Source organism: Ailuropoda melanoleuca, chromosome 10 (genome assembly GCF_002007445.2).
Source record: "Ailuropoda melanoleuca isolate Jingjing chromosome 10, ASM200744v2, whole genome shotgun sequence".
In the NCBI taxonomy this organism is placed as follows: domain Eukaryota; kingdom Metazoa; phylum Chordata; class Mammalia; order Carnivora; family Ursidae; genus Ailuropoda; species Ailuropoda melanoleuca.
Window position 1 is genome coordinate 22,053,457 of NC_048227.1, and position 72,089 is coordinate 22,125,545.

The 72,089-nt window shown below is 41.3% G+C and overlaps 3 protein-coding genes across 3 annotated transcripts in view; 1 reads left to right on the forward strand and 2 right to left on the reverse strand.

The window, feature by feature from the left end:
- The first annotated feature begins 14,511 nt into the window (after positions 1 to 14,511).
- On the forward strand, positions 14,512 to 27,677 carry PDZD9 (PDZ domain containing 9). The gene is made up of 4 exons (XM_034670273.1): positions 14,512 to 14,757; positions 16,692 to 16,871; positions 21,998 to 22,187; positions 27,094 to 27,677. Exons 1-4 carry the CDS (start codon positions 14,727 to 14,729, stop codon positions 27,485 to 27,487), a joined length of 795 nt encoding a protein of 264 aa, XP_034526164.1. The 5' UTR covers positions 14,512 to 14,726; the 3' UTR covers positions 27,488 to 27,677.
- Positions 27,678 to 28,344: 667 nt separating this feature from the next.
- On the reverse strand, positions 28,345 to 52,255 carry LOC100483213 (cytochrome b-c1 complex subunit 2, mitochondrial). The gene is made up of 14 exons (XM_002926052.4): positions 52,105 to 52,255; positions 49,214 to 49,297; positions 48,966 to 49,115; positions 48,657 to 48,721; positions 46,458 to 46,514; positions 46,089 to 46,213; positions 43,695 to 43,792; positions 41,167 to 41,224; positions 38,574 to 38,669; positions 38,055 to 38,254; positions 35,373 to 35,453; positions 33,118 to 33,194; positions 29,926 to 30,079; positions 28,345 to 28,620 (listed from the first exon to the last, which is right to left on the reverse strand). Exons 1-14 carry the CDS (start codon positions 52,135 to 52,137, stop codon positions 28,537 to 28,539), a joined length of 1,362 nt encoding a protein of 453 aa, XP_002926098.1. The 5' UTR covers positions 52,138 to 52,255; the 3' UTR covers positions 28,345 to 28,536.
- A 9,601-nt stretch (positions 52,256 to 61,856) lies between these two features.
- Positions 61,857 to 72,089, reverse strand: part of LOC105242040 (ATP-binding cassette sub-family A member 3) — a 151,642-nt gene continuing 141,409 nt past the window's right edge. The window contains exons 28-29 of the mRNA XM_034669564.1: positions 62,357 to 62,430; positions 61,857 to 62,010 (exon numbers count right to left, since the gene is read on the reverse strand). Of these exons, the coding sequence (XP_034525455.1) occupies positions 61,870 to 62,010; positions 62,357 to 62,430 (215 nt within the window). The 3' untranslated portion in view covers positions 61,857 to 61,869. The remainder of the gene's footprint in view (positions 62,011 to 62,356; positions 62,431 to 72,089) is intronic.

Here is a 72,089-nt window from a genome sequence, read left to right on the forward strand (position 1 = left end):
CTGCAGTTCTTACTCTTTAACCTATAGGAGAACAGAAAATTGGGAGTCTGAACCCGCATAACAATTAGAAGGGCTGAAAAAAGTATCAATTGAGTCTGAATGATAAAATTTTTATTAATAAAAATACTCAACTACAACATGTCTCAAATTAATTACACGACTAGTAAATAGCAGGACTGGCATCTGACTGCATGTTGGTTTTGGTTTGATTCCAAAACCCGTGTGCCCTTTCTATGACACTAGGCTGCCTTTCATTGAGAAAGCCTCTTCAATCTGTTCCAGAGACACAGAAACCCAAGGCAGGCCTTGGTTTTGGCACTTGTACGTGTCCCACTAGGTTGATACTACCACTACGATGGACTTCAGTCTTTCTTCCTGGACTGGACTCGGCTGGGCTTCAGTTATATTCAAATACATGAACAGCATGTTGCCTTAAGTCTCCTTCTAGAACAAGGCAAGCTGTAAGCAAGCAAGACAGGTAATAAAAAGGGAAATATTAAAAAATTAAAACATTTTGACTTTTTGTATGATAATTATAACTAACACTGGAGCATTTTGCTATGTACTAGACCATGTGCTAATTCCTTATAAGCCAGGTTATTTACTCACAACCATCCGTTGAAATAAATACACTGTCCCCATTTTATAGCTAAGAAATCAAATTACATGCCCCAAATCATAAAACTTATAAAAAGGGAATCATATCTAGATATGGCTGACTCTAAATCCCATGGGACCATTTTAATTTTACTCTGTTCCAACTCCAGTACAAACCTAGTATTTATCAGAAAGGGGGTTAAACAATAACACTGCTGTAGGTAATACCCTGCTGAACAGCAAAGGGCTGATGTACATGACTACATTATGCCAGCTTTGAAAGCTTTGGCCCCAACAGCCAAGTGACAGAATCTAAGAAGTTTGGTCAGTCTAATAAATGCAACAGCATCATCACTCTGTCATTTCTTTTTTGGAATTTCCTGCCTTTTAGTGATTTCCATTTACTCATGGCTCCTGTCCATGTGCTTGGTCCCAAATTCCCCAAAACTTTTAGGTCTACTAGCTTATATCTCTCATCCTGAAGTGCCTACATCCCTGTTGGTAATGGTAAAAAGAGGATTTCTGGAACCAAGGTTGTAAAGGAAATAAATGCTTTGTTCAGGAAATCTAAACTCATATTGGAAAATCTGGCCTACACTGTGAAATTTACAGCATCATAAATGATTTCAAGCTTCAAGTATGTCCTGTGAACACTATAAAAAAGACTGGTCTTTGAATTTTACTCAAAGTTCTTATTATTTGCCAAGCATTATTTATATTGATAATGCCACTTTTTAAAAAACCAAGTTAAAAAAAGTACCATTTGCCCATTTTAAAGAAGTATTATTCTCTGAAGTAAAAGAAAGGTGATGAATGGATAAGTAATGGATAAATTAATCTGGCAATAAAAAGAAATTAAGTACTAATATTTACTGTAACATGCATGAGCCTTGAAAACATTATGCTAAGCGGAAGAAGCCAATCACAAAAGACCACATATTGTATGATTCCATTTATATAAAATGTCCAGAATAGTCAATCCTTAGAGACAGAAAGTAAACTGGTGGTTGCCTAAGAACAGAAAGTTGAGGGGTGATGGCTAAGGGATAGGGGTTTCTTTCTGGGGTACTGAAAATGTTCTAAAATTGACTGTAGTGATGGTAGCACAACTTTATGAATATACTAAAAGCCACTGAATGCACACTTTAAATGGGTGAATTTTATGGTTATGGGAATTGTATTTCAATAAAGCTGCTTTTTAAAAAGCAATTTACTGGAAAAAGACTCAAAAGATCATTGAAGAAATTTTGTTAATGCTTCTTAAATTAAAGGAGAATACAACTGCAAGATTTTTGCCCTCTTAGGTAGAACCAAATTCTGTCCTTTACTGTAAGTAACGTCGAAAGTGATTAACAAAATGAAGTTCTGGATAGACTGATTTGTTTATTTATTTATTTTATTTTTATTTATTTATTTTTTAAAGATTTTATTTATTTATTCGACAGAGATAGAGACAGCCAGCGAGAGAGGGAACACAAGCAGGGGGAGTGGGAGAGGAAGAAGCAGGCTCATATCAGAGGAGCCTGATGTGGGGCTCGATCCCACAACACCGGGATCACGCCCTGAGCCAAAGGCAGACGCTTAACCGCTATGCCACCCAGGCGCCCCTGATTTGTTTATTTAAACTGATGTTACAGAGCTCCTTCATGGTAAAGCACCTACCTTTGTGAACACTGAAGTTGTTACCATTCAGGGGAAAGCACTATTTAATAATTTTCTTGTATTTAATAAACAGGTCTGCTTGGATGGCTTGTAATTTTAATGTTTTAAACCAAGGACCCCAATTTGTAGGCCAGGATCTACTTGGAGAGCCTACATGACAGATGTCAAGCACCACAGTCCCCTATCTGAGGTTTACCAGGATTTCCTGCGGAGAGGGTAGCGGGCAGCAGAATAGAAAATGACAACCTCTTCAAGTCTTTCACTTCCCCAAGCACCTGCCAGTTTTTATACTTGAGCAGAAAGAAATCTCTTCCCCACAAAAGGTCAGCCATCTCCTAGGTTTCAAATGGCCTTCTCCCCCATGGGGGATAGGCGAGGGGAGCGGGCTGTAGCATAATGTTCTTTGCTTACCTGTGTCTCCTCACTTAAACCTTCCCAGGTCAGAGGAATGACTTCAATCGACTAGCTGTTTAGGAGAAAAAATTGGGCATACGTGGTCCAACTTTTTGCCCTTGGGAGCAATTTGCCCATAGGCAGCACTCATTTCCTCTGTTCTTTCATGCTGGAAGCCTTAAAGGGCAGGTGCCTCAGTCCTGCCTGGGAACGGATGGTTAAGTCTGTTCAATTTTGAAGTCCAGTAAGAGGAAAATGCTTGTCCACAGATAACAGCCACATTCTCCAATACCCTCTTTATCAGTAATAAAACAATATTTTGGATCCTATGCTTTTTCCCCCTCAGTTCAGAATATAAGCAGGAAAGAGTGTGTTCATTATCATAACTCCTTAAACACTCTAACATCCAATCTAAACAATTTAAAAAAGAACAAGAATGAAAATACTTTCAGGAATAAATACACTACCACAGACTACAAACTGAATGTGATAACCAACTGTATAGAGGGAAATTTGATTAGACACAAAAGAGGAGTTCTTTAATGTACTGGAAGAGACTTTCGGAAAATATTTGGAAATCTTTGTTAAGAACACTAAACTATCTAAGATGATTTAGGATGGCATAACACTAAATGGTCACTAAAATCCTTGCTGTAAAGGGATGATGATTCAATAAAGGGATCTCTAGATCATTTTGATTTCTAAGAAGCAGCATTGCTGAATTTTTGACTTTCTTAGAATTAACTCAATAAAACTAAAAAAACTTTTTCCCCCTACAAAATTGGTCTCTTTAGGGATGAAAAAACAGTGACAGGTTAAGTGACTTGTACAAAGTAAAGGACATCACTTTGAGACTACAACCCAAATCTCCTTCTTTCCCTCTTCTGAAATCTGGGAAGAACTTCAGCCACATAAGAATTTTAACCTCCACTAAGTAAATAAAAGGTGTGCATAAATAAGATATCAGTAAAACTTCAATGAAGAGTTTTCCTGACGGGAGTCTGCAACACTGAATCTCAAATCTCATGTGCAAAGCACTGACATGGGAAATGACTATTCTACATTGGCTAAATATAAAAAGCCTAAGAAATCAAATCAAGTCATGGATGTTAGGTTGCTTAAAAAATTGTAATGCACTATATGAAATGAAAGATATTGCTACTGACATTGAATTCCAGTAACCAGAAGAAATTTGACCCAACACAGAAGAACTATGCAATTTTGCCCTTATATTCACCTGCCATTCAATATTTTTTATTAATAGGAACCACTAAGGGTCCTTCCCATGTACTTTCCTTAAACATACAATATCTACTTCTGTTTCATTATATCTTCAAAAGTTTGTGCATAACCTACAAGCTATCAGAGCAAGCTCAGGAAATGTTACCACATACAGATGAAAATAAAATGAATGTACTTTCTCTGTATTTGCACCAATACAATAAAATCTAACTAAAAATTCTGCCGGTATGAAGCATGGTCCACAACCTCATGATAATACAGTTTATTAGCCAGGATTTTAGGAAGGTATCCTATTAAGGTTTTTGTTTTTGGACATTTCATCTCCTTCTGTAGTACTTCAAGTAGAAACTGAAGAGTAGAGAGGCTAGAATATGGTGATAAAAGACTAAATGAGGAAGAACAGTATAGAAGTGATGCAGAAAGTCCAATGCCAAGAGGGAAGACGAATTTGACTTGTGCTAAGCCTGGCCATATTATTCTTGATATTTCCTTATTGCCAAGCACATCTACTAAAGAAAATGTGTCCATTCTCATAGTAAAAAGTTCCGAGCTTCAATTTCAAAACTGGGATTCTGACATGTTATCATAAACTAGAACAGCAATACAACAATAAATCTAACCTTTAATGAGCACTTACTATGTGTCAGGTACTGTTTTAACATGGACGAACTCAATCATTCTAACAATCCAATGAGGTGGGTACTATTAATATCCCTATTTTAGAGAGGAAGAACTGTATAGACAGAGACTAAGTAACTTGCTCCAAATCAAAAACCCAATAAGTGATGAAGTTTGGATTTGAATCCTGAAACTTTCCGTACTAGTTCACTGCAATGGTTTTCAAATTATATCTGCAGAGCCTTTCAGCTCTAGGATTCAACTTTCAAAATATATTTTGCCCTTTTAGAAAACTGCAGTAAAAACATCACCATCAAAATATGTTTTTTTTAATTCTTTTTTTTTTTTTAAAGATTTTATTTATTTATTCGACAGAGATAGAGACAGTCAGCGAGAGAGGGAACACAAGCAGGGGGAGTGGGAGAGGAAGAAGCAGGCTCATAGCGGAGGAGCCTGATGTGGGGCTCGATCCCACAACACCAGGATCACGCCCTGAGCCGAAGGCAGACGCCCAACCGCTGTGCCACCCAGGCGCCCCAAAATATGCTTTTTTTAATGCATTGAAGGGAACCAACACATTGACTTTTTGCAGCGAGGCTGTGACTTCTGTGCAGATCTTAGAATAAAGCTAGTCCTGTCACCTCTGCCATCTTATTTGAACTTCCTGTAAAAGCTTCATTGATTTGGAAGGTGTAATTCTGTCCATATATTTTTTTTTTTAATCTCAAGACTAGATCTGTCTGCTCAGATAAACGTGTACATTGAGCATACAAATGCTGTACCAGGCAAAGTTCAGGTGCATCTTATCACAGCACAAGTCAACAAAGGAACATCCCATTTAAGTTTCGGGGGCTTACTGTCTGACATAGTTAAGGTAAGAAATAGAGGTTAGATATGATTTTGAAAAATTTCCTACTATTTCCTATTATTCCTCTTCCAAGTTACAGAATATTTAATTGAAGGGTTTCCTGAGATGGCAAAAGAAACTGTTAAGAAAAAAAACCCACCCATTTTAGCCACACATCCCCACTGTCACTTTGGGCCTTATGTTCATAATCCCCTGTCCTTACACTTTGATGTATCAATCAATCCCAGTCAGGTCTTCAATTCTATTGGGTCCACTATTCCATTGACCATATACCAACTGCTATTCATTGACCAATACATCAGCTCTTTCCTTTTTTCACTTTTACTTTTTATCCAGCTGAGAATCCATGAGCCATCATTACAACATTTTGACCAATACGTTAAACATCTTTGCTCCTCTGTCATTTTGTTGCATTTGGTTGGCAAACCCCAAACATGAATGAAACCTTCTACTGGCTTTCACCACGCACTGGTATCATCAAAGCAGTTGAGCACTACTAGAGAAGACCAATAAGGCAGGTGGCTTATCACACTTTATGTTATTGACCACTGACTTCAATGAGGCTTCCATGCTGCTAGACAATCCTCCTATATCACTGGTTGGCATGGCCTCCTCTCCAACTATTTACTTATTTCAAACATGTTCTACTTCTTTTAAGCCTTGAACTTCTGTCCCTTCCATCTCTGCTGCAACTCATAGCTGAAGACTTTGTCTATTGATATGAAGGAGTTATTCCTGTCCTGCACAGTTGAAAATCCATGCATAATTTTTGACTTCCCCAAAACTTAACTACTAATAGCCTGTTGACTGGAAGCCTTGCCAATAACATAAATAGCTGATTAACACATGTTTTGTAGGTTATATGCATTATACATTATATTCTAAGAATAAAGCAAGCTAGGGAATAGAAAATGTAAAGATAATTATAAGAAAATAGATTTACAGTACTGTATTTCTTATCAAAGAAGATTTGATTTCTTCTTACAGTACTGTAAGATTTCTTATCAAAGAAAATCCATGTATAAGTGGACTTATGCAGTTCAAACCCATGTTCAAGGATCAAAGGTGTATCTTTCTCATGGACATTTACATTGGGATTCACCTAAAAGCACTTAGCATCTTCTCTGTTAGAACAGTGAAACCTCTTCACCCCTAAGTATATAAGATCCCAAAGAAAGTCTCATGAAAGAAGTCACTGCACATGTAATTAAGATAAAAACAACAGACCATAAAGTGGATGTCACACATATAACTGTACAAACTAGTAGTAACATTGACTTTGTCAACATTTTCAAAAACAGCCCATAGTTTCATCAAATTCCAAACCATTCTAAACATTTTCTTATTCACCTTACAATTTTTAAAAAATGAGCTATAACTGACATATAACATTGTGTACATTAGGGGTACAATGTGTTGACTTGATACATTTATGTATTGTAAATTTACCACAGTAGCATTAGCAGCTCCATCACATCAAAATAATCATATATGTTTTACAATTAAGAGCTCTGCTAAAACTTGTAAAGGCAAAAAAAGAGAATTTTTAGTGTGTTATTTTAATAACCCGTAAATCTGACAGCATGATTTTGTGTTACTAGATCTAGATGGAGGAGAGAAGGGAGGGAGGAGGGAGCAACAAATGTCCCAGCAACTGCTTTTTTTAAGAGCTAAATATACTGCAGGATAAATACAGAACCATAAGTAATACTTAAGAAGCAACTTTGACAGCACAGTGATACATTTTTATAACAAATTATTCATGGAGGGAGTCTGACATTCCCAACCCCCAATATTCCCTTCACCTGCACTGAACAAGCAGTTAGAAAACAAGCTCATTCCTTCATTCCGATCAGCTCTCCTGACAGCTGTGACATTAATTAGAGGTTTGGTCTCACAGGTCTGAGCGAGTGAGAGAGAGAGAGAGAGAGAGAGAGAGAGAGAGAGAGAGAGAGAGAGAGAGAGTGTGTGTGTGTGTGTGTGTGTGTGTGTGTGTGTGTAAGAGAGAGAGAGAGAGAGTGCGTGTGCGTGTGTGGTGGCCCAAGATGAGAAAAATCCTGCAAGGGCATTCACCTGGGATACCCTTCAGAAGGATGCCTACTTCTCTCCTGAGGGCACCACCTCGTCTCTGCTGCCTACAGCTCCATGGTATTACAACAGACACTGCTACTGCTGCTGGGCTCCCTGCAACTCTAATGTGTTATTTAATTTTGTAACTACTATTAAGATCTCTAAAGCGTTTTGTGATGCGCTGGAATGAAAGATGCTCCATAAAACGAAGTTTATTATTAGTATTATTATAGCTCCCGGGCCTAAAATAAAGCAAAATTATAACTATACATACTTCAAAGGAAAAATCGGAAGCCACATGCGTCTTAAACACTGCCAAGCGGGCAGGGGACAGGCGAGGGCGCAGGGAGGGAGACCCCCGCCCCCACCCAGCACACCAGCTCCCCCAGCACCATTAACCCTGTCTGGTCGGGCCACCTGGAACCCGGCCGCAGCTCCTTCCCTCGCGGGGCCCGGACCTGACTCCTCACGCAGCTCTCTGGGGGTTCTCGCTCTGCCCCACAGGCTGCCTCCCTCCGGGCCCGGCTCCCCGCCTAGTTTCTAATTCCTTCACAGGCGCCTCAGTTTTCTCCAAATCGGCTTCTCTCGTCTCCCACCTGGACTTTCTCACCCTCCCCCCCAATCCAGGACGAAGCTCGTTCCTCCGCGGTCCCTCAAGTCCGGCGGCTGTCTCCCCACCACCCTCCCTTCCCCGTCCGGTACCCGCCAGCCCATCCCAGGTCTCGTCGCCCCTCGGCCACTTTTCGCTCAGCCCGGGGCGCCTCTCCCCTCAGCCTGAGGGTCCCGCTCGCGACCGCGCGTCCTCTTCTCCATCGGCTCCCCCCTCTCTGCCCCCCGGGCTCCCGACGCCGCAGCCCCTGACGCCTCTCGCCCCCTCCCTCCTCAGGTCAGCCCCCGCCTCGCACCCTCCAGCCCCGTTTTCCCCTCAGCAGGGTCTCCCCTCTCCGCCCTCANGGCCCGCACAGCCGGAACCGCCGCCCGCCCCGGAACTGCTCGGCTTGCCCGCCCCTCACCCGGAAGCGAAGCCGCGGCACTGGCGAGGCCGGGCCCGCTCCCGGGCGGCGGCGACCTCGCGCGGTTCTCCCGGCTCTGCCGCCTGCCTCGCAGCCCCGGGCCACAGCTCCGATCCTCCCGACCGCCCCGGGCCCCGCTGCGTTCCGCCGGCCTCTCCTCGGCCGCCCGCCTCCCTGCCCTGGAGCCGGACCGGCACCCGGCCCAGGCCCCTGCTCCGCGCCCGGGTCTCTTCCGGCAGGCCACGCCGCCTTTTGGCTTTCTTGCCAATAATAATAATATTGTTATCGTTGTCAATGACTCTTCCGTGACAAAATGCCCCTCAGTCTTTAGCCTTGCAAAAGGGAGACTGGATTGGTAGGTGGGGAACTCTGCCAAGTGACTCGGGGCCGCAAACAGTCCTTGTCACCTTGTGTTAGCATTCCCCTCTCCTCGTTGGTCAACTCCAGGACTTCCCCATTTAGGAAATAATTGTCGACACCTAGTGGGGGTACTGGACTGGACATGCGAGACAAGGTTTCCACTCTCCGGAAGCTTACGTCCTGGTGGGGAAGACACAAACACGTTAAAATTTTGTCTTTAAAATAAAGATCATTTCAGGTGCTGCTTTGCGAATTATATGTGGGAGTCGGTCTGATGGCGGGAGAGAAGGAGGCCTGCGGTGATACTTAGGGTGGTCAGGGAAGGTTCACTGTGATCGCCAGGATCATTAAGACCTAACCTGTGAAGATTTGGGCAAGGCTACTCCAGACCGAGGGAAAAGCAAGTGCAAAGAGTAAGAGGTTGGCTTCTTCATGGAACTGTGGAATAGCCTGTGTGGCTGGAGGGTAGTATGAAAAGACAGAAAGGTAGGCGGAGGCCAGAGGTGGGGCTTTGGGAGCCGTGGTAAAAGGTCTGGATTTTGTTCTAAATGGAAGGGAAAGGCAGGAGGTTTTCAGCAGAAGACTGACAAGGTCTTATTTAATCTACAAAGATAGTGTAGTTAGTAGAGGGGAGGGGCAAGATTAGAAGCAGGGATACCAGTTAATGGGCAAAGTACTCTAAGAGAGAGAAATGTAGCTTTGGCTAGGATGAGAAGAGTGAAAATGGAGAAAGATGTACAGCTTTGGCTATTTTGTAGGCGAGGAAAATGACTAACTGACAATGGGGTAGGGGTTGAAATATAGAGAAGCCTCAGGAATGACTTCTAAGGTTTTGGCCTGAGTAACCAGGTGTTGGGTGGTAGTATTTACTGAGTTGAGGCCTGAGAAGAAGCTTAGTTTGGGTGGATAAACAAAAAAAAATAACACCTTGGCATAATTTGTTATGATCAAATACAGATGATCTATCCATCTACAATTTTGCTGTCTAGTGGACGTTTCTTTTTCTTTCATGACTCATGGACCAAATCACCATTAACCCTAACTTTGGATCCAGCTTTTTCTTTCCTGGTAGTCCCCCATGCAGCAAACAGGAGATGGGACACTCATTTTCTCCTTAAATGTCACATAGGTCATCTCTAGAAAGACCTGGAAGAGTGACATCTGTCTCTATTTTTGGAATGCCTACATGTTCACAAAACTCAGCAAGTTTCAAATTCCACTAAATCCAACAGCCTTGCAGAAACTCACAGAGTAATCAGTGTCACCACATAGACTGGGTAAGGAGGGATTTGATTGCTAGTCTATAGACTTTCCTGTCCAAACATTGGTCTCCAGGGGGGAAGGATTTTTAAAAAAAACATTATACCTTTCGTTGTCCTCTGCCACAGAAATTGGCAGAAGCTGATTGATATATTCCAGGGATTCAGATATGCATATCACATTAGTATAGGAGGGCTTTACTTTTTTTTTTTTTTTAACTATTGGAGAAGTTTGATGGAATCATATTCTTGGCTTCTCGTCCAGAGTTTTTGTTGCCCAGTAATAGAAGAAACTCCAACTACATAGTTCTGAATTCTCAAACACTGTCCACTGATATTGACTACTAGGCAGTTGAGAATCCTGAGATGAAATGTTGGAACAGTTTGCTTATTCTGACTCCAAATGAGTGGAATGATGATCATGTGATTATTGTTTTTAAAAAAATAAGTATATGGGGTGCCTGGGTGGCTCAGTCGGTTAAAAGTCTGACCCTTGATTTTGGCTCAGATCATGAACTCAGCATCGTGAGATCGAGCCCCGCATGGGGTCTGCAGTGGGCGTGGAGCCTGCTTAAGATTTCTCTGTCTCCTTCTCCCTCTGCCTCTCCAAACCCTCTAAAATAAAATAAATCAATCAAGTATAAATTTTCCTTCTACTTAGGCAGCACTTCCCAGTCCCTCCTATGTCTGCTCCTCCACAAAAGTTTCTGAATCTAAGATTAAAGGATAAAAACAAGCAGTACGATGGAAACTAGACTTCTTACGGTGATCACTTCATCATGTATATGAATGTTGAATCCCTGTGCTGTACACCTGAAACTAATATATGTCAACTATACTTAAATTTATAGAAAAAAAAATAGTGCAAAGTTTAAAAAAATTTGAGAATTTTTTTTTTTTACCAGATTAATGGCCACACATCACTTTAGACAATAGTCACCTATCCCATTCCTCTTACCAACCAGGATGGGGGTGGGAGGGGTGGACAGGGACCAAATATTCTGTTTACAGATTTTCTGTTAATCCTGTTTTTAACCCCACATCTCATTCTTGACTTCCAACATATCTGGTGTTTCAAAGTCCCAAGCCTCTCTGAGATCTAGGGGACAGATCAGTTCCTCTCTCCTCCATATCCCAGTATAGATTTTAGTAGACACAAACCCTGGGGGTTAGGAGAGGTGGTGTAATGAAACAGAAAGGATACAGAACTGTATTCCAGTCCCACCCCTTCTACTGCCTTGAGCTTGGGAAAGTCCTGTCACCTCCCTGGGCCTCTTTCCCTCCTCTTATTTAGACTCCCAGTCATGCACTCTGCTTCAGTGACAGAACCTCCCCATCCCCTCACTTACCCCCAAGTAAAGGAGCTGGGAAATTTCTATTCGGAGAGAGCCACAAGGATCCTTGAGGCAGAAAATCCTTGGGGACCCTGAAGTCCCCCAGGAGGGATCTACGGTGGCAGGCTGGAGTCATAAATAGGCATTCTGTGGCTGTTAAGGGGCTGTGAACATGGTGTGCTTAATTGTGATGGATGATAGGCCTTGGCCCAGCAGAGACTGAATCCAGATGGGAACTTGGTGAAATCTGTGGAGGTGATTGTGTAATCACTCTTCTTTTTAAGGAGCATCTTCAGCCTGACAGGATAAAGAACACACTGCTTCCCCCCCCCCCGGGGTGGGTGAGGGAGGTCAAGTTCACCACACAGGCCAGGATTGCGTGGATGCACCATAGGTATGCACCATAGGTGTGCACATGGGGTTTCTGGGGTTAGATAAGACAAAAGAGCTAAATCCAGAGTTTAACACTTTGTGCCTTGGGCTCAAATCTCCTTTCCTCTCACGGATTGGGTTCCATTGGAGCTGACTCAGAGACAAGAGATTATCAATTAGCTTGCGGGGAGTTTATTAGGGAGTGCACTCAGGAGCAGGGGAGGGTGGGGAGGCAGCAGGGAAGGCGGAGAGGGAGCAGTTTGGGGGTGGTGCAGTCACAAGAGGCTTTGGCAGACCCTATGGGGAACTCTGAAGCTGGGATGGCTGTTTGGAGTTGGGGAAAAGGGACCAAGCCTTTGTATGGCTGCATGGACTAGTCCTCAGATGCTAGCTACCCCGGGAATGGGGCATGACCTTGGGTGCAACTGCTCTTCAGCCAAGGACAATTCCTTGAGAGCACTGACAGCTGAGCTCTGTCAACCTCCCACCTTCCCGGTAGCTGGGGACTGGGTCCTTGAGTCTTCAGGGGACCAGGTAGCACAGGGCAACATTTGCCACAGTGCACCCACTGTGCTAGGCGGATCCACGTGCTTCTTTTCAGTTCTGAGAGCAGGACCCTGGTGGGGATCTTTTCCTGTGGGAATCTTATAAGAGGAAGGTTAGCGGGACAAACTACAGCTCCCCCTCTTGCTGCAGCTCATCTGGAGGCATAAGGGACACACTCATCACTTCCCTTCTCTCCTGCCCATCCCAGATTCCTCTCACCTCCTGCTAGCACCTCTGGTGGTCTAGGTGGCTTGTATGGTGAGGTGGTTCAGATCTCCATCCCTAAGGAGTCTGAGCCACTGGTTGCCATGTATTTCCCAAGCGGTGGCTACTTTGTCCATTTACTGTCAAAATAGGGCAAAGGAGTACTAAGAGATACTCGGGCAGATCATGAGGGTGCCAAACCATTCCATTTTACTATGGTGAAAAATTGAACAGTCTTAGTGTTTCCCTGTGCCTCAGGCTATGTACACTCTCCTCTACTGGGGATGGAACCCTTGTTATTACCTGGACAGCAGGGTCATCAGCTCCAAAATCCCATCTGAGCATCTACTCTTTCCCTGGCACTAGCTGCTGCAGGTGGGGTGCGTTCTCTAGGAAACACTCTTGAATTGCAGGGAGTTTACTGGGGAGTGCTCTTGGGACCCACACCTGTGGGGGGAGGAAAGGGAAGCAGCACCTGACAAAGGGAGAACTCAGGTGGCAGCACAGCCACAGAAGGACCTCAGTGGACTGTACAGGAGCTCTGGAGCTGGGACTGCCCTCCAGAGTTGCTTGAGTTGTACTGAGGGAGCCAGGTTTTTACCCGATGGTGACCAGTCACTGGATGCTAGCTGCCCTGGGAAGGTGTGATCTTGGGCAAGGAGCTCAGCTAGAAGAAAGCATGGGGTGGAGGGGCAGGAATAAATCCTTCAGTCCTGAAGGGGGATCTGGGCAGCACAGGACAGCAGCCATGACCATTTGTATCCTGCAATTCCACCCTTCAGCGTAATCTTGACATCTGCTCTAAAGACAGTTTTTAGCCTGGGATGGAGGAAGGCAGTTAGACCTCCTGTGGGCCAGGTGCTGATATGCTCCCCTCACCAAACCTCCAATGCTGACGTGCTTGAGTCCCACAAACTCTCACCATTCCCTCTACTCATAGGAACATGGAAGAAAAGGATGCATTTTATGAAGGAATTAATTTGGTGTCAGGACAGACGCCTTGCCAGACGGTTTGGATGGGGAAACTGGTGATTGATCACAAGAAGCCACCTGCTGGAGACTCCTTGAAGTTGAGAATATAAAAAATGGACAGTTCTATTCATTTCCCTTTGTCTCAGCTTCTGCAACACAGGATTTATCCAACAAAAATCTGCCCTGATTTATTGTCTGGGTAGAGCCACAGAAAAGGCCAACTAAACTAGAACCTGCCCAGGTCGACCATGGAAATCTCTGCACAATTGCCTGATACCCAATAAGTGCTTGGTAACTATTTGTTGAAAGCGTGAATGCAAGGTGCTTACCCTCTCAGTGTCATTAGAGTGGGGATGACAACAGGCCCTACCTCATCACATTGTTTTCTATTTCTTCTAGAATATATTTTTGATAATTTATAGTTTCCTAAAATTGTCCACTTCATCTGCTTTTTATATCCGAGTTCCAAAAGTATAAGACCCTTGTTTGTCTTGCCTACTGTTGTGTCCCCAGCATCAGTACAAACCACAGAACCGGCTTCCAGTAAATATTTGTCCTATGACTGAATGTGTGTGGGGGAGGAAAGATTATTTTGGAGAAAAGAAGGAAGAATTAATTCCTCTCCTAATGGTGACTCATTTTTTTTCGAGCCACCCTTGGCTTTTCCTCATTCAAAACATCCATGAAAACAGTGCAGTTCCAAAACAGTTGGGGCTGTTGATGCAACAATATTTAAAAATACCATTACTGGGAGAGCAGCAAGGGGCTTCTGCGCTCTTCTTCCGTCTTCTAGTTAGGATCTGCCTCTGCAGACCTTTTCCCGTCTTTGCCACACCCTCCCCTGTTCTTCCTCCATCCTCCCCACTTAAGTTGTTTTCCAAGAATGGATGATGAACCCACTGGGAGCCAGGCACTGTGTTAACCCCCGCACAAGTTTTGTTTTTCTCTCCTCTCCCTTCCGCCCCCAAATTTCTACTCACTCCACTTTCCGGGGTCCACGGAGGTCTTGTAACTGGCACGGTTGCCCAACTTCTGCCCCCTGGCGGCCACTCTGAGGAGCAGCGCCCGAGGTCTCCTCGCCGCCGGGGGGTCCGCCCCGCCGCCCGCGGTCTGCCCGCAGTGCGCCGTCTCCTCGCGGGTTCGAAACAGTTGGGAGTTGGACCCACTCCAGCTTCAGCTCTGGGAGGCCTTCTGAACGGCCTGCCCTCCTGGGGCCATGAAGAAGGCCGTTCTAAAAAGCAAAAAAGGTAACTGGGGAGCGGGGAGAGGGCGACGCCCTGGGGACAAGGCCTTCGTCACTTTGCCTCCCCTGTAAAATGGGAACGTCAGACTCTTGGCCTGGGAGGAAGCCTCTCCCCATCATTTGTTTACTAAACTATACTTTACATGCACTAAGAGCCCCTCATTGTTAGTGTAGAGCTCCAAGTTTTGACAAACGATTGCCCAGGTTTAACCATCACCATCAAGCTGTGGAGAAGCTCAACTCCCCCCCCCCCCCCCCCCCCCCCCCCCCCCCCCGCCCCCACCAATGGCTTTGCGTTGCCCCTTTGCCTCCAGCCCGCGCACTTCCGGTGCCTGACACTCCCATCGGTGTCCTGTAGTTTTGCCCTTTCCACGAAGGTTGGAATCATCGGGTATGGAGTCTTGAGTCCGCCTTCTTTCCCTTAACCCTGCTGACTTTTGAGACTGGGCTTCACAGATTATTTTATCCTGAGCACATTTAATTTGCAAGGTGAGGTTGGGACTCAGACCCTGCCTGAGGATGCCACTTCTCTGTGTGCTCAGGCACTGGAGGCTGAAGGAGGGATACCACCTGCTCCATCTCGCTCCTATAATCCTGAACAGTCTCCGAATGTGGTACCTTCTTTATACTGGGTTCCTTTACTTACTTTCTAGACAGCCTCTGTGGTTTGGGGGAAGGCCACGTTGGAGATAAGCAAAAACACTTGCTTAAGAGGGAAGGACCAGGAACCTGGCCAGTTCGGCACACCTGGGGGTGCAGGGACTGGGAGAGCCCCTCCCTCAGCAGTGGGGACGACTCCTGGGCCCTCAAAACACCAAAGTCACATGGATTTGGCAAAGGCTCAGCAAGGAGCAGTTTGTCACTTGTCCTTAAGGAAAGGTGTGCTGAAAACGAATGTCCCCAGAAGCTTCCTGTGGACTGAAAATGAGTCTTCTGAGAAGCTCCCTCTTGGGAGAATAACTTGTTTTAAATCACTCCATTGTCTGCAACTTTTCTTTTGAGAGTTAGTTCTGTAGAAAACATATTTCGACACCCCTCCACCATCACCCATTGTCCCAGATTTTCCCGCCAAATGATCTTTTCCTGCTATTTCCACTGCCACTGCCACGGCATGCTTGGGTAATCACCGTAATTGTGGTAGTACTTTGATTTCTCACTTCCACTTTGGACCCCACAATCCATGCTCCACACAGCAACCAGAAGGTGGTTTTTTGGTTTGGTTTTGTCTGAAGAAAAATGAAAATCTTACTGTGTCCTGCTTAAATTGCTCCTCCTCTCTACCAGTGAGGTAAGCCTGTGAAGCAGCCTTTAGGCTCTGCCTTTGCTCCTCTGGCCTGCCCCATGCGTCGTCTGTCGTCTTGGTTCTTTCCTGTCTCAGAGCCTTGATCCGATTTGCTCCCTCCCACCCTCCTTTGTCTAAATATTTCCTGTTCCTCTTTTTACCTCAATTCAAACGTTACCTCCTGTATGAAGCCTGAACCACCTTCCCCACAGGATACCTTGGCCTCCTGTCAGTCCCCCTCAGAGCTCTCTGTACTTTTCCTTCGTAGCATGTGTTACAGTATTTTATTCAACATACATTTGCATGACTGATGGATATCTGCTTCTTCCACTAAGCTGGAAGATCCATACGGGCAAGAAACTGTTATTTCCTAGAGTACTGCCTGCCTCAGAAAAGATTTATCAAGCCTAGAGATGATAACTGACAATTAAGCACTCATCAGGTGCCAGGTGCTGGGCAAAGCCCTTTAACTGTCTCGTTTGTACTCCTAACAAGCCTCTGAGCTAGACACTTATTGTCCTCACTTTACTGACGGGGAAACTGAGGAATAGAAAGGTTACGAAACTGTCCCGGGAATCTGGCTTTGGGACCCCAGTGGTACTGTCATGCTGCTGTCTAGGTGATGGACTGAAAAAGTGTCTCCCTCTTTTTATTAGACAAACAAATCGGCTTCAATGTCAAGTCATCTGTACACAACTTGAGCAAAACTCAGCAGACCAAACTCACTGTGGGGAACCTGGGCCTAGGTCTAATCATCATCCAGAATGGGCCCTACCTCCAGATCACCCACCTCATCAGAAAGGGGGCTGCGGCCAGGGATGGAAAACTCAAGCCAGGTGACTGTGGTCTCCCCCTGCCTCCCTCCTGTCTGCCTTCGGGGAGACTCTGGTTAGCAGGTTTTAGTGTAACCATAATCATGATGATGACATCGTTTGAGAGCAGATTTCTGTGGGCCAGCCACTTGCTATCACTTTATCAACCCTCGCTGTTGTGCATTTTTATTCAATGAATTCTTACTGTAAGTCCCTAGGTAGGAGCCACTGTCATCCCCCTTTCACAGGGGACAAAACTGAGGCTCAGTGAGCTTGAGTTCCTTGCCTAGGTTTATCCCGTGGGATACAAATACAGGCACGGCATCACTCTAGAGTTTATGGCTGTCGGTGGATAAACCCTTCTTTTGTAGGCAGTGTTAATCATCATTAACGTTTAGATGCATGATCTCATTTCATTCTCCTGACAATCCCTGAGCTAGATTCTGCATTAAGCCGCCTTACAGATAGGGAATCAGATATTTAGTAACTTGCCCACCAGGGATTAGGGGCTTGAACCCTCTGTGTTAGACTTCCAAACCCCACGGCTTTCTCAACACCACCCTGCTTCTCCTGTCTTGGGGTGAATGGATTTTCCATCCAGTTCAAGATGTGTGTTCCAGTGTCTGCTCCGGTTCTAGGGCTGTGCTGGGGAGCCAGGGAGACACGATGGGCTGCAAGGGTGGTGAGAGGGAAGAGCCTCCGGTTCTAGCAGGGCCTGAATTCAGGCCCAGGCTCTGCCACCTCGTAGTTCTGTGACCTCAGGCAAAGTCCTCTAACCTTCCAGGTGTAGGTCACCTCATCTCTGATTTGGGATAATACCACCTTTGTCAGAGCCAGCCGGGATTTGGAGAGGTAATGTTTATGAAAGTGCTTTGAAAATGACAGTTCAATGGGAATACTGGCAATCATTTCTCTTAGGCTGTTCTTAGTTTCCAGACTTGTTTTTTGTTGTTGTTTTTAATAAAAAATGATTGTGGTACAGGAGCCCCAGTGGACTAAGCCACTGGTTTGTAACTCTCGTTATCTATTAGAATCACCTGGGGAGGTGGTGCAGTCGTTAAGTGTCTGCCTTCGGCTGAGGGCGTGATCCCGGAGTCCTGGGATCGAGCTCCACATCAGGCTCCTCTGCCGGGAGCCTGCTTCTTCCTCTCCCACTCCCCCTGCTTGTGTTCCCTCTCTCACTGGCTGTCTCTGTCAAATAAATAAAATCTTAAAAAAAAAAAAAGAATCACCTGGGGAGCTTATAAAACTGAGGTGCCTACGCCCTATCTCCCCAGAGGTTCTGATTCAATTTATCTGGGGCCAGTCATGGTTTCAAAGCTCCTTGGGTGATTGATTCTAAGTGCAGCTTGGTTTAGAAGCAGTGGATTAAAGAAAAGATAAATGATGCCATTATGAACGTTTACTTCACCTTAAAATCCAAAACATCTTCTCCAAATATCACTACTTGGTGCTGGGCCACAGAGCGCCAGAAAGAGAGCTCTGGACTTTCCAGACCAGAAGAAGTTCAGGACAGGTCGCATGAGCTTTTCTGTGTGTTCTCCTTAGCTTCTCTGGGGTCGGGTGACAGCTTGTTGATAACCAGAGCGCACAGTCACTGGAGTGCAACAGGAGTGCACTTTTATGCACGGGAAGCAGGACCTCATGGTGCCGCTCCAGTCAGTGGGTTCCTTGAGGTCAGAGGTGGTCTTGAGTTCATCTTTTAAATCCAGGGTTTACCTACAGTGCTGGTGCATTTGTTATGTCTGTGCTTAATACATGAATAATAAATATTTGTCACAGCCATTGTGCAAGGAGTTTCCACATCTAGGATCTCATTTAATCTTTGCACCACTCCTGGAAGGTGGGTAATGCAAGATAGAGGGTTGGGGAGGTGAAGTGGGTGGACGGAGGGGTGCCTGGGTGGCTCAGTCGTTAAGCGTCTGCCTTCGGCTCAGGGCGTGCTTCCAGGGTCCTGGGATGGAGCCCTGCATCAGGCTCCCTGCTCAGCGGGAAGGCTGCTTCTCCCTCTCTCATTCCCCCTGCTTGTGTTCCCTCTCTCGCTGTCTCTGTCAAATAAATAAGTAAAATCTTAAAAAAAAAAAAAAAGTGGGTGGATGGAGCTGGGACTTGAGCCCATGGCCCCGGAGAAAGCCCACACCTTTGACTGGAAATGGGATTTCAGTATCAGAGAGAGTCCAGAGTCCCAAACTCTTTACTTCCCTTCAGGGTCTTGGTTTCAGAGACCGGAATTCAGTGCTTTTGACAATGATTGAGAATTTCAGAGGTGACAGTCCCACAAGCCTGCTACTTCTTTGACCCCATTATCTCCCAGCCCCATTGTTTCTTCTTCACGTGCTTTATATTTTTCTCTTCTGGTGTTTCAAAATAGGGTTTCATCTTGATTTCCTGGTTTAGTTTAGTGTTAGTTTATTCTAGCTAAACTTTAAATTTCTTTTGACCAGTCTTTAAACAGACTGATATATAGAGTCTTAAGAAATTAGTATAGCTTTGAAGGCAAATACAAGTCACGTACTGGCCACATTCATTCACCAAGCATTTCCTGAATGCCTACTGTGTGCAAGTATTCTGCTAGGCACAGAGGTATAAAGGTGAGCCAAACAGATGTGGTCTCTAACTACATGGAGCTTAGGGAACTTACAGCCTCATCGGAAGAGATGGAGAAAAATAAACAAAATCTATTTTTCAGTAGTGACTTGGCTGCTGCAAAGTTGATTTAATATAGGTAATCGAGACAAAGTTTGTATAATAATGCAGTTCCTACAGCCCATTAAAACAGAAAAAAAGATGTGTAATGAGGTTGGTATTCATAAATACCAGATTGGTATTTCTTTATGAAGGGCGATGTTAATATCTATTGCCAGAGTAATCACATTCATACAACACGTTTGGTTTACAGCCAGGATGGTCAGGGAATTAAGCTGTTTATTTTCTGCCCTCTTGATAAAACAAACAAACAACCCTTTATTTTTTTTTATTTTATTTTTTTTTTTAAAGATTTTATTTATTTACCTGACAGAGATAGAGACAGCCAGCGAGAGAGGGAACACAAGCAGGGGGAGTGGGAGAGGAAGAAGCAGGCTCATAGCGGAGGAGCCTGATGTGGGGCTCGATCCCACAACGCCGGGATCACGCCCTGAGCTGAAGGCAGACGCTTAACCGCTGTGCCACCCAGGCGCCCCACAAACAACCCTTTAACAACGTGATTAAGCAGAATGCCAAGCCGTGGCTTTCAGCTATAAACGCTCCTTTTAACATTAGGCACAGAAGCACATCCAGTGAGGGGTTTTTTTTGTTGGGTTTTTGGGAGTTTTGTTTTGTTTTTTTTGGGTTTTTTGTTTTTTTGCTGTTGTAATTAACCTCCACAGGATGAACAGCTGTTTCAGACTGCACACTCTGCAGGTAGCTGGGAAAAACTTGTTTCATTTTGAAGTTACCTGCAGATACTTGGCTGGTTTTATACTCAGCTACTTTTTAAGACCAAAGTAAGTTTTCTCCACCCTTCTAAGTATTCATTTTGTTAACTGCTTTGAAACTTAAGTTTCTGATAGCATCTAGCACTATGGAAGTTTGTCCTTGGCATTCCCCAGAGGCTTCGAGATGAGCAGAATTCTCCACTCTAGCGTTGTGGGGTGTAGCAGCAGAGAAGGTACTTGGTCCGGACTCTTTTCTCCTTGGAGGCTAGGCTTCAGCTGTCTTGCAATGAGGGTAATTGAGGAGCCCCTAGCTTCCCACGCACAGAGAGATGAACACACCCTTCGGGACTTCACTGGAGTCCCTTCAACCAGTGTTAGCTACAAAGTCTCCAATGGGCTGTTCTAGTAAGATCTGCTAAGCTTTCACCCAATGTGAGCCCTTAAAAAGTAATTTCTTTGTATTCCTTCTTGTCTTGCTGAGTGTCCTTGTAGCAGTCAGGATTCTTCACTGCAAGCAATAGAAAACAGTTCTATTAAGACACTGAACTTAGGACACTGAGTCTGACAGAATTGCCAGAAAGGCTGGAGAACCAGGCTTGGAAAATGATGAGAGAACAGAGGGCCATGTATAACTACCCCTGTAGCCCTGTGCTCGTATCACCCCACTGTGTCTCCTGCTCTGGGTTCAGTGACCCAGGTGGGCATGCCCCATGGCTGGATCTCGTTTACACATTCACGTCGTACGTGCTGGCCATAGGGAGGTGGGCGCGAAAGAGTAATTGGTCTTTTTTTTTTTTTTTTTAAAGATTTTTTATTTATTTGACAGAGATAGAGACAGCCAGCGAGAGAGGGAACACAAGCAGGGGGTGGGAGAGGAAGAAGCAGGCTCATAGCGGAGGAGCCTGATGTGGGGCTCGAGCCCATAACGCTGGGATCACGCCCTGAGCCGAAGGCAGACGCTTAACCGCTGTGCCACCCAGGCGCCCCAAGAGTAATTGGTGTTTTTAACATCCACTTTGGGGGGCCAGAGGCTTGCAGTCAAGATGTGGTTTTCTTCCCACTTGCTGGGGGATCAGAAGCTCCATGGTTGACCATCGCGCTTCCCTCCCTGTCCAGCAATGCCCTAAAGTAGGCAACCTAGCTGTCAAATCCCTTTAACCAACACACTCTCTGTATAGACATCGTAAGCTTAATTAAATCGTGCTAAATGTCCAGTATTTTTCATGCAGAATTATTTGCTCACTAATACTTTGCAAGGCAGAAAATTAAAATCAAAGTCTTGATGTTAATACCAGTGGAGGGCAATGGAAATTGCCAGGCAGGCACAAGAGAAACTAGGTCATTTATTCACTTAGTACAAGTGGTTTTTTCCTTAACAGTAATAGATATTCATTTTACTTGAAACAAACACGTTTTTTAGAATTTTAAAGGATGGTTCAGATTATAAATGGTTTTTAGCTTTTGTCACACCAAGGACTAAAGAAATGCAGTAAAAACATGAAATAATATCTACCATTACACCGCTATTAAGAAACATGCATTCTCCATTATGCAAAGGACACTCATGGCACTGAGATGACCACTTTTATTAAATAAAGGCTGAAGCCTGGTTTGGGTTCAAAATGAACCAACAATATGAACTCTTAAAATGAAACACCTCATACTAGAGCTGGAAGTGGTATGAGACCATTGACCCATTATCTAAATTTTACTGATAATTTTTTCCCTCTTCAGGTGATGTTCTGATTACTGTTGGCCATGCCAACGTGTTAGGATATACTCTTCGAGAATTTTTAAAACTTTTGCAACACATCACCATAGGAACAGTGCTACAAATCAAGATTTACCGAGATTTTATTGACATACCCAAAGAATGGCAAGAAATTTATGATTTAATCCCTGAGACCAAATTCCCAGTAACATGGTAAGTAGTTCATTTTAGGAAATCTTTTGTTATGCGAGTACGCTGGGGTCTGTGAAGCACTGGGTCTTGGTTTCAGGGGAGAATGATCAGTTGGACCAGGGTAGGAGGGATTGGTGAAACGACCATATTTAGTGGGTTCTAAATCCTTCTGGAAAAGTACAATCTACAGGACCTAATGTGAGGCAGATTAATGAAGGTGAGAGCCTTGAACCTGGAGCTCTAAAAAAGAGAACCATCCAATGGGAGCTCTGCCTCCAGATCTACCTGCCAAGTGTCCCCTTGTCCAGTCAGCTTTAAACACGTACTGTGAACCCCATTCCTTCATTTGTCTCCCGCATATTCAACTTCCCTCTGGATCCCTCTTTTTTAGGCGTCTGCCATCTTCACAAATCCCACCTTGACTCTGCTGCCCTCTCCCTGCTCCCCAGCCATGGTCCTGTCCCTTTGACTCCAAACAGGTAGAAAGAGCTGTAGCAGATGTAGGCTATTTCCCCAGGAGATGATTTCCCAGATGCTCTGTACCCCACCTCAGTGTAGGCCTTGCTTTCTTCACCTGGCTGAGAGGCCTCTTGGCAGGGCCACCCACAGCCCTCATGTTCCTGACTCCCGTGGACTCAAGTCTTCATTGTGCTTGGCTTTTGAGCCGCATTCAACGCTGTACAAATCCCACCCCCCACTCCTGTTGAAACATCATCTTCTCCAGGCTTCTGCCTTGGCACTCCCCAGGGCTGAATCTTTGGCTTCCTTCTCTCAATCTCCTGGGCTATCTCTCACTGGTCCCTGTGTTTTCTATCACCCTCCAACTAGGAGTGACTTTCAAACTGTATGATCCTCAAGGTTGTACATTTCAATCCTTCATCTCCCACTTGGTGGTTCCATTTGGGTGTGTCACAAACCCCTCACACTCCTTATGCCAAAAAATAAAAAAACAGCTCACTGCTGATCTCCCAGTGGCCCTATCTTACTGGGGGAGCGTTTGCCTAGTTGAACAAGTCAAATTTAGGGGTTGTGCTAGATTTCTCCATCTCTGCCCAAAATAATCATGAAGACTTGCCATTTTACCTTCCAGCTGTCCCACATTTGTCCACTTCTCTCTGGCCACTACTACCACCCCAGTCAGAGTCACGATTTGGTCTCTACCATCTACTGCCGTCCCCTGTTCATTCTCCACACAGAACAATCCTTATATGATGCAAATCTGATTTTGACATGTTCCTGCTTAAAATCTTTTAAGAGCTTCTGTCCTTGGGACAAATGCTCAAACCCTTAAACTGGTCTGTGCTACCCCATGTGGCTAGTGTCTGTACCCCACTGCAGCCTCACCCCATACTGCTCTCCCCTTCCCTCTATAATCCACTTTGGTTTTCAAGTTTTGCCTTTTTTCTTTGCCTTGGCCTTTGCACTTGCTCTTCTGTCTGCAACATGCTTAGGACCCTGTCATCATTCATCCTTGAAGGCTTACTGTGCAAACTTTTTCAAGAGGCCTTACTAAATTAGGAAGTGTTAAAACACTGTCTGGTCCACCCATCATATACTTTCAAAGCAACCTGTGTTATCTACTTCACAGCATTTCTCCTAATATCAGTGAAATAATCTGTATCATCCATTGTTTACTCTGTTGCCCTGGGAGAATGCAAACTGAAGGCAAGGACTAAGTCTCTGTTGTTATGCTCACTCTACCACAGGACTTTCCTGTGGTTTCCTTCATTGAGAGTGAATGAAAATTAAAATCCAGCTTCCAAACCTCAGGCAAATCACTTATCTCTGAAGGCTTGGTTATCTGTAACCCAGGTGTACCAAAGACTCTTCTGTGGGTCGGACGCGTGAGGAAGGTCTGCAGAGCCTGAGAACATGAGATCTTTTTCCTTCAACAAGTTCAGTGCTCTGATGCAAGAGTGGTCCTTATTAATTCGACAGGATTTCTCAGCACCAGTTGCTACAGCTGTGTCTCTTTGGTTATTGGGATGGGCTCAAGGAAATCTGGCTGGGGACCTTACTAAGGACTAAAAGATGGCCCACATTGCACTGACATTACTTCAGATATTCCTACTTGTGGTCCAAGGGACTGATATGGCCAACAGATGTGCTTTGCTAGTCTCCCACAGCATTTTAAAAAGCCAGAATAGCAGTGAGCTGTAGAGAGAAAGATAAGATACATGGGGCTTTTTCAGGGGCCAATACTCTTCTTTCTTGACCCCCAGGGGTTGTGGCTACCCAAGTGTTTATAATTTTTTTCATTAAACTGTTTGGGTTTTTTTTTTTTTTTGCATTTTTCTGTATCTTTCTAAAAAATTTTTTAAAATGAAAAAATATTTGAATTAGTTGCCCAATTTACACATCTAAGGTTTCATGGAAAGAGTCTGCATCTGTGGTTTCTCCTGAAAAATCAGAAGATGGGCTTGTATCCCCACATGGTGATGGGGGGACTAGAGCTGGGTAGAGCTGTCTGTCCCCTTAGATCAGGCACAGACTGGGGACAAGTTTTTCCCCCCAAAACCAAACCAATCATGATGTAGTTAAAAGTCATTCATGATAACATTACTTACTATGTGGTGGACACTGCTTGACAAGCATTGTGCCCCTTAATCCTCAGGCCAATGCTTTTTATTATCCTGATTACAGAGGGGAAAATGGAAGCCAAGAGAGGTGTGTGTAAACTTGCCAGAGGTCACAGGGCAAAGTGTGACTAGGCCTGTCTTTAGAGCAGCGATGTTCAAAAAGAACTTGCTGAGGTGGTGTCTATATTCCTTATTTGTGCTGCCCCATCCGCTATTAAGCACCTGAAACGTGAGGAACTGCCACTGAGGAATTTTAAATTTTATTCAAGTTTGATCAGTTTAAAATTCAGCAGCCACACAGAGCTGGTGGACCCTGTACTGGGGAGTGCAGTTCTCAAGCCTGGGTTCTTAATCATTTGTTTATAGAATGATTCTGTTTCTAAGCATTTTAATTGTTCAGAGTTTGAGATTCAGAATATTAAAATCTAAGGATGGCAGACTGACCATTCAAAAGCAAAGAAGAGAGAAACAGAACAGTACGACTCGCGCATGAGGCTAAAGCCCAGGGACTTAGGAACGGCAGCAGGTACTTTCGGAATCCCTTCCTTAATTCCTTACTTAGGCACTTGAGTAATTTAGGAAGGGGGCAGGGAAGGAGCACATAAGGAAAGAAAAGCCTTCTTACACAAGGAGCAAATGGCACTGTGTGCACACTGGAGAATATTCCACATAATACCCGGGGCAGGCCTAGTGGTATAAAAACTGTTTCCAACTCACTCTGACCTCTGCTGGCCTGTGGCTTTATAATTGCACTTCAGTTGGTAAGAATCTGGCTCTCCTATCTGTTCTTTGTAGTTACCTAATACCGAGTTACAAAAGATATTCTTTGCAGTCTGGGAAAAAAAAAATGTGGATTTTTTTTTTTTTTTTTTAAATTCGTGAGCTCTTCAGGAAGTCCTGGGCAGGTCTGAAGGCAAACTGTTCTAATCCTGAGATCTCCTGAATCTCTTTGCATAGCACTAAATCAAGGATGAAGGAAAATCCACATTTTAATAAGACTTGGTTCTCAGTGAAAATGACTCAATTACTAATTGTTTGTTACCAGAAGAGAGAAACTTTAGGCAAACCTGTTGAAATTCTTGGGAGCAAACAGCAGTCAGAACTGCAGGAACATTAGTGATAATGCAAGCAAGTCTGAAAGGTTGGGTGGGGGTGGGGGGATGTTGGGGAAGAAAACGAATTCCTGTTTCCCTGTAGCAGGACAGCTGTGCCAGAGGTCCCTAACCACAAAGACCAGGATGAGGGGAGCAGGGAACAGCATTTGTTCAGGAGAGTTGTAGCAGATGCAGGAACTACAGGCTTTAGAAAAAGCTGAAGAGGCCCGCAGTTGTTAGCAGGCCAGTACTGCCCAAGTTTCAACAATCAAGAAAGCCAGTAGCTGGGGATATAAGGGTGATCGGGCTGGCCAGGTGGGTGTCCCCTTCCTCCCTCATCACTCACGTGTGTCCCTCCTGAAGCTGCGCGCTTGGTCGAAGAGGACTGTCCTTGGGTCAAGGGTGTATGAGTAGCTGCACTGTTCTGCTGGAACGTCCAAACAAGCTCTCAAGAAAGCCAATAGTTGGGGCAAGTTACAAAAAAATCTTTAAAAGCATTTGGCCAGAGGGGCGCCTGGGTGGCTCAGTTGGATAAGCGACTGCCTTTGGCTCAGGTCGTGATCCCAGGGTGCTGGGACCGAGCCCCACCTCGGGCTCCCTACTTTGCGGGGAGCCTGCTTCTTCCCCTGCCTGCCGCTCCCCCTGCTTGTGCTTTGTCAAATTAAAAAAAAAAAAAAAAATCACTTGGCCAGCAACAGAGAAGTAGAGTACTGAATGAGACACATCTGGGCATAGAGGGTATTGTATAAATCCACGTTTCTAAACCCGAGAGAGGCAAATGATGATGCTCAGGAAAAAAAAAGAAGACTCAGAGGTTTCCCGATGACTAGTGTGTTGAAGATCTTAGAGCCCCACTAGTTTCTGAATACACTGGAAATCAGTAATACCCTGTTATTGCTGACCCCATGTGACCTGTTAGAACAGAGCTCTGTGGAGGAGATGGCCAGGGTGACCTGTCATTCTGGAGGGAAATTAACCTACACTTTAAGGCCTGCTAATATTCTGGTCAGTAGTCTGGCTTAAGTCAGTACAAAACAACATGAAATAATTTAAGGCAGAATTTGATTTACACTTAGGAATGGAAAGAAATGTAAAGGTACTTTTAAAGAGACAAACGTCAACAACACAAAGTGCCAAAGCTAAATCATATCTTTTCTTTAACGAACCAAAGCGGCTTGTAAGACATCTTCTTAGGGGACAATGAATGTTCAGACAATTAAAAATCCATTTCTTTTGCTATTTTTTTCATTTCAGTCCAACAAAGAAAACAGAGCAAGGAAAAGACCCTTTGGCAAGCAGTGATGACAACGAAGATGTCGTTTCAGATAAAAAACTTAAGTATTGTAAATATCCACGGTCCACTGGGTCTCAGTCTGCAACGAGACCAATGTCTATCTCTAGAGAGTGGCATGGATATAAAAAGAAGAACCGTACTATTAGTGTAGGAAAAGACATTAACTGTGACGTGATGATTCACAGAGATCACAAGAAAGAAGTGAGAGCCCCTTCTCCATACTGGACAATGGTGAAGCACGACAATGAAAGCTCCTCCTCCTCCACGGCCTCCTCGACCTCAGATGCATTTTGGCTGGAAGACTATGCCCAAGTTGAAAAGTGCAAGGGTCAACCTGTACCAAAAGTTGCTTAGGCAGCAGTTTGCAAAATGGTGATCAATAAGCAGCTATCTTGAAAACACCCAAGTTTTGTGCATTGCTATGTACAAGTTTGCTATACTTACAGGAATATGTGCAGACTTAACCATCTTTCACAAGTACATTGTAATGCCTTCGGAGACCGTCTTCCATGTGCTATCCAAACACTTCCCTGGGGCTGGACAGGCCTCACCACCTTATTCTCAAAATAGCAATCATTCACATCATTAACACACTCCCTTCTGAGAAGAACGTCCCTCATCTTTTACAAAATGCAGCTGAGGAACCCAGGATCAGAATGTATGAACATAGAGAGAATTTCACTTTTTAAGGTAAGTATCACATTTTTATTTAAATATTTAGTTTCTCTTGTTTTGCAAACTTCAGATGCCCTACTTAAAATAAATAAGAGATATTTTTCTGGCTGGTTGTTCACGTAACAATCCTCCCCCCACCTTTTCAGCCCTAAGAAACAGACTAGAAACAGATGAGGGAGAGGGAGAAGATGAGGAAAAAGAAAAAACTCTGTCACACAGTGAAGATAAATCTGACATAAAATGCGGCAGTGGGAATACAGGATATGACCAGTAGGGAATTTATATTTTTCAGAAATAACTCTATTGCAAAAAAGACAGAAAGGGGGTAAAACCCAGACTATTTAATTATTCTGACCTAAAAGGACAGATTTTTAAATTGGTTTTATCTTTAAAAGCCATCAATAAGTATCTTAATTTTAGTAGTTTCTGATGCTTCTGGACTCTATTATTATTATTCATGTTCTCCTTTACAGCATCTAAAACAAAGATCTCAGCATATATAAATACTTGTTAACCAACTGCAAAGATGCAAGAAAAACATTTAAACAGAATGTTTTATTGACTTTAAGTCAGCTGGGGATAATTACCTGTATTTATGTGTTAAGACATTTCACCTCATTGAAGAAAAAAAAAAGATAAATGTTATATTAGAGATTTTTGACTTTCACGTGTTTGCTGCTCTGGGTTGAGAACATGTTCAGCTCTTCCCTGCAAGATGTGTTCCAGTATTACAACTCATCAACAAAAGGCGTATGGCCCAGATTTCCACTTGCTGCCATTGACTTCCGGCCAGAAACAAACTTCTTTGCAGCCTTTCAGTAAACAGACAAAAAAAGACAAAAAAGTTAACAGAGATAAGAGAATGTATTATCCAGTAAACAAACTTATTTAGTCTGTTATTTCAAGAGTGTATGGGACAGGGCATCCTGAGCCAGCAACTCTGTACCAACGTCTTGGGAAATTAACTACAGGAGAGGGTGATGCATTATTTTAATTTGTGACACTGCAAGAAAATAAGCTCAACGTTCCTTTGAATGTTCCCTCCTATGTGTGACTGAGCAAGTGTGGTGCTCCAGGTTTGAGGGTAGCTGTTAAAAAGGGGATAGGGAAAACCTCACTGACATTGAAGAACAGGGCAGAGGCGGCCTCAGGCCGGGCAGTACTTTGCTGTTTCTGTATTCTAACGGCAAATAGTCTGAGTCAATAAAAATACACCAGCTGTTTACATAAAAGTCAAACTTTCTCTCAGTGTTCTTTATGCCACTATGTCAAGACCAGAGGCCAGTCGTTTAAGTGTACTGCCATGAGTAGCAGCCCCCGTGTTCTCTGAAGCCAGCTTTTTCATGGGGCCACAGTGCTAGAGGCAGCTGGGGCTGGGACTCACGTAACAATCGTATACAAGAGGAGAGCCATTTGGAAGAGTAGGAAAATGATGAACTTAGGGGCCAACTGAAATCAAGTCAAGGTTATTACCTTAAAATAACCGGTTCCTTTTTTCTATCCCCACTGTCCCTACATAAGGTAGAGCTGTGGTGAGAAGATGGTCGCGACCTCTACAATGCAAGAGGAGTCGACATTTTTAATATAGAAAGAACTGGGAAAACCCACTGATTCTGGATTTATTCTGTAGTTCATTTATTTGTTAGGTACAATAGGGAATACAAAAAGGTATAAGACATGGTCCTTGCCCTCAAAACAACGGAATGCAGGAGGAATGTCTCTGACTGAGAAGATGAACGGAAATCCCGAGATGCTGGAGTGTGCAGGACTGGCACGACAGAGTTTATTTCTTGGGGGGAGAAAAAACGCCAAACTCAACTATTAGGCTGAATCACATGAAATTGCCAATATTCAACTCTTCTTGACCCCTCAGAATTTTAAATGGTTAATCTACTGGTACTTTAGTTGACTGCATGAGAAAGAGCCACACACAGCTGACAAGGAAGCCATCTGTAGATATGATGGTAATGAGCCCTCCCATCTCCACACCAGGCAGACAGGCACCAAACCGCAGGACAGGGACATATACAGCCCGAGAGAGCTTAAGCATTCCTTCTAAGATTGGATCATGAAGGTCAAATTATTTGATGTTCAATCAGAAGTTTTCATTTGCTTACGTTTACGACATCAGCATCAGCTATGGAATCTATCTGCTGAAGGACTGTGGCTGGCGGCGTGTACGATCCCGCACCCAGCGCCTGGGACCCGACTTCATCCAGGAACCCCTCAGAAGTCTCCACTGACATTAGGTACGCAGCTTTCAGCTTGTTCCTGTGCAGTAAAAGGTATGTAACTAAGGCAGAAGCCAGTTTTATAAGAGCAAGGCAATTTTAAAGTATGTTCTCAAACTCAAACCAAATAAAGTATGTTTTCAAACTCAAACATGTTTTGGTAAATACACAAATTAACAGCTTTGAAATCTTACAGGGCTAAAGGCCTCCATTCTGTCTTTAGTTCATCAATTATATTATGATTTAGAAAGACTATTTAGAAAGCTGTCAATATGAGATATTAGAAACCCAACAGACTGCCTTTTCATTTTAGACTAGAACTTAGACTATTTTAATGTGAAGTTTTGATTAGTAAAGTAACTCTTGCCTCCTAATACTTTTCTGGTGATGATTTTAGGCTAGGCATTTCTATTAAGGCAGAACACCTCTGTGGGGTCTTAAGGCACTGTCCACTTAGCTGATTCTCTATCTACCTGCACCCCTATCCCCCCGGCCCATTTCTACACTGAGATTTGTCTCAATGAGGGTGGGACATGGAAGGACAGTAGAGGTCTTACAGTCTTTCCAGCTTAAATATGAATCTGAAATAAAAATCCAATTCGTAATTCTCTCAGAAAGAAACTGGTGTTCAATAAGGCTCTTGAGTAATTTAACTCTCAAATAAACTATCCTCGTTTGGCACTCTGTAGCAAGACTACCGTTTACACATAATCACAATTTAATGCAGCAATTTCACCACACTCTCAGCTTAATTAAATAAAGATTTTACCTCCCTTTTTTTCCCCCAAGAGAGGGAAGGGCGGGGAGGGGGGAGAAGGAGAGAGAGAATCTCAAGCAGGCCCCAACGCGGGGTTTGATCTCATGACCCTGAGATCATGACCGGAGAAACCAAGAGTTGGATGCTTAACTGACTGAGCCACCCAGGCGCCCCAAAGATTCTACCTCTTCATTCTAGGCCACAGATGGTTCCCAGAGGGGAGGTGGGTGAAACAGGTGATGGGGAATAAGGAGTGCATTTCCCGTGATGAGCACGGGGTGATGTATGAAAGTGTTGAATCACTGTATTGTACTCCTGAAACTAATATTACACTGTATGTTAACTAACTGGAATTTAAATAAAAACTTAAAAAAAATTTTCTCACCTACAGTAAACTTTACCAAGAGATTATTAGTTTGTCCCTTAGGCAATGACACCTTACTTTCTTTCTTTCACTACAGGAAGACTAATAAGAACCTTACAAGAAAAAGTATCAACTCCATCAAAATGGCAGAAAACAAACATATGTTGATATTAATAACTGAAATTCCATTTTCTACATGTTGCCGTACCTTATAAAAACTGTGCCACGCTTAAGGAAATATATTTTCTTAAATAAATTAGATTTGAAACCGATTTTTCTTAAGTAAATCCAGCGTTTCAATTTATTCTCATCATGTTTTGTTTGTGGTGCAATCATGTAGAACTGCATCCTATTAACCAATCCTTGGTTCCATGTACATAATATTTAATAAACGGTACTGTACTTATTAAGAGATGCAATTTTTAGTGTGTTCAGTGTAACAGAAGTAATAATGCTAATGAGAACAATCTGAAACGTCGGGGAAGTTGTTCCCTCCTGGGTCGTAATTTGCCCTGTCATCTTCCTTTGTGGGCAATACTAAACAATCATGACGACAGTGTGAGTTTCACATTCACATTTTGAATTGTACTAAATAGATGGAGTCAAATTTAAGTGTTTTAAACTGCTGTATGAAAATGCAAGCTGATTTCCAGCTCGGTCCAAAGTATGTCTCTTTTGTTAGAGAGACTCTCCGAACTACTGAGTGAGAGGTGGTGGTGGCACTCCCAGTGAAAACAGTGGGAATTTAAAAATCAAATAGCTGACAGGTATTTCAATCTTTTAGTCAGATACACTGGTCCCCCTTTATCTGCAGGGGATACCTTCCAAGACCCCCAGTGGATGCCTGAAGCCGTGGTTAGTACCAAATACATACTGTGTTTTTCCTAACATACATACCCATAATTAATTTATAAATTCGGCACAGTGAGAGATTAACTACTAAAAAAACAACAATTTTAACAATATGCTACAATAAAAGTTATGTAAATATGGTCTATCTCTCTCATTTAAAAATAACTTACTATCCTATACGCACCTTTCTTGTGATGATGTGAGATGATCAAAATGCCTACGTGAGGAGATGAAGTGAGGTGAGTGATGGAGTTGTGTTGTGACATAGTGTTCGGCTGCTAATGACCTTCTGACAGTAAGTCAGGAGGAGAATCATCTGCTTTCAGACCACAGCTGACCGCAGGTAACCATGGAAAGCCAAACCATGGATAAGGGCGGGACTAGTGTATCTTTTTTTGGTCTATCAGTAAAGAGGTTAAAAAAAAAAAAGAAAGAAATTGCCAAGGGTTATGGCACAACAGGCACTCTCATATACTGGTGGTGTGGTTATAAATGGGTACAACCTTTTTACTTGGGACTTTGAAATATAAAAACAAAAATATAAACACATATATTTGAACAGACTTTTGTAATAATATTTATTATAACTCTTGACTCAGTTGGGAATCTATACCAAGAAGGCAATATGAAATACAAAGATGTTTTAAGACCAAAGATACCTTTTATAGTTTATAATTTCCAACTGTAGGAAATGTCTAACAAGTATATTTTGATACACCAGTTAATACTGTTTATAACACATTTTTAGTAATCTGAATAAATGGAAACAGCATTATAATGTTAAAAAAAAAGAGGAATCATTGGTAAGGAATGAGAGATTGTTTTTGACTTTTCTGTGTTATTTTCACATTTCTACAATAAACATGCTATTAAATAGGATATAAGTATATATAACAATAGTTAATAATTATGTTTAAAATACATAAAATGGTCAAGAAAATAAGCAAAATATTAACATATCTCTAGGTGGTTGGATGTGGGTGTGTTTCCCTTTCCTTTTAAATACTTTTCTGTACCTTTCAATCCTTTTGAGTGTGTGTTACAACAAAAAATACAACTTTCAAATAGTTGAAACACAAAACACACAGTTAATACTGCAACTTACTTGGCAGCTTGGACATCTGCATTGGACAGGTTTCCTTGAGCAATCGTTTTTATTTGGTTATAGGCAGCCTTGATGACCTAGGATAGACAAGAGAAAGCTGGTCATTTCTGATCAGTGCCAGAGTCTCCTGAAGCAATCAAATGCTCCTCTGCTGAGGACGCACAAGATGGAAGTTTGGTTCCAGAGAAAGAGCACAGTGTCCATTTGGAATTCTTGCCACTATGTGTTCCTTATTCTTCCAGTGTTCATAAAGCAGCTGTTTGTACAATCTGCAGTATCCAAGTAGCCAAGCTATCTAATCTATCAATCTATCTAATCTATCAGTCTATTTATTTATTTATGTGGGCAGCAAAGCAAGGTTATCCAGCGACAGCAAAGTTTATTACTGAGTGATAGTACAAAGCTCCCGAAGAGGGTGGGTACCCAAGAGGGTTGCCTGTAGCCAAGCTTTTTAGAAAAGTGGCAGAGCACAGAGAATACCAGGATGGTTTAGGAAAAGCAAACACAAGGATTTCTAATTGCCTATAAAGAATAAATACCTCTAAAATTTCCCAGACTCTCAAAGCGTCATGCAATTAATACTGCTATCCCTTACTATTCGCTACGAAAAAAGCAGTAATTCACACACAGCCGATTTGTAAAGCTTGTCCATGCCTGGGATGTCAGAGTCAAGTTCCAGGGATGTGGGTGGGTGTTTGGCAAAATCTGTTCAATAAGTAAGTTCATAAACCTGGTCCATGATTTTCTCCATCCCAGCCTTGGCACCATCCTGGGTCACTGACCTACCCCTAATCACCTAAATTCTAGGACCTTCATTTCCCCTGCATTTTAGCTACCCATTTCCACAGCCACACCCAACTTGGACATAACCTAAATTTGCCCTGCGAAATCTTCAATTCCAAGACCCCTGGACTAAGTCTTTAATCACACTATCCTTGTTCCACTTGATCAAGATCTTTAGTTTCTTGATTTGCCTACTTTCAATCTATCAAGTCCCTTGGCTTTATTTCTCTGTCTGGCCAAGATCCACGAATCACTCCTTCAGTCACTCTCGTCAGTGTGCCCCACTTGCTTACCATCTGCCCATACTTCTGACCTGCCCACTTTGCAGGCTTCCAACCTTGGATTGACCCTAGGACCTGCCCCTTCCATTTCTCTGTTAGAAATACTACTGGAGAAAAACTATGAAGTGACTGTAATACGTGACAATGTGTAGTAAGTGTTGTACGTGACTGTCGTATGAATTTGTGGTCTCTCACCTCCAGGAGACACCGACATGGCTGTCCATGCCCATTCTGTGTATATCTAGCCATTCATTTGTCCCAAATCTCATTATTTTCTTTCAACTCTCCTACCTTCTTTTACTCTGAAGACGTGACAACCTCCTCCCTTACTGGGGATGTACTTCTGCGTCTTTCCCACAGCGGCCTTTGTATCCAAGGCCAAGACGTCCACTTTACTCTGCATCCCACCTGCTCATGATTTTTCAGCCTGATCCATTTATGATTTCCTATGTCCTATATCTGCTCCAATTTTCTTTCCCTTTAGTATGACTTCTCTCCCAACTTAATCTCGCAATATAAACTCTCCTAAAACTACCACCCACCTCCCCTGCAAGTCTGAGCTCCACCTGCCTATGCCAACCTCATATTTCTTTCTTCTTATTCATTCCTTAACAATATAAATTTTAGCTCACTTCCAACACTCTGGTGAAAACTGATAATATACCAGCGATATCCTGGTTTACTGTAACTACCAGGGCTCTCTGGTAACTAAATGGATGTTAATCCGGAATGGATCGAAATGGTGTTAACCATTCTCTTTCCTGGCCTCTTAAAAATACCAGTTTCTCTTCTTCTTGTTTTCTGGGCCATTTTCCTTAGTCACTTGGCAGCACTCCCCTGAACTCGAGCTTCGGTTTTCTCCTCCTGCAGTCTTTCACACACAACCCTAACTTCAACACAATCTCTATGTTGAGGACTCTGAAAGATACATGTTGGCCATGACGTCACCTGAGTTCTCAATTTAGATGTCTCAGAGAGACACTCAATGCCACCTGTCCAAACAGAACCAAAATACCAACGAGACACCTCGTTGGTATACATTTTTAAGTTCCCTGCACAGCAGACACTGTAATGATATCATGCTATACAGAGCTCTGATGAGTCATGGCCTTCAAACGCTCCCTATTTTTTACTAAAAACATGTTAATGGAGGAAAAATACTTGTGAGAGTTGGGTGAGTTTGGAACTTACCTCTCCAGCTGCGGCAGCCTGTGAGATGGTGTAAATCCCAAAGAGTCCAGAATCTGAGTAACTGGCGTTAAAAGCTGAAACCTGAAATATAATGAAATTTTACTGTATGTCATTTTACCAGGGAAAACAGGGCACAGTTTCCCAAATTGACAAAAACTTGGGAACTTCACGGTACAAGCAAAAGAGATGAATTACTATTCCACGTAACCAGTTCTGTCAAGGACTGAAGTGTTTCAGATACAGGTTACTTAACATTTTTCACTTACATCTTTCTAAAACAGACTGCTCACTTTACTTTTTGCTCGGTATTTTCTAACCTTCTTAAGGTTAATGTAAACATTAACTCATGAACAGTATTATCATAGCTGCAGTATGGCTGAGTGGTACAGACTGTGGGCTTCGGCATTGGACAAACCTGCTGTCTCCCCTCTGCCAGTGCTGGTGACTTCTTTTTTTGCCAATTCACTTACGCTTCTCCTACAGACTAAAGTCAAAGGATTGAGGGAAAATGTCTGCTTAGTGGACGTTATTCAGATACCCAAGGTAGCCACAAGTTCAGCCTCAGGATAACACAGGTATTGCTGTCTGCAGTCTGAGCAGAATGTTAAGCTCCCCACGGTGAACATGAAAGCTCGGTGTCGTGTTTCCCAGTGTTTGTGTGGACGATTTACATAAGGATCACTTGAGCTATTATTAAAAATACAGATTTTCAAGTTCCAGTAACAGATTTACTCACTCAGATCCCTGTAGAGGCAATCTGGAAAGCCGCATTTAAAAAATAATTCCAGGTGATCCTTATGCATGTTAAAATTTGAGAACCACTGGTTTGGCCCATATAAAGCATAAGAAAAAAATGTTCTTTAATGATTTGAAGTTTAATTACAATTTTGAGACTATTCTATTCATGCCTCAAATTTCTGGCCAAATGGTGAAGTAGGAATTTCTGTTAAATTTTATTACCCTGGGTTAGAATTAAACTCCAGCCACCCAAAAGCATCATTAACAATCAATGGTAAAGAGTAGCATGAAGAAAACAGAGCAGACCATGAACCAGGAGAGAAGAAATATAGAGGGAATTTAAAAAGCAGCAGCTAAATTTAATTTAGGACTAATTTAAGATAATGGTTTTCAAACTGTGCTCCAGGGAACTCCAAGGTTCTGTACAGAAGATTCCAAGGCTTTCAGTGTCAAGTAGACATTCAAAAATTTCTTTAAAAGTGAAAATTTTTGTGCTCAGCATTGCAGCTGGGAAACTGTATGGGATAAAAAAGGTTCCTCTGCTTAAAAAAAAAAAAAAAAGTTTGAAAACTATCATTTAAGAGAGAAAAACTCTCTAATGACCTGAGATACAGGAGAACCATTTTAGATTTCTAAGTCAACATGACTCATATATAATGAACTTTCCTCAAACCAAAAGCCTGATTTCTGGCCCGCCACACATACACTGTACATCTGCTTTGTGAATGAGTAGCAGGAAAACCATGTTGTCCTTAAGATACTGATCAGTGCTCCTACTCCCTGCGTTCCTTTACAATAAAACTTGTGATTCCTGCCCATATGCTAATCTGTAATCTTGTGAGCTTTTACAAGATGTAAAAAGTATATAATCCTGTAAAAACTGTTCATCCTACAGAGCACTTTCTTCCCTGTGAAGAGCATGTTTCCTGGGCAGCTGTCCTAACTTGGGCACCAATAAAACTCTCTCCTACTTGCACAGATTCTAAAAAGGTTTGTTCATTTGGATTGACGGTATTAAACAGAGGAAGGAAAAGAGAGGTTGATTTTAATTCCACTCTTAAGTGTCAAATGGCCAAAGACTACCTACTTGTGCCATGTACTGTTGTAAAATCATGAACAATATTTAATGCTATAATTTAGTACAGTTGTTGCCTTTTAAAGGCTTATCATTGAAGGTCATGGGGGTATTACATTGGGCAGACAATGGTCATTCATTAAAACAGTTTGTTCGCCAACATTTTATATTCTTTTGATTTGAATATCATTATTTTGAAAGCTTTAGCACCTTCCTCGCTGTCACAAAAAGTGTGTTCTAGAGTAACATAGCTTTTTGTTATAATTAAGTGTCATCAATTTTTTCTTTTTAAAGATTTTATTTATTTATTAGAGAGAGTGAGAGAAAGAGCACAAGCAGGGGAACTGGCAGAGGGAGAGGGAGAAGCAGACTCTGGTTATCATGACCTGAGCCAAACACAGACGCTTAACCGACTGAGCCACCCAGGAGCCCCTCATTTTTCTTCTTCAACTTAATCTCAAACTAGAGGGATGGGTGTGTAAAGTTTCTTGGTGTACATGCTGTACATTTGGTCGGAAAACACAAAGAGCAGTGAAACTCACGAAGTAGCTACAAGAACACAAGAGGACAGAAGAAAATCTAGAAAAAAAGACTAATCAGAATCTAGGAAAAGGTTTAATATCTAGAGCTTTATTCTAAAGGTCACTGAGGGATGAATTTCTGATTTTCTAAGCATTCCACTCTTTCTATATTAGAATAACTGAAAAGACAGGAAGTTTTTGATTAGACCCTAAAGAACTAAACTTAAGCCTGGCTATCTCTTCAATTTTATGAAGATTTTCTTGGTGTTCACCTTAAATTTTAAGGACGACATCATACACACTGAGCCTTTACAAACAAAAGGAGAGATGTTGACTATTCAGACTCACATCAAATGGCTGGTGAACTCCCTTGGCAACAGCCTGGTACAGAGAGCTGGTGGGATTGCTGCCCCTCTTGACATATGGCCCAGCACCAAGGGCATACTGGAGAACACTAAATGCATTTGCTTCCGTACTTCCTGTGGCAGCACTTTCAGCTACAAGAGCAGCATGAACGAGACTGTCTCCATTCTGCTCTCGGATTTCACCTGGTGCCATGTAAGGAGAGAGTGAGGAAGAAAGGGGCTTGGTCACCACTGGCTTTATTCTTCCGTATTCTCTACAACACAGTATTAACCCACTAAGATTAAAGTTTTCTGTGGCCTAGTGCTCTCCACATACCATCCTGCTATCCCCACAACACACACACAAAAAACATGTTTAATACACAACGCCCAAGCAACCTGACCTCTTCCTTCCACACTGAGTCTATTTGGTGGTTAAGTAATCAGGCCTATCCCGCTCCAATACGTTATTCTGATGGGGAACGTCCTTCTGATAAATCAGCCCTAGTAACAAAATGCTTACCTCCACGGTATTTGGCCTTTGCACCAGGTAAACCAAGCCCACCCCGCATGTTGAGAAACTGTTCTGCAACTTGCTTTAGAACAGGGTGACTCACACCTATTTCAACAGAAACAAAATCAAGCTAGTACCATAATTTTTAAAATACAATTGTAAAACATCTACTATTTTAAAAATAATACGTTATACAAATTATCCCAGAAATAAATAGTAGAGAAAACAAGAGTCTCCCCCACAGTGCTACTCTCCCAGAGGTTCCACTTATAGTTTACTAATACATATTCATCTAGAACTTTTTTCTATACTTGTATTATATTATCCTCATTTTCTTTTATTTTTAAAATGGTGTTATTCTATTCATACTGTTTCTAACTTGCCTTTGTAATTTATATCTAAGTGAGTGGTCTACAGCAAACATTTAATGGCTATAAAGAATTCCATTATATGGATATACTATCATTTATTTAATCAGTCTCTTCTTGGTGGACATTAGCATATTTCCAATCATTGGCTATTAAAAGAATATTGCACTGTGCATCAAAGAACATTTTTTTAAGAATTTAAAATCAATTAACACAGTGTATTATTAGTTTCAGAGGTAGAGTTTAGTGATTCATCAGTTGCATATAACACCCAGTGTTCATTACATTACGTGCCCACCTTAATGCCATCACCCAGGTACCCATCTTCCCACCACCTCCCCTCCAGCAGCTCTCAGTTTGTTTCCTACAGTTTAACAGTCTCTTATGGTTGGTCTCCCTCTTTGATTTTGTCTTATCTTAGTTTTCCTCCCTTTTCCCTATGTTCATGTTTTGTTTCTTAAATTCCACCTATGAGTGAAATCATTTGGTAATTGTCTTTCTCTGACCGACTTATTTCACTTAGCCTAACACCCCCTAGTTCCACCCAGCAAATGGCAAGATTTCATTCTTTTTGATGGCTGAGTAATATTCCACTGTATGTATATACACCACATCAAATGGACCCACAGAAGGGGAAAAAATGTTTGCAAATGATGTATCTGATAAGGATTAAGTAGCCAAAATATATGAAAAACTCCTACAACTCAAAAATTTAAAAAAAAAATCCAATTCAAAAATGGGAAAAGGACTTGAATAGACATTTCTCCAAAGAAGATATACAAATGCCCAAAAAGCACAAAAGATATACAATGTTATTAGTTATTAGGGAGAGACAAATGGAATGAGATACCACTTCATAGACACCAGGATGGCCATCACCGAAAAGACAGATAATAGTAAGTGCTGGTGAGGAAGTGGAGATATTGGAACCCTTGTACACTGTTGGTGGGGATGTCAAACGGTTCAACTGCCTCGGAAAACAGTTTGGCAGTTCCACAAATGGTTCCACAGTTACCACAGGTTCTGGCAATTTTACTTCTAAAAATATACCCCGAAGAATGAAAAACAGGTGGTTTTAACTAAAACTTATACATGAATGTTTATACTTACAATAGCCAAAAGCTGAAACAACTCAAATGCCCAGTGACGAATGGATGAACAGAAAGTGGTAATGGAGTAATTTAGCCAGAAAAAGGAATGGAACATTGGCACATGCTACAATATGGATGGACTGAAAACATTATGTCAAGTGAAAGAAGTCAGCTATAAAAGACCACATCTTGTAGGATTCCATTTATATGAAATGTCCAGAGTCAACTCTACAGAGACAGGAAGTAGATCAGTGGTTCCCAGAGGCAAGGAGGAGGTGGGATAAGGAGGGACCATAAAGAACACAGGGTTTTTGCAGGGATGATGAAAATATTCTAAAATAAGATAGTGGTAACAGTTATAGCACCCTCTGAACATAATAAAACTCATGAAACTGTATACTTCAAAAAGGTGAATTTTATGGTATTTGAATTATACATCAATTATGCTGTTATTTACAAAACAAATGAACCAAAAAATAATACTGCAAATAGTATCTTTGTGCAACTATTTAGTAAACTTGACCAACTGTTTCTGTATGATAAATCCTTAAAAACAAAACCACTGGGTCTAAATATATCAATATTTAAAATTTTAATATATTTAAACAGACCTCCAAAAATGTACCAGCTTATCTTCCCACCAACAATTTTTGAGAGTGCTTAATTTCTCCATTCCCTGGTTAATACTGGGCAGTGTCAATCTTTTAATTTTTGCCAATCTCATGGGTTAAAATTTTAACTATTAGGCAAGGATATTTTATAATAATTGGCTACACACACATATACACACACATTTTCCCCATGAATTGTCTGTTCACGCCCTTTGCCTATTTTCATTTAAATTATACTTCTTTAAAACAAAACCAAAAAACTTGTAAAAGCTCTTAGCTTGGAGAAATTTGTCCTTTATCACAGACTTTTCAAATACTGTAATAAACTCAAAGCCAGTAGTTTACATAAATGTTGGAATCTGCTTACTAAAACAAAACAACCTACCAATTAAAATCCTATCACAAAGTGCCTGTCTGACATCAACAGAGGACTGAGTTATCAAATTTGGTTCAATCCTGTGCTCACATAATTACAGCTTAAAAACACTACTCTTAAAGAAACAGACTGACATGCAAGCAATTCCCAACTTACCAAGTCCAACCAAAGCCATTCTTGCACTTGTGAAATGGTTCTGAACAAAGTAATGCAACTAAAGAAGTTAAGAACATTTACGAGGTTATAATGGTATAAATACAAAAAGCCATAAAAAAGATTAAAACTGCAGGTCAACAGAAAATACATACTCAGGCTTAAAAGCTGCCATAGTGAACTATAGACTATCTAGTGCCGAATTACACTGCTTTTATTTTTAAACTATTGATTAATTAAAAGAACTAGAACTTAATGTGGTAATGGTTACATGACTGTGCATATAGTGAAAACACTGAATTGCGTGCCTTATTTTTTAAGATTTATTTACTTATTTTAGAGAGAGAGAGAAAGAGCGAGCATGGCCATGAGTGGGGGGAGGGAGAGAATCTCAAGCAGGCTCCATGCCCAGTGTGGAGCCCAACATGGGGCTTGATCTTACAACTCTGAGATCATGACTTGAGCTGAAACCAAGAGTTGGACACTTAACCGACTGAGCCACCCAGGTGCCTGAATTGTATACTCAAAGTAGGTGAACTGTATGACATGTGAATTATATCTCAATAAAGCTGTACTGAAGAAAAGGAATTAAAAAATGGCCTGAAAAAAACTAGAGCGTACACTGGCCTGAGTTTGAAAAAAAAATGAGACTAAGCTTATGATTTTTATTATAATGTGATTTTAGCATATGTGCATCAGATTTCTTTCGTCTTTACACAGATAGCAAGAAAGTACTATTAACATTCTATAGTAGGGCTAAAACCTATTCTTAACAGAAGCACTGCTGCTCCCAAGGGAGTGAAAATTGGCTCTCGGGGGCAAGAAAAACATCTTATTCCTTTTATGTATAAAACACAAATATATATACATGTACATACATAAACAGACAGTGTATCTCCGACATTAAAAATTCATTTTGAGCCAGAGTAGAAAAAATTGGCTAAAAATGGTTCCTTGGGAATGGGTCATAACGTTGAGAATCATTAGGCTAAGGTAATGTGACTGAATCAAGTTACCAGAATTTGTGCCCTGAAGTGAATGGTGCCTACATCTCTGGAGTAATCGTGGACTCACATCCTTTTTTTCCTTCCTACTGAATGCTGCCATTGCTCAAGGTATTCTAGCACCAATTTCTTTAGAATCTCCTTTAGACTAAGGACACATTAAAAAATGCTAATAACTTGGAGGTAACCATGGTTAATATCTTGGTTATTTGTCCAGGACACATACATACATACACACATGCACACACACACACACTTTAATTTCTAAAAACTGAGACCCTATGGTACATCCTATTCACAAATTACATTTTCTAACTTGACAATATGCTGTGAATTTTTCCATATCAATATTTTTGAATGGCTGAATAGTATTCCATTCCACATATACTTAATAAGTTACTTAACTAGTCCCTTAAAGTTGGATATTTAACTTGTGTCTAATTTTTCACAATTATAAACAATGCTACACTAGACATCCTTGTGGATAAATGTTTTGCTATGTATACTACGTTTCGCTACCTCAATAACGTATCTTCACACGGGTGATTTTGATTTCTGAAAAATTTCAAAACTCATTAGAGGCCAGTCTTACGAAAAATGTTCACTGTTTAGGTTGGATGATATCACTTATAATTTTTAAAAAGTGCCATATAAATGGCAGGCATTAAACTGTTGACAGGTAAGTGAAGAGTTTTCTAACCAGGAAATAAAACAGTAAAGAGATAGGATATACAGTTCAGTTTTCTCTAGTGGCTAACCAGAAATGAAATGAGAATAAAACCTTAACTTCCAAGTCATACACACTTTGCAAGTATTGATAGTTCCCAATTTTTCTTTTAATGTCTTTTGATAAAAAATTTTTTGCAGGGTGGTAGGAATAGGAAATTAAGATTATATAAATGTACCTATACTTGCAACAGATACACTTTGACATTCAAGGTTTCACATTGTGGAAGTGAAGTTTTATGTTATATATACAGCTGTAACAGGTGACAATCTGTGCTGCCAGCAAAGCAAGGCCAGTGTGCTGAAGGGGGCAAAGGAGCTAGTGAGCAGGCTGATGACGGATGGGGAGCTGACGTGGGTTCATTCCTACCTGCATACTGAGGAGTTAAAGGAAGACTTCTGGTCAAAAGATGATGAAATTTAACATTTAAATACTGTTTAAAAAAGATAGATAAATATACACAGAAAAAGGTCTGGAAGAAAATATACCCAGGCATAAACATTCAGTATCTTTAGATATGTGAGATGCTTTCTTGTTTGCTTGTCATTATTTTCTGGATTTTCTGAAATGAACATGTCCCTTTGTGATAAAAACTTTTTTTAGTTAAAAGCTATAAAAATTGTTCAGATAGAACTCTAGTTAAAAAGGCAAGCTGATGAAAAAAAAATTAAGCCAGCAGGTGAATTTTTAAAATTTGAAGATAAAAAGAAAAATTAACAAACAAACCTGAAATGGCAGACGGATGTTTGATTTAATGTGAAAACAAGCACATTTTAAAATGTAATGTGTTTTATCAGTACCTCATCTGGCGTCACTTTTCCAATCCTATAATCAGGACAATACAGGGAATTAGCCAAGGCATTTCGGTAGGCTGCAGCATGCAAATTTTCAAGGACATCTGTAAAATAAGTAAAGAAGCATTTGGGGCAACATAATTCAAGACAGATGACGTTTTTAGAATCTAGAAAGCAACTAGACTATACAATTTTGGTCACCTTATGGCATTGAAATGGTATGAGGGCTTGAAATTTAAAAGTCTGCCAGTCAGAATGTGCTGAGAAAAGAAAGAAATTAGATGACAGCAGCTTCTACATACCAGGGCTCACATGACTACTTCTCTGACTTTAATCTACCTGGTATCACCTGGAAAGTATAATGGCCTGGGTTTTACCAAGTCAATCTAGTTAATAGTTCCGCCACCAACACACCATGTGACCTTGGATAAGTCATTTACTTCAATTTTACTCCTATGTTCTCTAAGTAACGAGGAGTGTCCGGTTAAGAAGATATATGAAAGTGCCAGTGTTAAGTCCTATTGCTAGCTTTCAGGGGGTCAAAGTGTACCCCTCACTGGAGCACTGGCACTGTCCCTGCCTTCCCTGCTTCAGTCAGAGCCTTTGCTCATTATTTGGGCAACCTCCCTATGCCAGGCATGGTTAGGTGCTGGAAATACAGAGATTAGTAAGACACAATGCCTGCCCTCAAAAGTTGAGAGGGAAAACGGTGAAATAAAGCATGATGGGTGTGATGTCAGCGCTAGATCAAAAGAGCAGCAGGGGCGCAAGGCAAGGGCAGTGGGAATTGGAAAGAAGTAATAGCAGTAAAATCTAGAATGAGTCTTACAGAATAGACAGGTGTTTACCAGGGGTATGGTTAGGGAGTGGCATTTCAGGCAGAGAAAACAAAGGCATAAAATATGACCACAGATTCAAAGGGGAATTGCAGCTGGGAGGGGAAGAAGGTCGCGCAAGAGGAAAGAGAGGTGGGGAGGGGCCAGACTGTGAAAATTAATATATATGCTAAGTTGAAGAGGTTCAACTTTATCCCACAGATAGTAAGAAGCCTTTAAACGATTTTCGTGTCAGAAGGACTGCCGTAACGGCAATGTGGTCAATGCACTGACGATACAGACTTGGCGGCAGACAGCAGCCAGGAGATGGCAGTAACTATTCAGGCAGAAAGGATGAGGGCTGGAACCTCGCTGCTAACAGCAGGGAAGAAGCCACTGTTGACACGTAAGTCATCTTTTCTATGATTTTCTATTTCTTTGGTGGAGGTCCAGAGTAAGGAAGATCATACTCCTTTGTAAAACAAAGTATCACTGTGAAATAGTATTAGCTAACATAAACCAAGGTCTCACTTTGTTCCAGACACTTGACAGGCTTGCGTTCTGAGCAAGGCCCATCCCATGTAGGGCCCCCGCAGCTAGTCACCTGTTTAGACCTGAGTGGCCTACCTGCACACTTCTGCTACTGGAAGTTGTGGGACTTCTAAGAGTCAGTGGTGCTCGTTTACTAATTTGTTTGGCTAGTCATACTTGTTAAGATTATATATTTAACATTATATAAACACAACGTATAAACACCAAAAAAAGTTATTTTTAAAAAAATTAAATTTCTTGCTTTGGAAAGATCCAGTAAAGGTAAGTGGCTAACAGTAATACCAGCAGCAACCACAAACTTGCTGGGTTTGGTGTAAGCAAACTATTGAAAAAACACTGTATCTAAATTCTGAAACAGGGATTCTGTAATTAACTTATATACTACCAAAGCCGAAAAATAATCAACAGCATGAATGTTTAAAAACATAAGAATATAGTTAAGAAACTAAAGTTTTCAGAAAAGGGAGTTTTATTTTATTAATTAATTAATTATTTATTTTTAAAGATTTTATTTATTTATTCAACAGAGATAGAGACAGCCAGCGAGAGAGGGAACACAAGCAGGGGGAGTGGGAGAGGAAGAAGCAGGCTCACAGCAGAAGAGCCTGATGTGGGGCTCGAACCCATAACGCCGGGATCACGCCCTGAGCCGAAGGCAGATGCTTAACCGCTGTGCCACCCGGGTGCCCCGAAAAGGGAGTTTTAAACCCAAGCAGAGAAAAATTTCAATGGCAGTTTCTTCCCTCTACAAATTGATCTTCTCAAAAACCCAGTATCTTTTTTTTTTTTTTTAAAGATTTTATTTATTTGAAAGAGAGAGAGAGAGAGTGAGAGCACAAGCAGGGGGAGCAGCAGAGAGAGAGGGAGAAGCAGGCTCCCCACCAAGAAGGAATTCTGATGTGGGGCTCAATCCCAGAACCCTGGGATCATGACCTGAGCTGAAGGCAGATGCTTAACTGACGCAACCACCCAGGTGCCCCTCAAAAACCCAGTATCCTAGAAACAACTGAACGGAATCTGAAAATGTACTTACGAGCCTGTGGGTTCTGAAAAGCCACAGCTTTGTCAATCCTTAGCCGAGAGTGAAGGGCAGCCACTTCCCAACGACGAAATTCTGGTGATGTGGTGACATTGAGCAGGAACTCCATTAGAATATCACTACAGAAGACATCAAGATGAGAGTTTTGAGTCAAAAATTTAAAACCAATGTCCATGCTATGTAAATGTAATGTTCTCAATATTAAGTTTTAGGCCTTATGGTAAGCACAATAGTCTACAGTTTGTGAATAAGAACCCAAAACCAAAATCATCAGAGGTCCTAATGCCACATTAAAAAAACCAAGAACTGAGCAGCTAAGTGCTTCTTTAAAAGCAGGTGTCCTCAACACATGCAGGTACTTACACATGGTCCCGTAGGCATTCCACAGTGTAGGCCATGTTTTCCCTGGTTGAAGTCACACTGCATCAGAAAGAAATTACAGTGAATTATCTGAATCAGAAGAATATGCTTTCCTTACATCTTTGTTAAATCAACCAATTCCTTTGGAAAAATTATTTTGAAGTATAAAAATACACATATTCATCAACTAAAATATAAACTAAGAAACTATTTTCAAGGAAGGCAATCTTGACATGTTACACATGGCTACACCTTGAAGACATTATGCTAAGTGAAATAAGTCAGTCTTGGAAGAACAAATACCATGATTCCACTTTCAGGAGAAACCTAGAGAAGTCAAAATCATAGAACATAGAATGGGTACTGCAGGGGGCTGTAGGAAGAGAGCCAGGGAGTTACTGTTCAATAGCTACAGAGTTTCAGTTGGGGAACATAAAAACATTGTGGAGATGGACGGTAGTGATGGTTTCTTAACGCCACTTTACGCCAAAGACCTGTATACTTAAAGCAGTAAATTTTATGTATTATTTAGCCACAACTTAAAAAAATGGCAATTAAAGCTGAAGATCTCCTTGTACCCTTCTTTGGCTAACCTCACTCCTTCCTTCCCACTCTAGAGACAAGCATAATTGTAAACACTACATACTGTTTAAAAAAAACTACAGGGGCACCTGGGTGGCTCCGTCGTTAAGCGTCTGCCTTCGGCTCACGGTGTGATCCCGGAGTCCCGGGATCGAGCCCCACATCAGGCTCCTCTGCTGGGAGCCTGCTTCTCCCTCTCCCACTCCCCCTGCTTGTGTTCCCTCTCTCGCTGGCTGCCTTTCTGTCAAATAAATAAATAAAATCTTAAAAAAAACACAAACTATAAATACCTCATACCTTAAAAATTTCTTGGAACTAGGAGCACCTGTGTGGCTCAGTTGGTTAAGTGTCTGCCTTCAGCACAGGTCATGATCTCAGGGTCCTGGGATCGAGCCCCATGTTGGGCTGCCCGCTCGGCCGGAAGCCTGTTTCTCCCTCTGCCTGCAACTCCCCTGCTTTTGCTCTCTCTCTCTGACAAATAAATATATAAAATCTTAAAAAAAAAATCTTGGAACTGGAATAATCTAGTTCATCCCTTAACTGCTATGTACTATTCTCATCACATCACTAGATCATACTTTATTTATCCCATTTCCCTGAAGATGGCATTTAGATTGTTTCCAGTCTTTACAAAAATAAACAATATCTTTGTGCATGTGGATTAAAAACTTTGGTTGTAAGATATACTCCTTTTCAATATTACTAGATTTTCCTTCTTTTCTTTTTTTTTTTTTTTTAAAGATTTTATTTTATTTATTCGACAGAGATAGAGACAGCCAGCGAGAGAGGGAACACAAGCAGGGGGAGTGGGAGAGGAAGAAGCAGGCTCATAGCAGAAGAGCCTGATGTGGGGCTCGATCCCAGAACGCTGGGATCACGCCCTGAGCCGAAGGCAGACGCTTAACCGCTGTGCCACCCAAGCGCCCCTCCTTCTTTTCTAACTAGTTGTATCAAATTATTCTACTACTCGTAGAAAAGATTCTCCCTCTTCCTTAACACTGCTGACATGATATATAAGACTGATGGGTAGTGACATCACATTGCGATTACAAATAAAGATCAGTGTTTCTGGCTTTTTCCTCTAGGTATAACCTGCTCCTATCCTTTGTCCATTCATTTTCTTTCTTTTTTTTTTTTTTAAAGATTTTATTTATTTATTCGACAGAGATAGAGACAGCCAGTGAGAGAGGGAAGGTATAACCTGCTCCTATCCTTTGTCCATTCATTTTCATAGTGGAAGAGCCTGACGTGGGGCTCGATCCTGTAACGCTGGGATCACGCCCTGAGCCGAAGGCAGATGCTTAACCGCTGTGCCACCCAGGTGCCCCTGTCCATTCATTTTCTATTTGCTTGTCTTCTCCTAATTTGTGGTTCTTTATTTTTCCAAACAACCCTCTCCATGTAATGTATGTTGCAAACATTTACTGCCAATTACTTGAATTTTCACTTTAAGGAATAAAGATGTTTCACATTTTGATGTAGTTAAAATCATTAGCCTTCTCCTTCTTGTGCCTGTTTAACGAATCCTTAATTGCCTTAATAAGGGAGAAAAGTTCCCTTATGATCGAGTATTTTCTGGTATTTTCACTATTTATTTCCTGTTACTTGTGTTTAACAAACCTTAATTTACCACCAACTGCTTCGATTCCACGGGTTATCTTGAAAGATGAAGCTCCTTTTGTAGTCTGGAAAAAGAAAAAAACAACTGTATTTTTAGTTAATTTTTTAATGCTAACTTTGCAAGCATCACACTATATCACAATCTAATTGTCATTAGGTTCAAAAAGGACTGTACCTAAACAGTGGATCCTTTTTTAGTTTAAGAATTATAAAACGAAGTTTGCCAAAAAACACACAATAGTTTTTCCTTTCTGTAAGGTCAAGATATCATAACGTTCCTGAACAGAGTGAGACGGTAAAGGTGCTTACCAAACTGGATGCAAGACGAAGCAAATGAGAGGTTCCTAAGTTGTTGGAGTCCTCGTATCTACTGCCTGCTTTAATGAATAAACCAATTCTTGAGGCAGGAGCATAGTTTTCCAGAGAAGCGATCACTAAGCCATTTGGCAATCTGGTAAACTGTATTTAAAATAAAGTGAGAAGTGATCAATGCTTTTGTATTACCAAAGACAGTAAGGCTGTGTATGGGTTCCAGTGAGCAACACAGTGGGACTGACCTCAAGGTCCTGCGGATGTGAAGGCACTCCTGCAGGGGCGACTGTGGCTTTCACTTTGGGAGCAACTTTCAGGGAATAAAATCTCTAAACACAAAAAAGACAGGTTACACACATTTCTCTCAAGAAAAGCGTCTTGTATTCTGGTGTGCCCCAGCTATAGAAGGTGTTCATTGATAATGTAACTTCATTTAACTGACTTATTATTTCCCAAACACTCTTAAATCTCTTTTTATTTGTGATTTGTAGAGCCTAAAGGAATACCTAATCTTACATGTTCATTTTTTTTAGAATGTAAAAAAGAATCACTGTATTTTTTTTTAAAGATTTTATTTTATTTATTTGACAGAGACAGCTAGCGAGAGAGGGAACACAAGCAGGGGAACTGGGAGAGGAAGAAGCAGGCTCCTAGCAGAGGAGCCTGATGTGGGGCTCGATCCCAGAACGCTGGGATCACGTCCTGAGCCGAAGGCAGACGCCTAATGACTGCGCCACCCAGGCGCCCCACCACTGTATTTTCTTTTCCCTGTTAACTATCTTATTAAAGCTTTAGGCGGTTAGGGTTACTATTTCCCTTATGTGCCCAGAGTCTCATTTTAGTCTACTTTCCAAGTGAAATGACTTCATCTCCATAATCATTTTAGTAACCTTTAAAAAGACAAAGTATACCAAGGAAAATTCCTCCAAGACCCCAGTATTTTGCACAGTATCTTCACTCTCTTGGGTACTACAGTAAGACCACACAACCAAGGGTTTTATTTCTTTGACTAATACAAATTTATATCATCCTGAGATTAACAATAGCTTCAGCTGCAGCAGACTCTCGGTTCATTACATGCAGCCACTGGAAAGGTAAAAGGGTCCTCTTAAACGCTGGATAATGGATCCAAAATGCATAACTTTAATGTTTTTTTGGTTAATGATATACAATGCTATAGAATTCATTCCAAGGTTCACGAGGTTATTAGAAGAGATGGTATCCCCAAATCAAATGAACATACTGCTGGAGTTTCCTAAGGACTCCCATCAGAGGCTGCAATGTCCCTACTCTGCGAAGTCCTGGAGGACTGTTTGTTATATATTCAACATCAGTGCTGTACTGAGTTGGTTCCTAGTTTTCACTTGCTATTAGTACTTTTTAACTATATATTACAATTAGCTTTGTTTTACCACCAATTTCTTTTGCTGGGTGTGGTATACTTAACCCTACTTGTGATTTTGCCTTTTGATTTTCTAAAAAGTAAAATTTAAGATATGTGAGCATAGTTGTCCAAATATGAATTACCTATAGTTCCATTGCCAAGGGAGATTCAGGTGCTTTCACCTCAAGAAAAAGTGACACTGTGATTATGTACTACCTATAATTTGTCCCATTCAAATCAGCTGCCAAGAATTATCCTAATTGGGGCACCTGGGTGGCACAGTCGTTAAGCATCTGCCTTGGCTTAGGGCGTGATCCCGGCGTTCTGGGATCGAGCCCCACATCAGGATTCTCCTCTGGGAGCCTGCTTCTTCCTCTCCCACTCCCCCTGCTTGTGTTCCCTCTCTCGCTGGCTGTCTCTCTCTGGCAAATAAATAAATAAAATCTTAAAAAAAAAAAAAGAATTACCCTAATTGTCATACAATTACTAGATAACTTTAATAACAAAATATGTATAAATTTATTCTTTTGTAAAATGTGATATAATTAGAAAATTAATTGCTTTCAAGTTTACTGTGATTTGTTCACATTAGTCCTCTCCAACTGTTACTTTGAGTTCTTTTATCTACTGGAAAGTTGGGATGGATGCAATGGAGGAGATGCGGGGGTCTTTTGCTACTCTAACGAGGCTCCTTCCAGCGTTGTTAATCACTGGTTTGTCTACGTGTGCCAGTAAGGGTAATTCAGGCTATAATTTAAATTACAGCCATTTGTACAACCCACGGTATAACTATTCAAACATTAAGCACAGGGAAACTCCGTTCCCTGTTCTTCTGCACCTCTGTCTAGCAGGTTACTGGTTACCTAGTAACCCAGATACTACTAGCATTTTGGGACGGGTGATTCTGTTTGGGGGCGGGGAGGATGCGCTTGTGCGCTGTAGGATTTTTAGCAGCATCTCTGGACTCTAGATGCCAGTTGCGCTCCCCCCCAGGTTGTTACAACCAAAAACGTATGCGGATATTGCCAACTATCCCCTGGGGTCAAAGCTGGCCCAGCCGAGATTTTTAAAAGTGTTCCTCACCACTCCCTAGTAGTAGCACACTGACATTTGAGGAGTTTTTCCCAAGTGACAGCTGTTTCGACTGGGCTTGGAGGAGGAGTCTTAAGCAGCTCCCGAGGGTCAGAGCCCCTCCTAAAATTCTCTAAGAAGACATCAAGAAAAACACGTTAACCTGCCAGGGCACCACAGTAAGTTCTTTAACAGTGCTAAGCACTATACAGGCATTAACTCATTTCTTCCTTAAGATTTTACTCATAAGCCCACTTAACCGTTGGGGAAACTGATGCTCCGTGATACACTAAGAAGCAGAGGCCAGAGCTGACAGGGTGAGGGTAGAGGGCTAGGTCTACGCCGGCCCCCTGCCCCCCAGGACTCGCGATTTCCTCCTCGGGCACCCAAGTGCAGCAGTGACCTTCAGAGGTCTCTCCACCGAGTGGCTTCACCGCCGCTCTCAAGCCCTTTCCCTTTTCTCTTCAGGTTTCCCGGCTTTAGGTCTCTTCCGCTCGTAGCACGAGCTGGGCCTCCAATGCCCGACCCAGCCAGCTTGCAAACCACTTGGCCCGCAGAGTTCGGCTGAAGGACAGACAGAAGCCCAAGGCCCCGGAGCTCCAAACCAAGCACCTTCGGTCCGTACCACCTTGCTCACAAACTGCTGCCCAACCTTTCCCCATGCCCGCCGGCTGTGCTCACCGAGAGGGACCCGGTTCGGCTTAGCAGCTTCATGGCTCAAGCTTGCTCTAATCCACCGTCCCTGCCGGCTTAAAGGAAAGCAAGATGGTGGCCGACAAGAGGAGTTTCCCAGCTTCCCCCGCGCACTCTTTCCCACGCCTACTACGTGAGGAGGACTCTCTATGCGGACCGCGCTCTACTGCTCCTTGGAGGAGGTTGGACCAGTCCAATTCCTCCAAGACGCAGTGTAGGCGGACGCAAAGTTTTCTAAGTAAATACTCAGAAGATTACTTATGTTACTGCTTTTGGGATTCTCGTCCTGGCCCGGATATCCACTCTGCAATCCTCCTCTGACTACGTCTAGGACAGCCCCATCACAATCCCCCCTCTGCCACTTTGGATTCTCCCGATCCGGATTGTCCAATGAGACAGCTTCTTTTCTCCAGATTCCATCCGCGGTGTCTGGAATCACTCCTGCCCTGCTCCGGCACTTCCCTCTCTTGCCTGCTCGCGGTGTTGCAGTCTTCCGTTACCTATTTACCTTTCTGCAGAGACTTGGGCTTGAAGCCGGGCGTGACGGCTTCTTGCTTGTTAAGTCCTCGCTATACCATTAGCTCTTTCAGGGTAGAAATAAACTCGCTACCAGAACCGGCGGGAGACACAAATGGATGAATCCTGAAACCGAGGCAGTCCTCACAGCTTACGTCTCTGCTCTCATGAAATTTATATTCTAGGCTGGGGCTACGTAGAAAACAAAAACTTAACTGTAATTTTCGTATAAAAAATGTTTTGAAGAGTAGGGGTGTGTGTTGAGGGTACTTCTGAGCTGAAACCTGCATGTTGGGGGTCATGTGACTATCCGGGAGAAGAAAGTTCACTTTTCAACGAGTATTAACCGTGAAATCGCCTTGTGTCAAACACTATGCTAAAGATTAAGGCGTGGTCTTTGCCCTGCAGGAACTTACAGTATCGTACTCTTGCTACTGTGGCACGGCTGGGAAACCAACAGCATCAATACCGTTTGGAGTTAGAAATGGCAGAATCTCCATACTGAATCAAAATCCGCATTTTACAAGATTCATATGCACATTAAAATTTCAGAAGGGTTGGTGGTGCTGTAGATATTTTCAAGGCATAGACAAACGTCTCACTCTTTGGCGTGTGGCTGATTTGCTTCATGCCTACGACTGTCTTAACAGGATTTCAGTTGACGTCTAAGACCCGACCTGGCCGGTAAGAATCTGGTGCAAATCCAATTTCTGTGCCTTCAGGGGGCCCCCCTGTCTCAGTCCATACCACAGAGGAGAGTGACCCAAAGCGTGGCAGACCTAACATTAGTGGTGCATGAGGTGATTTTAAGTTGTTCGTAAATGAACACTGTACCACTTCAATAGTTGTACATTTATTTTGAACACTATGACAAGCAATGCTGGTAATGAGTTTCCTCTTTAAATATATTTGCAACAAGAGTAAAAGTAGGTTTAAACAACATTGAGTACATTAACTATTGGTGATAGATATGGCAAAATTCATCAAGGTGTTAAACAATGAGTGAGGCTGGGGAAACGATCAAGTCGCCCACCTGCTTAACATTTTTCAATGATTCCCCATGTTTTTCAGGATAAAGTTCAAATTTATTAACATGGGACATAAACCTCTGTTTCCAGCACTTTTTAAGCATTACCCCCAAATTAGCTACACACCTGAGAGTCCAGTCATTGGAAATTCATCCAACAGTTCAGGTTAGATGGGATACACACACACCCCTATTTAGAATGTTCCCTAATCTTCAGTTGTAACACTACCCACACCTCAAAGCATAACTGTGACCTAAACAAAAAATTCTGTTCAAATGTGGTAGGAACTGAAATATAATTCACGACATCAGCTACATGAATAAATTCTAAGTTTATTTGTATTTTGCGCCACTGCAAAATTTCCTAAGCCGGACACTCCAAAGTAGGACTGCCATCTTGTGGACAGATCTAACACTTTCACGACTTATCCGTGTCCTACCTACTTCAGTGACTGCTGCTTGTATGAGGAGGAAGGGGGTGTGTGCAGTTGAGATGGGATGCCATTATTAACATGTGTGGTGTTGGTAGGTGTTGTACATTCTCCACCTTACGCTTTTCTTCGGCTCCCAACCAGTCTTATAGCTAATTACATAATTATGGTGATAGAGAAGGCTGGATCCATGAGCTCCAATTCTCATTTTGTGTGTCACTCCCTATACCTTTTGAATAATTAATGCTTATAGTAGTAAGTCCCCATAATGGAGGGGAGTAGTAAAAGAATTGAGAATGGAAGACACAGAAGGAGAAAGTGGGTGACCAAGAGGAAACAAAATAAAGGAGAAAAAAGGGAGGGAAGAAGCATTCTCTAGACGAGGCTCCTTACTCGTTGCTGTTGCTTATTAAGTGTATTTTTAAAAATCTCTTCCTCTTTTAGGATACCCATGACCCAGACTAGCATAAAAACAAGAGCGTAGGTGACAGAAAACCTTGAAATTTCTCCAGGTTGCCTTACCAGCTCATGTCATATTTCTGCCACAATGCTAGAATTCCACTGTGGAAGAAAATGAGGTCCTTGAAACTGTTTCTGCATAGGAGACATTGCAAGCCCTGGGAGAGAAAAGGCTTTGTTAGTTTTCTTCCTGTAGAGTCAAATCTGACTCCATGGAGCCCAACTTCTGCCTTGAGCTGCATGCAGTTGGGTGGGTGCACGTGTGTGGGGGTGGGTGGGGAGGAAAGTCAGAAGGAGGCTATAGTGGGGGCAGAACAGACTCCAGGAAAGTGGTTTGATCCTATACTTGGGAACATCACCTTGCCGCATTAGGGCCAGGGCCGGAGGCATTAATCATGGCTCCTCCTAATTCATTATTCTGATGGTCGGCATTTCCTTCCCTGTTCCTCTCAGAATCCCTTCCAGGAAAATACCACTATAGCCCGGAGTTTTTTCTCCCTTCTTGGAACTTTACTGTCTTCTGCTGATAATTAATTTTTCATTCATGTTTTAACTCCCTTAATTAGAAGAAAGATAAAAACAGTATTGGCATTTTCAGACAAACAGAAGTTGAAGGGATAGTATAATGAACTCCTATTTACCTAATGCCCAGTTTCAACCAGAATCAACATTTTTTCCTTTCTTTGATTTTTAAGCTCCTTAGTGGAAAGAACTATGACTTATAAATATTTAAGGTGGTTACAATCATAATTGGGGTGGGCATGGTTATTTAAAATTTTTTAAAATAAAGACTTTACATTTAAATCACTAATTTTTAAATTAGTACACTAAATTCTGCAGGGGCCAGGGGCATGGTTATTTTTGATACCTCACTTAAGAGGTTAAGATCTGAAGTCAAAGCTGCTCCAGTTAATGTTTATTCTCCCACTATCTCTTGGATCTGTGCATTTTATTTAATTTTTTAAAGATTATTTTTATTTGTCAGAGAGAGAGCGAGCACAAGTGCACAAGGAGGGGGAGACTGCAAGCCTTAATTTGAGAATCCCCTGGAAGGCCCAGCCCATTTTGCCCCAAAGCCAAATACTCATCAGAATCATGTGGAGTACTTGTTAAAATGCAGATTCCTGGGTACTCCATCATTCTAACTGAATCAGAATCTACTGTATTTGGAATCCAAGAATCTTTATTTTAAAGAAATGCCCCCAGGTGAATCTAATGCATAGTCATAAAGTCTGGGAACACCGGCCTAGCCTCTCCCTCTATGTAGTGATTAGGATATAGCAAGAGTATATGTCTGTACATTTTTGTTGCACAAACACAGAGTACAAAGGACAGAAAACTTACAGTTATTTTTATGCACAGAAGACTGGTGGGGAGGTGTCAGATGGTGGTTGAAACCACTGTTCAATTATCTTTATAATTTTGAGTTTTTGTTTATTTCTGTTTGGGCAAAGCCAGGAATATTTGCTCCAGTGTGATCTAATGAAATAATTTTCTTCTTCTTCTTTTTTTTTTTTTTAGATTTTATTTATTTATTTGAGAGAGAGAGAGTGAGAGAGAGAGAGAGAGAACACAAGTGGGGAGGGCAGAGGGAGAGGGAGAAGCAGACTCCCTGCTGAGCAGGAGGCTGACATGGGGCTCAGTCCCAGGATCCAGGATCATGACCCCAGCCGAAAGCAGATGCTTAACTGACTGAGCCACCTAGGTGCCCCATGAAATAATTTTCTAATCCATATTCACGTTTGATTGACTTCATGATACCAAATACCTTCAAGGCAGCAGAAGAAATCACTGTTATTAAAGGCCTTCAAAGGGACGGGTAGGGAAAAATCCTGGGTTGATAAAAGTGGGAAAAGGCTCTGTTTACTCCCATCTTGCAGGGACCTGGAGACTCCCTATAAATTTAATTAATCCCAGTTAGAGAGGAAAAGTTTTACCCATCTACCCCTATTAATGTCAGCTTCCCAGGATACTGTGAATTTATAAACCTCACACCTGCTGAAACAGAACTCATTTATGCTCTCAAATTACGAGTAACTCCTAAGAAGCCAAAATAATTTAGGCTTAAGTCATGTTCTATAGAACTACTACGGTAAGAGCTGGAAAGAAACTGTACTGGCTTCACACAGTACCCAAGAAAGGGAAAAATAGAAATGGTCTCTGATGGAGTCAGGTTTGTCTGAAATCTCTCAGATGCCCGAATTTGAATGCTTCATAATTATCCACCAACTCTAAGGTCAAACATCTCCTATGGTTTTAGAAGGTCCTGGTACCACACTCACCTTTCCCCAGGGTAAAGTCCTTGCTAGGTATGTGGTAATGGACAGTCCCTTGGTGCTCATGCCTTAGGGAGCTGAAAAAGGGAAAGAGGTGCTTTGTGTGAGGGATAAGGTGAAACAAGGGCCATTTCTGGGCACATGTATTTTTTAAACCAAAGCAAAGGCTAGAGTCAATTCAAAAGAGGGAATAACTCAAAGCTCCCAATTTAAAAAAAATATACATGTTACTTGCAGATTTATTTTTCTAGTTACACGTGTCATTGCTGACTATATCCCCACTGTCTCTATTCTATAAAAATGCACAGAGGTGGGAACAGGAAAACTGTTGGAAGGAGGTATGGGTCAGTTTTGTGTCCCCGTATTTGCACCAGGGAAAAGTTTCAAGGCAAAAAGGTGCTTCTCCCACTTTAATTAGACCAGCAATTACATGGAGTAAGAAAAACAAAACAAAACAAAAAAACAAAAGCATGGGGATATGATTAACCACGGAGAGAAGACACAGGCATGGGGACATATAGGCTGGTTTTCTCTAATAGTGGCCTGTCATTTACCTAGAGAGGACATGTGCACTGTGCAGACATTTATTTGTTGGTTGTATGTATAGTTATGTCCCCCACACAAATTCTACCTGAAAAATGAGAAGAGAGCTGTTAGTGCTATTTTGCATTTCTTTTTTTAAAACATTGTTAAAAACATGTATTTTGATATAGTCTATGATAAGTCAGTTGAGGTTTCTTTCTGCTACAGATTCATCTGAGAAGAGCCCTGTGCCATTCAACTGGTGAACACCTAAACGATGACCCATCTTTATCCCAGCCAGAGAGCACAACTTCCATGTTGTTCCTGTCCATTGATTGCATCCAAATCCAGATAACCTTTATTCCCGTTAGTTCAAAACAGTTGGTTCAGGCTTTCCAGGATCTGCAACTGCACCCTTGAATTCCAGGTAAATCACGAGAGGAATAAAGCCTCAGCAGATGACAAACTGGCCACACTCCACGAGCTGCTGCAGTTTCTGCTTGGCCTCTTGGCTCAACTTCACCACTGTGACCTAGTTGGCAATTCTTGAGCATACCTTGACTAAGGTAGCCAGGAGAAATCTTAAATATTGGGATTGATAATTAATATATGAATAATTATTTCATAGCTAGGAAGAATTATCTTGTAGAAAGTAGTTAGAATCATAGGGAGAAGAAAGCATAGTAATTGCTTAATGACAAAGAGGGACTGAGGCCCTTATTAACTCTTAGTCTTACATCAATGGGATGAAAAGTCTGGGAACACTAGGGCTCAACAGAAGCTTAATTGGGAGGGTCATGCCTAAGCTTTAGTATTTAGTACGTGGAAAGTTTGTTTCAATGAGTATCTTCAGCTTTGCTCCTCTTTTGCCTGCTTATCCGTCTTGATTTTGGCCTGTAGAATGTAAGCACTTCCACGCTTATTCTTGGGATCCTGGCCTAGATGGCCAAGGCACTTGAACTTCCCATTTACTATGATGGCCAATCTTGAACACAGATCCTCACATTCTTCCATATTGGGGAAATAAGGAACCAGAGGGAGGTAGGGCTGGAGAGGCCTACCACGGCATGGTGAAGGCTGGAACCCTCAAAGAATCAGGGAAGTTCTTTGGTAAGACTGGTATTTAGGACCCATGTAAGATTTGGGGAACTGCTATTGACTACATTCTCTTATAGTCAAAATAAAAACAGAAACCAAGAGGCAGACGCTTAAATCTGCGGTAAGAGCTCCAATCGCTTTCTTTTTCATTTTTTGGACAGAGTGTTCCAAAGATTTCATCTAAGAACTGTAGGGAATTTCTTCTGGCAGGAATCACAGACTGTAATTCTTCCAGGGACATTAATAGGCCCTGGCAAGGTCATTATTGACCTATGTTCTTGGACACAATCACATGCCCGTGGCACCAAGTGTAACCCCCCTCTCCCCCATCCTTCAAGATACAGGCCACACCAATGGGTGATTATGACAATGGCCTTGCCAGACTCAGGGGCCCATGAGACTGTGTCCCTGAGGAAATGTTGGGCCACAGGACCATGCCAGAAGATGGCTTATAGAGGAAGATGATGTCAGGCCTTCCTAACAGGGCAATAACTGTACTTAACTTGCGCTTGGTGCCATCACTACATAGGAAAGAGCTTAAGGAGGAAAGAAAGCAAGGAAGAGAAAAGATGATAAATTATGGTAATTCCTACATACGCCCCAGATTCTGAGAAGCATATAAATATAGTGAAATGTCCCCTATCCTTGTCCCCAACACATAAACACACATATGTGTATATATATTTAACACGTAGACAAGCAACCTCAGTTATCTCTACTGTTGACAAACGAGTAAATGAGTCCTGGAAGCAACTTAGTGTGTTACATTTTTTAGTCATTCTGCATGAGAATTTGACCTTTGGTTAATTCTTTTTATGTTCTCTGGGCAACCAGATAAAGACGTTACCTATATTACTAGGCTTACTAGGCGATACTGCTTATGGTAAAAATGATCCCTGATTGACAAATTACACCTGGACAAGGAGAACGATAAACACCTGACAAAGAAGCTAGACTTTGGGCTTTCTTGAGGGCAGTGAACTTCTCCACTTATAATTGGGCCTCTTGTGGGGACTCTGGAAGTTATGCCTACGGAATTGCTCCTATGGAGCTTCTAAGCCAGGGAGGTTCCCACACCTACGCAATGTGGATTTTGTTCTCTTGCATCTGAGTTGCTGCAAGGACTCACACAAGAGCAGCACCTGCTGCTGCCCGGCTGCCGTGCTGCATTTCTTTCCTATGTCTTTCTGAGTACACTGGTACCAAGCATGGCTTATGATAATCCTGTGAGTTGAATATTCACTGACCCTAAGACCAACTTGGTGGGCTTGCAGAGGATCTCAGAGCCATAGAAAAACACAAATGGGTGAAAGTTATAGAAGGGACTGATCAGGTTGGAGTAGTTCTCATAGATGGGAATCTGGTTTGAATGGACAACCAGGGCCTCTTTTGCTGAGAAACATTCTCCTTGCTTGGAACAAGATTTTCTTCAAATAAGAATGGTTGAGGGAGAGGCTGTGCTGGCAAGGCAGTCCTACCTGAAGTTCTCCATATATTTTTTTTAATATTTTATTTATTTATTCAACAGAGATAGAGACAGCCAGCGAGAGAGGGAACACAAGCAGGGGGAGTGGGAGAGGAAGAAGCAGGCTCACAACAGAAGAGCCTGATGTGGGGCTCGATCCCATAACGCCGGGATCACGCCCTGAGCCGAAGGCAGACGCTTAACTGCTGTGCCACCCAGGCGCCCCTGAAGTTCTCCATATTAATCCTATACTAGGCTTCTTGAATGTATAGATTGTTTTTCATCAAATTTGTAAAGTTTTAACCCATTATTTCTTTGAATATTTGTTCTGTCCTTTTCTCTTTCTCTTCTCCTGGAATTCCCATTACATGTGTGTTGGTGTGCTGAATGGTATCTTACAGTTCTCTGAAGCTCTGTTTATTTTTCTTTCCATAGTTTGGCTCTTGTTGATAATGCTGCTTTGAACTTTGGGTGCATATACCCCTTCGAATCTGTATTTTTGTATCCTTGGGGCAAATACCTACTAGTGCAATTGCTGGACCATGGGGTAGTTCTATTTTTAGCTTTTTAAGGAAACTCCATACTATTTTCCAAAGTGACTGCACCAGTTCACACTCCTAGCAACAGTGCAAGAGGGTTCCCCTTTCTCCGCATCCTCACCAACATCTGTTGTTTCCTGTGATGTCAATTTTAGCCATTCTGACAGGTGTGAGGTGGTACTCATTGTGGTTTTCCCTGCTAAGTGATCTCAAGCACCTTTTCATGTGTCTGTTAGCTATCTGGATGTCTTTGGAAAAGTGTCTTTTCATGTCTTCTGCCTATTTATAAACTGCATTATTTGGTTTTTTTGGGGGGTGTTGAGTTTGGTAAGTTCTTTAGAGATTTTGGATACTAACCCTTTATTAAATATGCCATTTGCAAATATCTTCTCCTGTTCTGTAATTTGGCTTCTTGCAGTTTTTATATTTTCGGGAACAACTTTTAAAATACAGATTCCTTGAAAGTAGTTAAAACTCATTTGGGCTTTTTTTTTGATCATCAGATAGGATGAGTTTTGATTAACCTTACCATTTAAAAAAATAGTTATTGATCAGTTTAAGTTTTCCATTTTTTCCTGGGCCCATTTATTTACATATAATGTCTACATATAATCAAAAATTGTATGAGACAAATTAAATTTGGTCCCAGTCCCAGATTAACCAGAATGGCTGATGAGGTGGCATACTCAAAAACAAATCTGCCAGAAGCCAAGCTGGTGTGGAAACAAGGGGCAGATATTGGGAGACAATTCTTCCTGGGTCTCTTGTACTTCTGCATGACTTGCAAACAGAAGCACTAACTGCCCTTTTGTTTTGGACTATTTTTGCAAGGTTGATTGTACAGCAAACAGCCTTGAGGAGGGGTCATATCTCCCTCTGGACCAAAGGAAACATTTACTTCATTTTTAGTATAAGAATGTTTCCTTCCATAGCAAAGGTAGGGCAGGTTTATTTATGGCCCATTATAACAGATTTGGGTTCCATAAACCCAGGGTTTCTCTACTGTAACATAGGTCACTGAATGTACAGGAATTACCTGGCTCTCTTTGTGTTGGCTTGTGAGAATTAGGGATTAAAGGACTGGTACAAATATAATCTCTGACTACTGCTGTTGCTGTAACAAATTCTTGTGTCTCTGACCCAGGATTCCAATGTCTTCTGTCAGTATTCGTGAAATTGTGGTAGGCCAACTTGATAACTTTCATTAAAATCTCAGACCCTTTACAGTTCAGTTCTTCACAACAGGTCACTTATCTTAATCTCCAAAGATTACAAATTTTCTTCTTTGGGGGTTCAATTTGTGTATACAAATGTGCACACACACAGAAAGATATAGATGGAGAGGGAGAAGTCCCTCCGTGTATCTAATTGCAGGCAGAAATCTAGACAAGACATAATGGTCACTGGTTGGAACTGAATCTCATAGCACTTTTATTTCTTGAATATTTTCTGCTTTATCGATATTAGCAATGGTCAGGAAGACCTGCTCCAGTGTTATCTGACTGACAGAATAGTCTTCTAGATTGAATAGCACTTTAGCTTCCTCCAAAATACTAAACACCTTTAACAGAAAAAAAAATATGGTATTACCATTGTAATATCCCCAGTGACCCTTTTCCTCACCCAGTCATTCCCCAACTTCTGCCAGGTATATGCTTACGGACAAAAAGACACAGAAGGGGGAAGCCAGAAAGTAGAAGGAAAAGATGGTTGGAAAATTAGAGAAGGCAGTTTCCCTCCTCATTTTCTTGAGTATGGAATAATAGAATTTAGGGTCAGAAGTCTCAAACTATAGGGGCCTTTGAAAAGTAACAAATGTTCTCCTCTGCCGATGCTTGAATCCCAATGCTTCCTTCTATCAATCCTCTATTACACATAATACTAGAGAGTATGATTTCTATAATCACCTTTCCCCAGCAGATTTCCTCTTTGGGAATGTAGTAGCTAATAATCCCTCGATGCTCCTGGTGTATGATGTTACCTAAGAAAGGAAAGTAACAGAAGATAAGAGTGATACAAAATAAGAGTTTTACAAAATTCCCAAATAACTACCATTCCAATTGTCCATACCAATGTAAGAGAGAATATATGTTAATACAAAAGACAACGCAATCCCAAAACCCATTCTCTTTTAGTATAGCGTCATTTTGTTAAATATTTCAATAGATTTACTTCCATGTGAAGTATGGTCTTAATACGTATAGTTTGTAAAAATTATGGAGGGTCAGGCAATCACAGCAAGCTCATACACTTACTTTGCCAAACCTGACTTATATGAGTCCTAATGTTCCATTGTCCTGAAACTGCTCACAAAATTTTGGTGTGGTTTCTTTCTCCAGGTGTGTGTGTATGCATGCGTGTGTGTGTGTGTGTGTGTTTAGGGTAGGATTTCTATACTATTCTTATGACTAGGCAGTCTTCATCCTAAAGAAAAGAAAAAAATCATCATAATAAAACACAAATGTGAAGGCATTCACTGGAGAAATGGGATATTACAGCTTTTGAAAATACAGTAGTAATATGTAGCCACTCCTAACTGAGAGGATGCACTTATATTATTATCACACAATTGGAGATTATCGCAAATGGAATTAATTGGAATTAAAATATTTTTAAAAAGTACATATGAATAATACTGATTTTATCTTGTCATGAGTCCCTAAATAACCTCCGTGAGGTAAAATGTAAAAAAAAACCTTTTCAAATTGGGAAATACATCAAACATATAAACTATGTAATATGTATAGAACATAAATGTACAGCTCAGTGAATCATAATAAAGTTAACCAGCATGTAACTGAAACCCAGCACTCCGGAAGTCGGCTATGTGCCACTAGCGACTCACTCCCTCTCTAGGATAAGCATTTATTTTCCTGTTCTTCATGGTTTTATTACCGAAGTATGGAATCCTAAATACTATAATTTGATTTTGCCTTTTTTGAACTTCATACGAATGCAATAATACAGTTTGCATTATTTTTATCTGGCTTCTGTCACTCATTACATTTTTAAGATTCAGCAGTGTTGCTGTGTATAGCTGTACTTCATTTGTGTTCATTACTATAAAGTTGCCAGTGTGTGGCTACACCTCTGTTGTTGGTGGATATATGGTATGGTATCCAGCCTCCTAAATGGCCCCAAATTATCCCTACCTCTTAGTTATCACAAAATTATCTAATCCTCTTCCCAACGAATAGGGCTGACCTATTCACTGCAGAAACAAGAGTGTGACTTCTGAGGCTAATTCGTAGATGACATTGTGGTTTCTATCTTGCGCTCTCGCTCTCTCTTTTTTCCCCCTATCTTGCTCTCTTTAGGATCATTTGATGTAGGGGAAGCCAAACACTACGTTGTAAGGAGGACACTCAAGAAGTCCTGTGGAAAGAAGCATGTGACGAGGAACTGTCAACAACCATATGAGCAAGTCATCTTAGAAGAAGATCCGCCAGCTCCAGTGAGCTTTCAGATGAGTGAAGCCCCAGTCATCAGCTTTACTCCAATTTCATGAAAGCCCCTGAGCCAGAACTACCCAGCTGAGCCACTCCTAAATTTCTCACGGAAACTCTGGGAAATGTTTATTTTTGTTTTGGACCACAAGTTTTTTTTGGTAATTTGTTATACAGCAAGAGATAACTAATATAGCTTCCAGTTTGAGGCTATTACATACAATTAAAAAAATACTCTCTACCTACCTCTTGGTGCTTATATGAAATCATTTTCCTAGGAGTGGAACTGTTGGGGCAGAGATTTGAGATTCACTAGCATTAGTAAATACTGCCAACATTTTTAAAGTATTTTTTTTTATTCCAACAAGCCATGTATGAGAGTTCCCTTTATTCGCATCTGTACCAACTCTCGATATGGTCAATTTTTAAAATTTTAACCATTCTTATGGGTGTTCAGTGGTATCTCATTGCAAGTTTAAATTTGTATTTCCCAGATGACTAATGATGTTGAGCACCTTTCTGTATGTTTGCTGTTTGTTTGGGTTATTTTTTTGAAATAGAAAATTCCTCTCTCCAAAACTTAACAATTTCTAGAGTCCCTAGCTGTTAAGAATATCAAAATTACTCTTTCTCTTCCCTTGGCCATGTCCTGCATAACTGCCAATTGTACATGAGTCTTGTTGCTGTGGTTTTGGCCTACCTGTTTGTATTTCAGGTTCTCGGGAGATATTGGATCACCTAATTTTTCTTATAGATGTTTACCACGGATTTTCACTCTTGCCATCCTATTTGTTCTGTTCTATTTGTGTGTGTATGTGTGTAGGTGTGTGTTTCTATATATATATTTATAGTAGCCAAGATATGGAAGGAACTTAAGTGTCCACTGGTAGATGAATGGATAAAGAAGATTAGATAGACATATGTCTATGTATCTATGTCTATGCGCACAATGGAATATTACACAGCCATAAAAATGTTGAGATCTTGCCACTTGCAACAACACGGGTAAACCTAGAGGGTATTATGCTAAGTGAAATAAGGCAGACAGAGAAAGACAAATACCATATGACTTCACTTATATGTGGAATCTAAAAAACAAAACAAATGAACAAGCGAACAAAAAGGGGACTCAGACCTATAAACATGGAGAACAAACTGATGGCTGCCAGAAGGGATGGGGGTGGTGGGGTGGGCAAAATGGGTAAAGTGGGGTGGTAGATACAGGCTTCCTTCTAGTTATGGAATGAATACATCACAGGGAGGAGAGGTGCAGCATAGGGACTATAGTCAATGATATTGTAATAGCACTGTATGATGACAGATGGGAGCTATGCTTGCAGTGAGCATAGCATAAGGTACAGAGATGCTGAATCACTATGTTGTACACCTAATACTAATGTTACATTGTGTGTAAAATATACTCAAATAAGAAAATTAGACACACATGCACAAAAGTGAATAATAATGAAAATACTACATATAAAAACTTTTGGAATGCAGCTAAAACTATCTAAGGGGAAAATTTATGCTTTATATTATAAAAGAGGAAAGATTAAAAATAAGTAAATTAATTATTTAATTAAGAAGTTAGAAAGAGAATAATAGAATAAATCCAAATAAAATAGAATGAAGGAAATAATAAAGTTAAGAGGAGTTAAAAACATTAATATGAATGAATAGTGCTTTTAATAAACAACCTTGAACACATTTTTTAGTGAACATATGTACTCATTCCTACTATGTATCTCAGGAATAGAAAGAGAGTATACTTCACAATTCATTTTATAAGACCAGCATAACTTTGATCCTAAAATTAGACACTACAAATTATAAGGGAAAATTACAGAATGATATATCTTCTGAGCATAGATGAAAATATATTTATTAAGGGGTGCCTAGGCGGCTCAGACAGTTAAGTGCCTTCGGCTCAGGTCATGATCCCGGGGTCCTGGGATTGAGCCCCTTGTCAGGACCCCTGCTCAGCAGGGAGTCTGTTTCTCCTTCTCCCTTTGTGTGCTCTCTCTCTCTCAAATAAATAAATAAAATCTTTAAAAAATATATTTATCAAATAATAGTATATTAAATCTAGCAGCATATAAAAAGGAGAATACATTAGAACTGAGTGAGATTTATTCTGGGAATACAAGGTTGGCATACATTAAAAAATTGAAAAAACCCTCAATAATTAGAAGGCAAATAACCCAACTAAAAATGGGCAAAAGATTAATTGGTTGATTGGTTGATTTAATTTATTTGAGAGAGAAAGGGAGAGAGAGAGCACAAGCCAGGGGGAGAGGCGGAGAGAGAAGGAGAAGCAGGCCTCCTGCTTAGCAAGGAGCCTGATGCGGGGCTTGATTCCAGGACTCTGAGATCATGACCTGGGCTGAAGGCAGACAGTTAACTGACTGAGCCGCCCAGGTGCCCCAAATGGGCAAAAGATTTAAACAGATACCTTACCAAAAAAAAATATGTACAGATGACAAATAAGCCCATGAAAGATGCTCAAAATCATTTGTCATTAGGGAATTAAATTAAACAATTACATTAAAATAACAATGAGACATCACTACACACCCATTGGAAAAGCTGAAATCCAAAACACTGATAACAAGAAATACTGGCAAGGATGTGGATCAATGGGAGCACTCATTTATTAGTGCTAGGAATGCAAAATTGTACAGCCATTTTATTTTTTATTAATATTATTTTTCATTTTGAACAAAAGTTTTTATTTTAATTTCATGAACAGCCATTTCTAAAGACATTTTGGCAGTTCCTTCCTTCCTTCCTTCCTTCCTTCCTTCCTTCCTTCCTTCCTTCCTTCCTTCCTTTCCTTCCTTCCTTCCTTCCTTCCTTCCTTCCTTCCTTTCTTTTTAAACATTTTACTTCTTTATTTGAGAGAGAGAGAGAGAAAGCAAGCACGTGTAGGGAGAGGGGCAGAGAGTGAGAGGGAGAAGCAGACTCCCCACTGAGCAGGGAGCCCGCCTCAGGGCTCCATCTCAGGACCCATGAGATCATGACCCGAGCCAAAGGCATATTCTTAAACAACTGAGCCACCAAGGTGCTCCATATTTTACAAATATTTTCTCACAGTTTGTGGCTTTTTTTTGCTCACTTGATAATGTTTTTCATAGAGCAGAAACATTTAGTTATTTATTTTTAGACAGAGAGAGGGAGAGAGAAAGAGATAGTGGAGGGAGTGCCAATGGTGGGCAGGGACAGAGGGAGAGAGAGTTCCAAGCAGGCTCCACACTGAGTGGAGCCAGACACTGGGCTTGATCCCATGACCCTGAGATCATGACCCAAGCTGAAACCAAGAGTTGGAGGCTCAACCAACTGCACCAGCCAGGTGCCCCACTTAATTTTTTTTTTAATTTTTAAATTATTTTTAATGTAAAGTTCGATGATTCATTAGTTGCGTATAACACCCAGTGCACCATGCAATACATGCCCTCCTTAATACCCATCACCAGCCTATCCCATTCCCCCACCCCCACCCTCTGAAGCCCTCAGTTTGTTTCTCAGAGTCCATAGTCTCTCAGGCTTCATTCCCCCTTTTGATTACCCCCTTTCTTTATCCCTTTCTTCTCCTACCAATCTTCCTACTTCTTATGTTCCATAAATGAGTGAAACCATATGATAATTGTCTTTCTCTGCTTGACTTATTTCACTTAGCAGAATCTCCTCCAGTTCCATCCATGTTGCGCAAATGTTGAGAATTCGTTCTTTCTGATAGCTGAGTAATATTCCATTGTATATATGGACCGCATCTTCTTAATCCAGTCATCTGTTGAAGGGCATCTTGGCTCCTTCCACGATTTAGCTATTGTGGACAATGCTTCTATGAACATTGGGGTGCATATGGCCCTTCTCTTCACTACATCTGTATCTTTGGGGTAAATACCCAGTAGTGAAATGGCTGGATCATAGGGTAACTCAATTTTTAACTTTTTAAGGGACCTCCACACTGTGTTCCAGAGAGGCTGTACCAACTTGCATTCCCACCAACAATGTAGGAGGGATCCCCTTTCTCCACATCCTCTCCAGCAATTGTTGTTTCTTGCCTTCTCAATTTTTGCCATTCTAACTGGTGTAAGGTGGTATCTCAATACACGAGAAACAAATAAACAAATCATAAAATGGGCAGAGGATACGAACAGACACTTCCAATGAAGACATACAAATGGCTAACAGACACATGAAAAAATGTTCAAAATCATTAGCCATCAGGGAAATTCAAATCAAAGCCCCCCTTAATTTTAATGAAATCCAACTTACCCATTATTTTTTCCTGGATTGTGACTTTGGTGTTGTATCTAAAAAGTAATGGCTATGTTCAAGGTAATCCATATTTTCTCCTATTTTTTTGGTAGGAGTTTTATAGTTTTACACTTAGGCCAGTAATGCATTTTGAGTTAATTTTGTGAAGGGTGTTGGATATGTGTCTAGGTTCATTTTTTTGCATATGGGTATCTACTTGTTCTAGTATCATTTGTTGAATAGACTATCTTTGCTCCATTGAATAGGTTGTACTCCTTTTTCAAAGATCACTTGGCTTCATATTTCTGGACTCTTTTATTCTGTTCCATAATCTATTTGTCTATTTTCCCCCCAAAACCACACTGCCTTGATTGCAGTAGCATTATATTAAATATCGAAGTCAGGTACTGTCAGTCCTCTAACTTCTTCTTTTTAAATATAATTTTGGCTATTTTTCAGCGTTTGCCTCTCCATATAAACTTTTAGAATCAGCTTAGTGATATTCACAAAATTACTTATCCTAACCATGCCCATGGACTATCGCTACATTTATTTAGTTCTTCTTCAACCTCCTTCATCAGTTTTGTAGTTTTCTTCATATAGATCTTCTATATATTTTGTTAGATTTATACCTATGTATATCATTTTGGGGGGTGCTAAATATATGGTACTGTGTTTTCAAATTAAAACTACTTGTTCATTGGTGGTATACAGGAAAGTCATTGACTTTTGTATATTAAGCTTGTATCCTGCACCCGTGCTTTAATCACTTATTAATTCCCAGAGTTTTTGGTCCATTCTTTCAGATTTTCTAATGTGTCAATCTTGTCATCAGTGGAAAAACAACAACACATTCCTTCCTTCCTAATCTGTATGTCTTTTATTCCTTTTCTTGTCTTATTGCATTGGCTGAGATCTCAAGTACAATGCTGAAGAGCAGTGGTTAGCTGGGCCATCCTTGCCTTATTTCTGGCCCTTGTAGGAAAGCTTCAAGTTTCTTGCATTTAAGTATGTTGACAGCTGTAGGTTTTTGTAGACATTCTTTATCATGTTAAGGACATTCCTCTCAGTTACTAGTACACTGCAAGTTTTAAAAACCCTAAGTGGGTGTTGGAGTTTATCAAATAGTTTTTCTACATCTATTGATATAATCATGTAATTTTTCTTCTTTAGCTTATTGATGTGTTGGATTTTATTAGTTCTGTTTTGAATGCTGAATCAGCCTTGTATCCATGGGATAAATCACACTTGAGTGTGATATATTTGTCTGTTTTTTTTTCTTTCCTTTTTTTTAAAAAGTAGGCTCCCCAGCATGGAGCCCAAAGCTGGGCTTGAACTCTTGACCCCAAGAGCAAGACCTGGGCTGAGATCAAGAGTTGGATGCTACTAAATGAGCCACCCAGGCACCCCTGTTTGGTTTTGGTATTAAGATAACATTGAGGGGTGCCTGGGTGGCTCAATTGGTTAAGCATCTGCCTTCAGGTTAGGTCATGATCTTGGGGTCCTGAGATCCAGCCCTGTGTTGGGCTCCCTGCTCAGTGGGGAGTCTTCTTCTCCCTCTCCCTTTGCCCCCCGCCCCACTTGTGCACTCTCTCTTTCTCAAAGAAATAAATAAAATCTTAATGAAAGACAATGCTGAATAATTTAGGACATATTCCCTTTGCTTTTATCCTCTGAAAGTTATTGTAGATGATTGGTATAATTTCTCCCTTAAATGGTAGAATTCACCAGTAAACCCATCTGGGCTTGGTGCTTTCTATTTGGGAAGTTCATTTATTGAGACAATTTCCTTAATAGATAAAGTCCTATTCAGATTATTTATTTCTTTTTTTAAAATTTAAATTATGTTTATTTATTTTTTAATAATATTTTTTATTATATTATGTTAGTCACCATACAGTACATCCCTAGCTTTTGATGTAAAGTTCCATGATTCATTACTTGCATATAACACCCAGTGCACCATGCAATACGTGCCCTNAAAATGGGCAGAAGATATGAACAGACACTTTTCCAATGAAGACATACAAATGGCTAACAGACACATGAAAAAATGTTCAAAATCATTAGCCATCAGGGAAATTCTAATCAAAACCACACTGAAATACCACCTTATGCCAGTTAGAATGCCAAAAATTGAGAAGGCAAGAAACAACAATTGCTGGAGAGGATGTGGAGAAAGGGGATCCCTCCTACATTGTTGGTGGGAATGCAAGTTGGTACAGCCACTCTGGAAAACAGTGTGGAGGTCCCTTAAAAAGTTAAAAATTGAACTACCCTATGATCCAGCCATTGCACTACTGGGTATTTACCCCAAAGATACAGATGTAGTGAAGAGAAGGGCCATATGCACCCCAATGTTCATAGAAGCATTGTCCACAATAGCTAAATCGTGGAAGGAGCCAAGATGCCCTTCAACAGATGACTGGATTAAGAAGATGTGGTCCATATATACAATGGAATATTACTCAGCCATCAAAAAGAACGATTTCTCAACATTTGCGCAACATGGATGGCACTGGAGGAGATAATGCTAAGTGAAATAAGTCAAGCAGAGAAAGACAATTATCATATGATTTCACTCATTTATGGAACATAAGAAGTAGGAAGATCAGTAGGAGAAGAAAGGGAAGAAGAAAGGGTGGTTAAACAAAAGGGGGGAATGAACCATGAGAGACTATTTCTTTCTTTTTGTGTGAATTTTGCCATATTGTGTCTTTCAAGGAATTGGTCCATTTCGTTTAGATTATCAAATTTGTGAACACAGAATAGTTCATAGTATTGCTTGATTATCCTTTTAATGTCTATGGCATCTGTAGTGATGTGCCCATTTCATTTCTGATATTAGTAATTCATGTCTTTTCTCTTTCTTAGTTATCCTGGCTAGACATTTATGGACTTTACTTGTATTTTCAAATAATCAGTTGTTGCAAACAGAGAGTTTTGCTTCTTACTTTCTAATTTGGATGACGTTTATTTCTTTTTCTTGCCTAATTTATCTCGCTAGGACTTCTGGTACTATGTTGAATAGGAGTGATGGGAGTGGGCATCCTTGTCATATATATATATAATTTCATTCATATATATATTCCACATCTTCTTTATTCTGTCACCATTTGATGGACACTTGGGTTGTTTCCATAGTTTGGCTGTTGCAGATAATGTTGCTATAAAGAACTGTGAAAAGGAAAACTAAAGCTGGAGGCATAACAATTCTGGACTTCAGATTATATTACAAAGCTGTAGTGAACAAAACAGTATGGTGCTGGCACAAAAATAGACACATAGATCAATAGAACAGAACAGAAAACCCAGAAATGAACCCACAGCTATATGGTCAATTAACCTTTGACAAAGCAGGAAAGAATATCCAAGGGGAAAAGACAGTCTCTTCAACAAATGGTGTTGGGAAAACTGGACAGCAACATGCAAAATAATGAAACTGGATCACTTTCTTAAACCATTCACAAAAATAAGTTCAAAATGGATTAAAGACCTAAATGTGAGACTGAAAACCATAAAAATCCTAGGAAAGAATACAGGCAGTAACCCATTTGACATTGGCCATGCGACTTCTTTCTAGATATGTCTCCTGAGGCAAGGGAAACAAAAGCAAAAACAAACTACTGAAACTTCATCAAAATGAAAACTTCTGCACAGCAAAGGAAACAATCAACAAAGCTAAAAGGCAACCTATGGAGTGGGAGAAGGTATTTGCAAAAGGCATATCTGATAAAGGGTTTGTATTCAAAGAAGACATACAGATGGCCAACAGAGACATAAAAATGTGCTCAATATCAGTTATCATCAGGGAAATGCAAGTCAAAGCTTTAATGAGAGATCACCTCACACCTGTCAGAATGGCTAAAATCAACAACACAAGACACAATAAGTGTTGGTGAGGATGTGGATAAAGGGGAACCCTCTTCCCCTG

Coding starts and splice junctions, on each gene's coding strand:
- PDZD9 (XM_034670273.1), top strand. CDS start 14,727: ATGAAGAAGGCCGTTCTAAAAAGCAAAAAAG. Junction 16,872..21,997: donor GGATGGAAAACTCAAGCCAG/GTGACTGTGGTC, acceptor TTCCCTCTTCAG/GTGATGTTCTGATTACTGTT. Junction 22,188..27,093: donor ACCAAATTCCCAGTAACATG/GTAAGTAGTTCA, acceptor TTTTCATTTCAG/TCCAACAAAGAAAACAGAGC.
- LOC100483213 (XM_002926052.4), bottom strand. CDS start 52,137: ATGAAGCTGCTAAGCCGAACCGGGTCCCTCTCG. Junction 49,116..49,213: donor CACATCCGCAGGACCTTGAG/GTCAGTCCCACT, acceptor TTTTAAATACAG/TTTACCAGATTGCCAAATGG. Junction 48,722..48,965: donor TTCGTCTTGCATCCAGTTTG/GTAAGCACCTTT, acceptor TTCTTTTTCCAG/ACTACAAAAGGAGCTTCATC.